This window comes from Harpegnathos saltator, unplaced genomic scaffold (assembly GCF_003227715.2).
Source record: "Harpegnathos saltator strain DR-91 unplaced genomic scaffold, Hsal_v8.6 scaffold110, whole genome shotgun sequence".
Classification (NCBI taxonomy): Eukaryota; Metazoa; Arthropoda; class Insecta; order Hymenoptera; family Formicidae; genus Harpegnathos; species Harpegnathos saltator.
Window position 1 is genome coordinate 512,285 of NW_020229885.1, and position 72,089 is coordinate 584,373.

The 72,089-nt window shown below is 51.4% G+C and overlaps 1 pseudogene; it reads right to left on the reverse strand.

The window, feature by feature from the left end:
• Nucleotides 1–17,288: 17,288 nt before the first annotated feature.
• Nucleotides 17,289–29,970, reverse strand: LOC112589041 (putative nuclease HARBI1; annotated as a pseudogene).
• Between the last annotated feature and the right edge of the window lie 42,119 nt (nt 29,971–72,089).

Genomic DNA, 72,089 nt, shown 5'->3' on the forward strand with positions numbered 1-72,089 from the left:
GATTGACTGGCGGCGGAGAAGGACCACGGTTATCGCGTCCGGAGACAGGTGAAGGCCGCGATGCTGCGGCTTCCTGGGCTGGACGTTTCGACCGGGACTGACGAGATGATGGCCGCCGTGTCTCTCGCTGGAGGGCACCCGCCCGAGGAGATTTCCGTGGGTGGATTCAGCCTCTCCCAGCGGGGGGTGGCTATTGTGGTGGTGCGGTCCGCTGGCGGTGGCCGCTAAGGTCGCCGCGGCGGAGCAGGTCCGGATAGGCTGGATCCGAAGCGGGGTGGTGGCGCTGCCCGCTCGTGCGATGCTGTGCTACAGGTGTTTGGAGCCTGGGCACGTGCGCGAGCGGTGCAAGAGCGCCATTGACCGCAGTGACCAATGTTATCGCTGCGGTAACTCCGGCCACCGCGCCACGCAGTGCAACGCGGCAGCGGCGCACTGCACCGTGTGCGCAGAGGCAGGCAGGAAAGCCGATCATAAGGTCGGCGGACGTGTCTGCAAACTCCCCTCAGGTCGGAGAAGAAGGAGGGAAGGGGCGAGGAAACCGGCGGGATCCGGCACCGAGGAAGAGAAGAGAAACATCACTCTTCCCCCTCTTACGAAAGACAAAGAAGTGACCAGGCCGGCCCCCCCCCCGCCGAGGAGACAGAGGAAAGGAGGGAAGCCGCACTAGCCTCCCTTCCAGCGAGGGATAGCGGACCAAAGGAGATGGAGGTGGTGGTAGCAATCCCTGCCCCGGACCCCACACAGGAGATGGAGATCCCGAAAGAGGTGCAGCCTCAAAGGGAGAAAAGGAAGAGGGGAGACATGGAGGCCACAATCTCCATGATGGAACCGGAGGAGGAGACGGCAGCAGAGGAGGAGGAGGCAGCGCCATCCCACCAGACGGCAGCGGCGGAAAAGGTGAGAAGGGTGGAGGCTATTGCCGCATTCCCAACAACCGTAGTTGAAGGGAGGTCGGAGGACGCGCCATCCCCGACTTCCCCAATAAAAGGCTTCCCCTCGTATTCCCGAGAGGAGGGGGCCGAACAGGCAGGGACGCTCCATGAAGCCTTCGCGGAGGCACCCGAGTTTCCGCAGGAGGAAACTAGGGAAAAGGTAAAGAGGGTGGAGGAAGACGCCACACCCCTAACTGCCCTAGAATTGGAGGGGGAGTCCAGAGGGAGCGCCACCCCTGGATCCCCAAGTTGGTAACCCCTCCTCATACTCCCCAGAGGTGGGGACTGCGCAGGTAGGGATCCCGTGTGCCTCCGAGGAGACACCTTATACCCCTGAGGAGGTACCTAGATTGGGAGAGGCCATCATAGCCGAAGCCCCCTCGGAAGGGACGGGAACGGAATCGGAGGATATGTTCACCCCAGTAAGCATCCCGTCCCTCGAGGGGGAAGAAGGACGCCCGAAGGAGGCGTGAACGGCTAGCCTTCGACCCTCCGGGTCCTACAGGCTAACCTCGATCGCGGCACCCGTGCTCAGGACCTGTGATCTCACAGGATGACTGAGCTGAGTGCCGGGCTGGGGTTGGCAACGGAGCCGCACTGTATTCAACCAATCAGCTCTTACAGGTTTGGGAGTAGGTGCGGCTCCGTGGCTGTGGTGGCTAGACCTGTTAAAGGGTCCCCCCTGTGAACTCAGGGCAGAGGGGGACTCCTTTGTGGCAGTTGACTGGGGGCCCATCACTGTGGTGGGGGTGTACCTCCCCCTCTACAGAAATAGAGTCGGTCTGGGTAAACTCGCCCATATTAAAGGGATCGTTGACAGGCCCGGGGATGTGGCACGTCGATGCTGCCCCCGGCCCGTCGTGATTGTCGGGGATTTCAACGCCCACTTTACGGATGAAGTTGCGATCTCCGGCAGGAGGATTCCCGGATGCCCTGATCGACTGGGCGGCGGGTATGGACCTCCTGTTGATGAACAGGGGGTTAGCCAGCACATGCGTGTGGCCGAATGGGGAGTCCGTTATTGACTTGACGTGGGCCTCCCCTTCGGCCGCCCGGATGTTCCGGGAGTGGTCGATGGAGACCGAGAGTGAAACACTTTCCGATCACCGGGATATAGTGTGGTCTCTCGGCCTCCCCGACCCTCCGCGGATGCTGGACCACCAGGGGAGGGGAAATTTTCCCTCCTCAGAAGATGGGCTACTAGTCAACTGGATGTGGACAAGTTCCAGGCGACCACCCTCGTGGTCATCTGGCACCTTGATGTGCCAGGTGCATGGGACTTTGGCCCCCAGGAGGGGGCTAGGGAACTGGTGTGCATGGTAGTGTCAATATGTGACGCTGCTATGCCCCGTTCCCACCCCCGCCAGCGCCGGGCATACTGGTGGACGGCGGAACTCTCTGATCTCAGGGAAGCTGCTGTCTAGGCCAGAAGGGATTACGTCCTGGCCGGCGACGAGGCGGGGAAGCCGCCTGAGGGAAAAAGAGGGCTACCTCGAATCAAGGAGAGCTCTCAAGGTCGCCATAGCTGAGGTGAAAAAGGGAGCCTGGGAGAAGATGGTGAACTTCCTGGACGAGAATCCGTGAGGGCGTCCCTACAAACGGGTGATCGGAAAGATCCGCCTGTGTGCGCCCCCGCAAACGGAGGCTTTGTACCCCCAGGCCCTCGAGGGACTCCTGGACACCATCTTCCTGAGGGTGGAAGGGGCCCCATCCATATCTCAGCTCCCGAACAGCAAGAGGGGGACAGGGACGAGGGTTTGGAGGTCTCTCCAGAGGAGTTCGCCATAGTCAGAAAGAGACTCGGGACCAAAGGCAAAGTGCCAGGCCCCGATGACATTCCTGGCCGTTCCTGGGCTCTCGCCCTCGGCAAAAGGCACCTGGTCCGACGCCTTCGTTTGCCTTTTTTATTCCCGCCTGACATTGGCAAACTGTCAAGCCTCTCTACATCTCGGAGATAAAGAATTCACACTTTCCCAGCGAAAGATATTCAGTGTCGTATTCGGCTGGCTGGCTGGCAGGCTGGCTGTTTGAAAACGACGAGTGTTTCGAGTCGAAAGGCGACACACGGCGAACATAGGCACAAGCTGTCCACAGCTATGCGGGACACCATGAGTAAGTGCCTCAGGAAGGGGCTCTTCCTCCCAGAGTGGAGGAGGGCCAGGTTGGTCCTCCTCCCCAAGGATAGCAAGGTGTCCGTTCGCGCGCCGACCTTCAGGCCGATATGCCTGCTGGACGAGGCGGGCAAAATGCTCGAACGCATAATTGCCGACCGCCTCGTCCAGCATCTGTCCCTGAGGGGGCCGAACCTCCACGACCACCAATACGGGTTCAGGCCCGGAAGGTCTACGTTGGACGCGATCCAGCGACTCCGGGATCTGACCCTGGTGGTCGTGGAGAGGGAGGGCGGGGTGTTGTTGGCGGTGTCATTGTACATCACTAATGCCTTCAACACCCTGCCTTGGCTGGAGATTGGGCGGGTCCTCGAATACCAAGGGGTGCCCGTCTATCTCCGGCGCATGCTGTCGGCCTATTTCAGGGACAGGGACTTCGCCTACTCGGGGAGAGGCTGGGTCCAAGGTCGGCGTGCTATGGAACATGGTGTCCCGCAGGGGTCGGTCCTCGGCCCCCTGCTATGGGACATCGCGTTTGACCGGGTACTGCGCACTCCCCTTCCCCCAGGCTGTCACGTCATCTGCTATGCGGATGACACATTAGTGGCAGCCGGAGGAAGGAACTGGGGGGAAGCCTGTCTCCAAGCGGAGGCGGCACTTAATTCCGTAGTGGACACAATCGCTGACCTGGGGCGCAAGGTGGAACCCCAGAAAACGGAGGCCGTTTACTTTCATAATGACCGCCGTAGGGCGCCGCCGGGGTGGCTCCTTCACTCCCGTGAAGGACATCCGTGGAGCCTTAGTGAAGGGAGCTCCGGGGAGGGAAGACAGGCCCCCACTAGGGGGTCGGTTCAGTAGGTTGCCCCTCAGTTTCTCACCGAGGGGGGGGTTTGAGGGATTCGCTTCGGGGATTCCCACATACCTTTCTTCTCCATGGATATCGCCTTGCCGTGGCGGAGGAGCCCGGTTGTTCCAATGACCTCTGAGGCAGTACCGTGGCCTGTTTGCTGCGGGAGGTCCGGAGCGAGGTACAGTTGCTAAGACACAACTGGGGAGTCAAGGGACCAAGGGGGATAGGGAAGGAGAACCTAGTATAAACCCGGGCTAGTGGACCTGTTAACCTTTGGGCGACCTACTGGAGAGAAAACTCCGATACCAAACCGCGCATTCGGGCTCGTGAGCCTGGCGGTCTAAGCACCCGATAATGAGGCAGCCGACCATCGTATGAAGTCCTCACAGTCGAACTCGTGTGGTCTAATTCCTTCACACGAGAGCGACTAACGAGGCAACACCCGGTGGAGTGCGCCTCGGCCTTTGGGGGTTCCTGGCCTCATCCCTGACGAGTGGATTACTTCCTTCCAGGGTGTTGGTGTGACATGGCAGCCGCGGGGGCGCCCGTCACTAGTACGCGAGACCTCGGTTACGACGCAGTGGGTAGAGATCAAACCCGGTCAATGGGGAGTTCGAGCTGACTCCCCGAAAAATCATAATAATTTGAGTGAAACCAATTTGTGTTAAGAGCGCGCAGGTGAGACGGTCTCGTGTTCCGCAATTTTGTGCCCCCGGAACTCCCGAGCCGACCAGCAGGACCGGAGGAGCAGGAGAGATTCAAAGAACGTCGCTCATCGCCAGGCACGGGGAGATCAGGCGATTGCTCTCTATTCTCGGTTCTTATTAGAAAATATATGTCGTCCCGAAAGAGATATCGGCTGTCGTGTTTGTTGGTAGGCCACGCTGAAGGAGACGAAGGTAGCGAGGGAGGATACCGTCGAGTACGACCACGGCGCGTGGCCCGCTCGCCGAAAACCAGCGGCGAGACGGACCCGAAGACAATGATCGCGGAACAACGAGAGAGAGAGAGAGAGAGAGCAGCTGTTCCGTGGATGGCGCCTCAGAAGACGGAGGCCATGTATTTTCATGGCCCTCGTCGAGGCACGCTCGCTCCCGCACTTGCTCAAAGCAATGTGCGGGAGCGAGGAGGTATGGGGAGCGGCGGCCTCCTTTTGCCGGGACGTAATATCTCGCAAGGAGGCCGCCGAGTAGGAGCGTCGCCCACTCCGTCGCAATCCGCGACGAAAAAGGCGGCGCTCCCCAGGGGAGGAAAACGGGCCCGAGGTGGTGCCGGCCGAGGAGGAGAGGCCGTCCGCTCGCCGGAGGCCGCCTCCTCGGCCGCCTCGCGCTCGACTTCGATGCAGCGGTGGGGGGTGGGTGAGAGGGGATAAACCCTCTCACCCACCAGTGGCGTCGGTAATGGTAGGGTGAAGAGGAGTGAGGCCTGGTTGGGGCTGGGCCTCACTCCTCTGCTTCCCCCCCTACATATCAGTAGGGTAGGGGGAGGAAAGGGAGCGAGGAGGGAGGACTGGTGTCCCCTCTCTCCAAAACTAATCCACCATGAAATGAGGGATCCACCATGAAAGAAGGAAGGCGTACTAGATGGCGACGGGACGCCGTGCGTTCGGGACCTGCATCTCATGTTTCGTTCCGAAGAGAGAAAAATATCGAGAGCGCGCTAGACCGGGAATCGAATCCGGGTCTTTCGCTTGCCGGGCGACTGCTCTAGACCACTGAGCTATCTGACGCTCCACGCTCACGACACTCTTCTCTCCCTAGATAACGTTGAGAGATGTCGTTCGGAAGTGACATCTCTAGTGCTATCCCGAGCGCACGGCGACTACAGAGAGAGGCTTTGTTTACTTGTACCTAGTGGTACAAGCTGGTGTCTCTCAAAGTCAAAAGTTGCTATCCTTTAAGACCTGCTGTCCATGTATGCTGGCCTCCACCGTTGCCCCTCCTTATCCGGTGCAAATAATAGAAATAAGCCCCGGGGTCGACGCCGTATTTTGGCTGCCCCCAGGCGCTTGGACACCATTTTTTTTTTTCAACACGCGGAAGACTAACCCGGTTGGGTAACCGGTCGAGTCACCGCGCCCATTACTCCCAATGGGAGGGGCGCGGTACATGAGCGTGGTGCTCCGTGAAAGCCCTGGGACCGGGGTGTCGGGGAGGTAATACAGGCTCTTAAAAGGGCAAGGCAGAAGATCCCTCTTGGAGAGCTTAGGATCTCAAGCGTGGACGTAGGGAGGATCGCGGATGGCGCGCTGCTCGTCCGCGTGTGGGACCCAAGCCCCAAGGGGGAGAAAGCGGATAGGGTAGCTGCGAGCCTCTCTGCCAGGGGCGGCGTTGAGTCGCCTCGAGTTGGAGGAGGAGATCCGGCTTGTCGGGTTTGACGAGTCGGTCTCCCCCGAAGAGATGAGGGCGGCCCTCGCGGCCTGCGCAGGGTGCGCAGCGAGGGCCGTTCAGCTGCGGCCCTATGATAGGGGGCAAGAGGAGGCAGCTTGGGCGCCACTCCCCTTGGCAGCCGCGGTGACGGCTACCAAAGAGGGAAGTTTCTCACTGGAGTGGTGGGCTGTTCGTGTGAAAATGCTGACGGCCCGGCAACTGCAGTGTTTTAAGTGTTGGGACCTCGGCTACACCCGCGTAGGCTGCTCCTCGTCAGTTGACAGGAACGGCCTGTGGTACTGTGCTTCCAGTGTGCCACGAGGAGAGGCGCGCCGCCGACCATCGCATGGCCAGTTCGGCCTGTAGTATGGCGGCGCGCCAGACTTGAGGAGGCGGGCGCCGGCGCAGAGTGCATCGGCGTAAGAGCCGTCCTCTTAACTTAAGGGCGAAAACCGCCGGGGTGGCAGCGGGCGCGGTCGTGCGCCCCATAGAGGGATTGCCGGCATTTGGTGGGGGGAGCCTTCGGCCCCCCTTGCCGCCAGTCGTGCGGGCGACCAAGCCCCCCGCGAGTTACGCGGGGGACCGGGAGGAACAGGTTAGCCCGGTTGGAGCCGGGTCTTGTTCCCCTAAACCTCATTTCTAACATCGAGATGAGGGTGAGGGAGGGTGGCGGATGCCCCCCTCCCTCGTGCCAGTCGGTCCTGTTTTGGACCGGCCGGCAGTAAGTAACGACCGGGCTGGTCCCGGCTGGGCGCCACGCCATGTGCTGCACGACGCGACGCCAAGCAGAGGGCCCTTACGGGCCATGGGGTCAGGATGGTCGGAGACCTGGTACTAACATGGTTCGTCCGGACGTCCCGAGTGACCCCGAGGAAGGCATCTCGGAGAGATTTTAGCCTGTAAGAGTCCGGCATAACCCTCACCCTCCAAGGGGTGATGGTATCCATGAGGATTTCCCCATCGTGAACAAAAAAGAAAAAAAGGTTCCATTCTGATGGCAACAGATCGAAATTACAATACATATAATAAAAAAAGAAAGAAACGACTTACTGATTTAGAGACAGTACCGCTTCAAAAAGAAAGATGATAAATCGGGAAGAACTTGAGTAGTTGATGAAAGGCAAGTTGTCTCAAACTGGTTGGAAACCTCCCAATAGAAAATTTACAGGAAATCCGACAGGAAAATACTAGTCAAGAAATCTTAGCTGCTTCGGGCAGAAAAAATGCGGCAACTATTCGGATAAAAAAAAAAGAATTGTAACACATCGATCAATGAGTCCCGGGACTAACTACTAAAACAACATTTGTTTACCAAAATTCTTCTTTATTCATCAACATAGTCTCCTTCAAGAACGATGCATTCATTCCAACGCTTTCCTAACTTTTCTATGCCAGCCGTGTAGAACGATTTATCTTTGGTTTCAAAATAGGCGTTAGTTTCAGCAATCACTTCTTCGTTGGAGCCAAATCTCTTTCCCTGGAGCATCTTTTTGAGGTCTGCGAACAGCCAATAACCGCTGGGGGCCAAATCTGGAGAATACGGTGGGTGCGGAAGCAATTCGAAGTTCAACTCATGCAATTTGGCCATCGTTACCATCGATTTGTGACACGGTGCATTGTCATGATGAAAAAGAACTTTTTCTTCTTCATATGAGGCCGTTTTCTTGCAATTTCTGCCTTTAAATGCTCCAATAACGTTGCGTAATATTCGCTATTGATGGTTTTTCCATTTTCAAGATAATCGATGAATATTATACCATGCGTATCTCAAAATACGGAGGCCATAACCTTCTCGGCCGACTGTTGAGTTTTTGAGTTTTCGCTTCGGACGACTTTCACCGGCTGCTCTCAGCTGACTGCCGATTTGATTCCGGAGTATAGTGGTGGATCCAAGTTTCATCCATTGTCACATACCGACGCAAAAACTCCTGTTTATTTCGCGTAAACAGTGCCAAACTGCACTTTGAATCATCGATGCGTTGTTGTTTCTGTTCCATTCTGAGCAAACGCGGCACCCATTTCGAAAAAAGCTTTTTCATGACCAAATGTTCATGCAAAATAGTGTAAATTCTACCAAATTATATCTTCAGGATGTCAGCTATCTCACGCAACTTTACTTTGCGATTTTCCATCATGATTTTGAGGGTTTTTTTATGTTTTCTGGTGTAACAGCCTCATTTGGACGACCAGAGCGTTCGGCATCATTTGTGTCTGTACGACCGCGTTTGAAATCAGCATACCACCAACAAATAGTTGTTTTCGACGGAGCAGAGCCCGGATAACATTTTTCAAGCCATCGCTGAATTTGAACGGTATTTTTTCCCATTAAAAAGCAATGTTTTATTAACACACGAAATTCGGTTTTTTTCATTGTTTTGAAAATAGCAAAAGTAGCGTCACTAAAACCATTGTAACTCAATGACACAATGTCGGAATGTCATGAAAGTTTGACACATAACTTTTATAGGTTGGTACTAACTGAGAATGGTATGGATTTGTTATTAGAGGCGCCATCTGTTGGTTAGTCCCGGGACTTATTGATCGATGTGTTAGCACTCCCGGACCGAAAAAATTGTGATAGTTTAAACAATCAGTATAACAACCGTAAAAATTATTGCTATTTCGATTGCAACAAGAAAATCCAACTGCAACTACGATTGCGACGAAAAAAGCCCATCTTGGAAGGAAAACTCGATTACCCGGTTTGTACTTAGGTTGCCCAGCAACAAATTGGCACAGTTGGGTTGGGATTAGGGAAGGTGTTTGTGAGGTTATCGCGGATTAAGCGTTGAGTGAAAAAATAAAATCTGAGTCAATTCGGGGACTTTGTCTTTGTTAAGCAATTCTCGGAGTATTGAAACTTGCGGAAATTCGGGAGCTATCATGCCCTGATAATATGTTTTGGTGCAGGTATTTTCCTGACTCGGATCGAAGTTCACCGTATACCTTTAATCATACTATTGTGATGAGGTTTTTAATCGTGTGGGATTAACTCGGATTGAAGTTCATCGAATACTATTGTGATTAGGTTTTTAATCGCGCGGGATTAATTCAGATTGAAGTTCATCGAATACTATTGTGATTAGATTTTTAGTTGCACGGGATTACAGTATCAGTATTTTCCTAACTCGGATCGAAGTTCATCGAATACCTTTAATTATATTATTATAATTAGATTTTTAATCGCACGGAATATTCCGGACATAATAGTATTAACTCCCAGATAAAAATAGTTAATTCTTTCTCTTGCCATACATTTATTCTTAAAAACATTTTATTGCGTTTACTTATTTACTATTAGCAATAATAAATTTAAAGAATTTATAAGTAATCATTTATAAGTAATTATTTTACATTAGTTAGGGTCTTAAAGAGCTAGAAAATATAATTACTAAGAAATTGATAACTAAACTGCTTATAAAATATAAAAAACTAACGAAATATAGTTGGGTCTCTGGGTGTCCGCCTGCGCCACAAAGAATTAAGTGAATCGGCATCCGAACTGTAAATGGATAAAACTGTAATAAGATTATGTTATGTTATATACAGGATTTATAAAAAGTACCGGGACGGTGAAATATCACAAAAACTGAGCATTTTAGAAAGAAATATTTCAAATGAAAATTGTAGGGTTTCAAAAGATCTATTTATTGACATGATGAGTTTGGGTGACATCGCCAAAGTCAAGATAAGGCCATTTTGAATTTTTTAAATAGGACCTCCTATTTTTTATTATATATTCTTGTAGTTCTTCTTCAAACCTTTTCAAAGCACTATAATTTTTTCTACTTTGAATAAGCCGTTTCGAAGTTATCGAGCTTTTTATGATAAGACGTCCAGTCAACCAAAGTAAGATCAAAAAAGTATCTAGCCAGCTAAGGCAAGATCAAAGAAGTATCCAGCCAGCCAAGGCAAAATGAAAGAAGTATCCAACCAGCTAAGGCAAGATGATCAAGGAAAACTGAAAGCGCGATTAATGTATCAAATGCTCAAATTGTTCATTATTTATTGTTTGACAATGCGCTAATCGATGATAAATACCTGAAACAGCATCTTCTATATATTCATTAGATATAAGTGCCGCTTCATCAAGAATCCGATCTTGTAGATCATTTAGATTCTGAGGTTTAATTTTGTATTTTAGATCTTGATCTTTTAATTCAAGTATACAAAACGCCAGAGAAAGTAGTCGAGAGATGTCAAATCTAGTGACCGAGTTGGCCATTCGATCGTGCCTCTCTTTCTTATTCACCGTTCAGGAAAAATTGTGTCTAAATAAATACGAACGTTTCATCCATAATGCGGTGGTGCACCACCCACATAGCACCGCAATATTGCAGGAATATTACAGAAATGTTGCAGGAATATTACTAAAATATTGCATAAATATGACAACAATATTGCAGAAATATTTAATGTCCTAGGCAAAAGTCTCGCAGAAATATTGCGGGAATATTGTTATGATGTTGTAGGAATATTGTCACAATATCACAGGACTATTGCCACAATGTTGTTGAAATATCGCCACAATCTTGCAGGAATACCTATGAAATATAGCCACAATACTGCAGAAAATTGCAAAATATTGCCGAAATATTACTGCAATCGTGCAGGAATGTTGCTACAATATTTCTTAAATGTTGCTGCAATATTGCAGGAATATTACTGAAATATTGCATAAATATCACAGCAATATTGCAAAAATACTTAATGTCCTAGGCATAAATCTCGCAAAAATATCTCAAGCGTGGTCTACAATGGCAGTAAGCAGTAAGAAGTAAGCGTAAGCGGTAAGAAATAAACCAATCACAGTCGATTATGACAAAAATAATCAACTATGGTTGGTCCATTTCTTACTGTTCACGCTTTCTTCTTATTACGGCTTACGGCCAATGTAGACCACGCTTTAGAAACACTGCGTTAAATAAAAAAATGTTTCAGACAAAAGTTGTTTGACTTGAAGGGGGACATAAGACAGCGATAGCATTTTGTTAATAGATGGTACCACTTTCAAGATATTCACTGACCATCAATTTTTATAAATGAAAATCCCAACTTTTTATTATATCTTCTTTTTCTACCAATTAATTTGAACAACTTTTGTCTGAAACATTTTTTATTTGCTTAATATTTTTTGAGATATTTAAGAAAAACTTGGTAACTTTCCCAACATTTATCTTATGATATCTCGCTAATTATTCGTAGACAAAAAAAATAGTATTAGACTTTTTTATTTTATTTAATATCAAGAATATATTAATAGTGCCCTAACCTTTGTTAATTTAATAATTTTGAAATTTCCAAAGGTCGATAAGTTAACAAAAGTTAGGGCACTATTATAATAATATATTCTTGATAGTAAGTAAAGTAAAAAAGTCTAATACTATTTTTTCTTTCGACGGATAGTTAGCGAGATATCGTAAGTTAAATGTTGAAAAAGTTACCAAGTTTTCCTTAAATATTTCAAAAAATATTAACCAAATAAAAAATGTTTCAGACAAAAATTGTTCAAATTAATTGATAGAAAAAGAAAATATAACAAAAAATTCGGATTTCCATTTATGAAAATTGATTGTCAATGAATATCTCAAAAATGGCGCCATTTATAAACAAAATGCTATCGCTTTCTTGTCCTCCTTCAAGCCAAACAACTTTTGTCTGAAACCTTTTTTGATTTAACGCAGTGTTTCTGAGATATTTGTGATGTGACATTAAAATGGGACACCCTATATATAAATTGTTTCACACTGCAGTATTACGGCGATAATCAGAAATATTACGTGGCGGTCTGTCATGCTGGAATATAGCGGCAATATTCCTGTGATATTGCAATGAGATTTATCATCGCGCAATAATGTTGTAATATTGCCACTATGTTGCCATACGATAGTCACATTGTAACATTGCAGTAATATTCCAGTGATATTGTAATATTTCAGTGATATTGTCTGATATATCATCTGTTAAGTCAAAACGCAAATATTTTCGGTAATCATAGCTTCAGAATCATAAATTTTATAAGATTTGTAAGATGCTATAAACCATAATTGCTAAAAAGTTTTTATTAAAATCAGTCATCTTATCATTATCATCTTATCATTATCATTTTTATAATAAAAATACAGATGTAATATTAACATATATATATATGAGACAATTTTCAATAATAGAAATATAAATATAATGATAGCATAAAGAATAATGTTTATAGAAGTTCTCAATAAGAACTTTTCGCAAATCGAAAAAATATTATGTCTTATTCAGTAAAGGATTCTGAAACTGAGTACAGCAACCGTCAATAGCGTGACTATAAACTTTGAGCTAACAGATATTAAAGAAATCGCTAATAATTCTTTTCGGGAATAATTTTTTTAAGAGTTTTCGGGTAAGCTTTTTACAATTTGACCATTTAGATCTAAACAAAACGGCGTATTTTCTTCAGTCTGTCTTTTATGAAAATCATTGATTTCTTAAAAAAAATTGTTATTTTATACCGGAAACTACAAAGATCGCGTTATTAACATTTGTACCTTAAAAATATATGTGTAGTTTTTTTTCTAAATTTTTTTCAATATGGCGGACTCAACATTGCAGCCGAAATCACGAATTTCATCTTATATCGATTTTTCTAACGTTTTTTCACTTTATAATGCTGATTTATTCAATCTGTCTGATATATCACTCCGCAACATTGTTATAATATTCCTGCGATATTGTAGATTGATATATCACATTGAAGTATTACTGCGATACTCAGAAATATTACGTAGTGGTCTATCATGCTGGAATATAACGGCAATATTCCTATGATATTGCAATGAGATTTATCATCGCGCAATATTGTTGTAATATTGTCACTATGTTGCCATACGATAGTCACATTGTAAAATTGCAGTAATATTCCAGTGATATTGTAATCTGATATATCACTCCGCAACATTGTTATAATATTCCTGCGATATTGTAGATTGATATATCACATTGAAGTATAACTGCGATATTCAGAAATATTACGTAGCGGTCTATCATGCTGGAATATAGCGGCAATATTCCTGTGATATTGCAATGAGATTTATCATCTCGCAATATTGTTGTAATATTGTCACTATGTTGCCATACGATAATCACATTGTAACATTGCAGTAATATTCCAGTGATATTGTAATCTGATATATCACTCTGTAATATTGTGATAATATTGCTGGAATATTATATAATAATCTTGTGATTTTGTAATATTGCTACGATATTATAATATTGCTTCAATATTGCTGCAATATTGCAGTGCTGTGTAGGCATTCTGTTGAAACCACATCTGTTGAAAGTTTTCACCAATGAACGCGTTGATTGCAGGGATGATTTGATTTCTCAACATGTTTTCAGATGAATGAGCTGTCAAGTTGCCTTTAATAAAGAATAGTCCTATCAATCTGTTATTTAATATTCCTGCCAAACGTTCAATTTCTGTGGATATTGCATATTGTGTTCCCACATCCAATGAGGTTTCGTACCTAACCATAATCTGCAATTATGTCTATTAACAATACCGTTTAATTGAAACGTTGTTTCATCTGAGAAAATTGTTAGATAAAAAGTCAGGTTTTGCATCTATTTTCGCTATCATAGTCTCACAGAACTGAATACGTCGATCAAAATCGTCTTCGTTTAGTTCATAAACAAGTCGTATTTTGTAAGGCCGAAATTTATTCCTTTTTAATATCTTATGCACAGACATAGGGTTTATTTCATGTTCTTGTGCATTTCTGCGGACAGAAGTTTGTGGATTCTCTACGAATGATTGTAAAACATCCAGTGCCTTTTCTTCATTTGTTGCTGCAGCAGGCCTTCCTGTCTTTTTAAATGATTTTTGCGCTTCTGTTTCTTCAAACTGCCTTACAGTTCTTTCAACAATTGATTTCAAAATAAGAGTATTCTTGAAAAGCTACATTGAAAAAATCCTTTACATCTTGATACGATCTTAATCTATCACCCCAGCCCCTCATCATTAAGACAGATATTCTATCGCGTACAGATATTCTATTCAGTAAGGTGTTATATCTTAATTAATAAAAATTATCGAGATGGAAATTCTAAAACAAATGAGTAACTATCAGCAATACTTTAAAATGAACTAAATGGAAAAAAATGTATAGAAATAAGCAAAAAAAAATAGAGGAGATCCTTACAAAAGCGTTTGAGAATAATGTTAATCTCAAAAAGAAAAAGTAAAGTCTAATGAATAAGCTAGGAAACAGAAAAATTTATCCAATAAACAGAAATTTGTATTAATTAGATAACAAAATCGATAATTCAATTAAAGAAAGAAAAATCAGTAAGTAATATCATTTATCTTTTCCGTACAACGCGTATCATACAAGTAATGTATCCTACTTCAAGCAATTCTACGTTCATTGCAATTACTTTTAAATTATTCGTAGGTGAATTTTACTGCTGTTATAAATTTAGCACATTAGTATTACTTTTTAATATTACATGTATCTGAAATACAAGTCACGAAATTGCTTCAGCCGTTGGCTGCATATTTTATCATGGAAAGCTCGATAATTTCGAAACGGCTTACTCAAAAATTATAGTGCTTTGAAAAGGTCTGAAGAAGGGCTACAAGAATATTGTTGCGCCCTTGCGCAAGAAAAATAACACGGAATTAACAAAACGAAAGAAACTTTATTTTAATACGTCCGATCGTCGTGACAAGACCAGGGCGACTCTCTTTCATCTCTTCTTCTTTCCTTTATTTACAACAACAGCTGTCAAACAATCTCTACTCGATTTCTTTGCAGTCCACTCCCAGGAGCGTGGGGATAACATGTCCCCCAAAGACACGGGCGCAGCACTGCCCCCCCCCCCTCTTCCAAGATTGTCGTCCCGACAATTTCATGGAAAAGTTGCTCTCAATGCTCTTCTACGAGTCTGTCTCCAAAAATTTCACACCATCTTTGCTACTCCAAGGCACTTTTGGCGATTTCTTGTCACAACCTGGACTGCTGCCTCAGGTTTTCTTGACTACGTCATTTCTTGTCCCAACAGCTACCAGGCCGAAAAATTGTCGACGTGACTTTTGAAGTTTCAGCTCACCGTTCTTCAGCTCCTTCTTCGGAAAAAGGGGGGGTGTAACCTGTGGACCCATCGTTCTTTAAAAGAACACCCCTTACCCCCACCTTGGCATTCGCCCTCTGGCTGACGGGAAAACCACGGTCAAAAACCGTGAGTAAGGTGGCCTTCTTAGATTTTTCAATGTCATCCAAGCTTCATCAATTTCACAACCAGCTTTATTCTTTCCTGAAATTCACACAAGAAAAAGAGAGTATCTGTTTTTTTTACAATTTTAACTAAAATCTACAGCAATAAAAATAACTTTTAATATCTTTTTCTAAACTGATAAATAGCTAACCTATCTGCATGAACAATTTTTTTTTATGCTCAGAAGATTGTTGAATACAGTAAACAACGTCACTTAAAAGCCCTTCCTACAATGCGACGCGGATTAAACAACCAAACTTTAATTCTAACTTCGATTTTAACTCATTATAATCTAAACTTTGTTCTATCCCATCTAAAACTGAACGCACCTTCCCTCTCAAATTTGTTGCAAAAACTAAAGCCTTTTCCCTCTCACTCCATACATTAGCTAGCGCAACTAATTCAAACTGAGAGACATATTCGTAAAAAGACTCAGTACCGTCGTAAATATCGGGTTTTAAATTAAGAAATTTTTGACACTGGCCTTGACAGTTTTCCCCCTGTCCTTGCTGCTCCATCCTCCGATTTTGTCGCAACTCCTGAAGCTAAAGTCGCTCTCGTTCCCGCTCCTCGCGTAGTTGACGCAACTCTCGCATCGCTGCTTTCAACGTCGGAGCCTCTGTCTCTGCTTCCTGTCCGGCCGCAACCGCCTAACGGGCTTCTGCTGTTTGACTCCGCGTTGCCATCGGAGAATGTAACATTTCTCACAACACTTCTTTTCACTCGGACAAAAAAAAATCGCGTCAATGCTCCCGCACGACGTCGATCTAATCCCGGACGAGCCCCCAAAATGTTGCGCCCTTGCGCAAGAAAAATAACACGGAATTAACAAAACGAAAGAAGCTTTATTTTAATATGTCCGATCATCGTGACAAGACCAGGGCGACTCTCTTTCATCTCTTCTTCTTTCCTTTATTTATTAAACAACCTCCTTGACAACAACAGCTGTCAAACAATCTCTACTCGATTTCTTTGCAGTCCACTCCCAGGAGCGTGGGGATAACATGTCTCCCAAAGACACGGGCGCAGCAATATGTAATAAAGAATAGGGGGTCCTATTTAAAAAATTCAAGAGGATCTTGTTCTGACCTTGGTGAAGCCACCCAAGGTCAAACTCATAATGTTAGTAAATAGATCTTTTGAAACCCTACCATTTTTATTTGAAACATTTTTTTCTCAAATGCTTAGTTTTTATGATATTTCATCGTACTTTTTATACACTCTGTATAGTATAACAGAAATCACACTCTCGTATTTTTATGCTCATAAAGCTAACTTTCCCTTTTTATTCTTAACTCTTTCTTTCTTTTCCTTCCTTTCCCCCTCCCTTTCCTTCCTGTTTTTCCCTCATTAGAACTTAATTTTATATTACCCTGATAGCAGAACAGAGAAAATCCTACTAAATGGTGGATTTTACAAAATTGCATATGCAAAAATGAATGTCATTAATCTATCTCTTTTATTATTCTTGTAACGAGGCACACCCGCGCCTCGTTACTACCGACCCGACCGACCATCCGTCGGGTCGATGAACGGCGCTTAGCGCCACCATAAACTAACAAATATCGCACACCGCCATTATCACGCGCCGTCGACATCGCGCGCCGCTGCGATCACGCGCCGCCGCTAGCGAGCGCGGCCGCTATCACGCGCCGTCGCCGTGCCGCGCGTCGATTGGCGCGCCGCTCGATCGCCGGCGTATCAGGGTGCGGTCCGAAATGTACTCACAGCGCTATTTGCGCGTTCTCGTCTGTTCCGAATTGGTTTAATTGTGCTCGCTAAAGCAAGGTGACGTCATAATTTTCGTGTTCACGGTGCCTATACTCCAGAAGTAAGGCACTGTGAGCACTGACGTTGTAAGCGCGAGAAAACCAGCATATTTGACATATGAAGTCGATATCGGTTCTATGAGTGCATTCAGAGAGCGCACTAGCAAAAGCGGATATCCAAAGGAAGTACATGGTACCTATTATGGAACTCGTCGAAATCGATTCCGATCGTAATAATTCCGTTTCCCCTAGAAGAGACAATAGAAATCTAGGAAATAACGGAATAAATTCGGTCAGAATCGATTCCGACGAGTTTCATAATAAGTATCCATGTCAGACCTCATCCAAAGCGAATATACAAAAATGAGTAGATGAAGATTTGGAAAGGACTGGGGGAAGAGGATGTGGCTGTTTGATAAACTGGTGTGGCCGGTGGTAAGTTATGGGGTGGAGATTTGGGGATGGAGAGAGAGAAGAAAAATAGAGGAATTGTATGAGAGATATCTGAGATGGGGGGTGGAGATACTGGGGGTGGAGATGTGGACGCCGGGATATATGGTGAGGGAGGAGATGCAGAGGGATCAAATGAGGTGTAGAGCGGGAATGAGAGCGTGGGGGTATGAGAAGAGGTTGGGAGAGGGAGGAGCGGGGAGATAGCAAGAATGTGTTGGTGGGAGATGAGGGGAAGGGCGAGAAGAGGAAAAGAAGTAGGAAGATAGGAGGAGGAGAGGAAAAGGTTTTTTGAGGACAGAAAGTGGAAAATAGATAGGATAGAAGAGATAAGGGAGGAAGGGGGGTGATAAAGGGATAGGAACTAAGAGCAGGGAAAGGGGAAGACAGGAGGAGGAAAGATGGGAAAGGATAAAGGAGTAAAGATTTAATGAGGGATATGGAAGGGTAAAGGGAAGGGGAATACCAGAGTACCTAAAGAGGGGTTGGGGGGAGAGTAGATGGAGGAGAATAGCGAGGTTCAGGCTGGGGTGTGAATTGAAGGGAAGTAGATACTGGGAGGAAGAGGAAAAAAGGAGATGCAGGATGTGTGGGAGAGGAGAGGAGACGTGGAAGCACATATGGGAGGAGTGTACAAGGTGGGGAGAAGAGAAGGGATGGCAGAAAATGGAGAAGAAGGTGCTGGGAGAGGAGGGAAGAGGGGAAGGGTGGATGAGGGAGGTAGATAAATGTTGGAGAGGGGAAGGGGGCATGGGGGAGGAAGGAGGAGATAGAAAGAGCGGCGGAAATGGAGGTCAGGGTGTGAGAGGAGAAGAATGGAGATTGAGAGAGAGGGAGAGAATGGAAGAGTGGAAGAATGAGAGTTGGTATGAGGAGCGCTCTCTCTCTCTCGCGCGTGCGGGTCGTCTGCGAATAGTTTGTAAGATAGAATAGGAGAATAGAGTGTAAAAGATAGGAGGAAGGGAAAATTGTAACCCCAAGGTGAACAATAAAGCTATATATTATAAATAGCATAAAGTAATAGCATGAATATTATAAATGGCATAGATTATTACAAACTGCTATAATATGTATTAAAAAGGCTTTACATTAACTGGGTACACTATTGTATTACAAAAATGAGAATAATTTATAGCGTTTACCATTGAAGTGAGTTTGGATCTGGGTTACAAGTTTTAATTAATCACAAAATAGTTTTAATTAATCACAAAAGTTAAAAAGGTTAGTAGCCTAGATCCAAATCTGCCTTAATCGAAGACGCTATGATTAGTACAAAGTTACTACTTAGTACACGATTAAACGATTAAACAACAAGTGTAAAAGAGCATAATATTTATATGCGTTTTTCTAATAAAAGTCTAAATTCTATAATATATGTTATTGCTAGTAAGCATCATTAAGTATTAACTAATTTGTTTTAATGTGTTATATTTTTTTATGTTAAGAAAACAATTTGAAATATTTACATTTTATTTTTAATTAGTTAATTATACATATGTGACATAGAGAGGCAATGACCACAGACAATATTATTCTTATATTTAAAAATTTAATTTGCGTTTTCTTACATAAATACTCTGTACAACTTATTTAATTTGCACTTTTTGTGATATTCTTTAATTTTCTTTTTACTTTATAACCGTTTAATTATAATTGTAAAGACATAAAATATAAAAATAAAGCACCTTAAAACACAATTGTTTTTTATTAAATATTAACATAAAGAAATAATAAGAAATGGGTTGTGAGGTCCTTCTGTACAAATATAATCTTTATAGAACATTTCATTAATAAACTGTGACAAGTTCTCAATAACTAACACAAACTGTGATGCTGAAACTATGACAAGTTTTCGATAATTAAAAAATGAAATTACATTTTCTCATAAAAGTTACATATTAATTCTCATACATAAATTATTCATAATTGCTTCCCTTTTGGCTTGTCCACATTCCATTCCCCTATTTATTAATCTCTCTTCAGGAAACTGCTGTTGTTGCTGCTGCTGCGGCTGCTCAGTTTCATCTAAGTCAATCATATCTCTTCTCAGGATACATATGTTATGTAATATACATGTTCCAATCAAATACTCTGGAATCTTCTCCAGAGTAACCATGGGTAGACAATCTAATACACTGCGCCATCGAACTTTCCACAGCCCAAAAGCTCTTTCAATTGACACTCGAGCTAAAGAGAGGCAGAAGTTGAAGTCCTTTTGTTTATTTGATAAGTTGTAACGGTCGCGCCTCCGGGCTCGGTTTTTCGGGTTGATCCGACCCTGTGGGTCGGCTCGTTGTTTGCGATCCGACCACAGGAGAGATTTTTGGGTGAAGGTGTGTGTGTACGTGTCAATAAAAGAAAGCGAATATGTCTAACACAATAAGTCTTTATTTAGTCGCACGCTACGATCGCGTGTTGCGACGTGACGTTCCAATGTTTGGGTGTTTTGGTCGCTGGTGCGAGTTATTCTCGCGGTTGCCGTGGCCTACGCGTGTTTGCCGTCGCGGCGCGGGATACGCTCGTTGCCAGATTAATAAATGTTACGCCCGTCGCTGATTCATACAAAAGGTGAAATACGGGGTCACCAATTAGCTATCGTGCGGTACGCACTGAGAAACTCACGACGCGCAGGGTCGGGTGTCTTCGCCGAGCATTAAAACTCGGGCGATTCGACACGCGACTCGACGACGGGTTGCAAAAACCCGGGCAAAAACGCGTCGCGCTCGTTCTTATCCTCGGCTGCCGTGTCGGCTGTCGTAGGGGCGAGGGGTGCGGGCGGTCTGCGTGGCTGGTGTGCGAAATCCTAGGGGGTCGGCCCTTGCCTTTCCAGGGTCCTATTTTATGAAATAAAGAAATAAAAGAAGTTATGAGATCGCTCCGGAAAACTCACCGGAGGGACGGCAAACTCGTCGTACGATCCCTATATTACAGAAAGATGACACACGCCCGTGAGATCGTTCCGGGAAACTCACCGGCTTGACGGCAAACTCGCCGCACGATCTCTTTATCGCAAAGACAGCACAATAACGGGAGATCATTCCGGAGAACTCACCGGAGTGACAGCAAACTCGCCGCGCGATCTCCCTATCGCAAAAGACGGCATAATAACGTGCGATCGTTCCGGAAAACTCACCGGAGTGACGGCAAACTCGCCGCGCGATCGCACTATCGCAAAGAGACGGCACCAGAATGTGAGATCGTTCCGGAAAACTCACCGGAGTGACGGCAAACTCGCCGTGCGATCTCTATATCGCAAAAGACGTAATCGTAATCGCCGCCGTGGACGGCCTGGTAAATGACTTACGGATTCTGCAGGAGCTTCTCGGTTGATCCTCTCTCGGAAAGAACTATCTGCTGAGGCGGAACTCTGGAGACTCTCTCTCCGTCAAAATCTGCCGGAATTATATACCCGAGATTTCGGAGCTTCGGTTTCCTTCGGCTCTGAATCGGTGATAATTCTGATTTTTAATCGGAATTAATCGTGATTATGCGGCGCTTGCCGAAGATGTTTTCAGCGGTGCCGCGAGCTCGGCTCGGCGGCCGCCCGTTCCCGAGCGTCGCTGCCTGGTGGTCGGGCAACTTCGGCTGAGCGCGATGTTAGGCGCGGTGACAGCGCGGGTCGGGGGGTGTGCGCTCAGCTGACTGCCGCGTGCTGTTAGGCGGCAGTCAGCGTAACGGCGTAAAGATTTTTATGTCGTTACAAAGTGCCCATTATCTTTGAAGGGTACCATAATTTTTGGATGAATCCTATAGGCAGCATCTCCTACTAAATGAGAATAATCGGAGAAATATATATTATGGTTGTCAATAAAATTTTGTACTGGAGAAAGTCTTAAGACTCTTGCATCGTGTACTGATCCAGCATATCCTGTTAGAACACTTGTGAATAATAAGTTTTGTGTGCATACAGCCTGAAACATATGAATGGTAAAATATATAATATGATAGATTCGTGAATGAGAAAGACAAAAAATCACTATTAAATACTGTTACCTGAATATGAATTGAATGATATCCTTTACGATTGATATATGCTTGATCACCTTCATGGGGAGCCCTTATTTATACATGACTACTATCGATAGCCTCTATCATGTTAGGAAATCCGCTCGTTTTTTTAAATTCTTCCTGAACTTCTAAAGCTTTTGCACCCTGAGGCCATTGAATAAAACGGGAAGCCAACCTATGTAGAGCATATGACACTCGCCTTATAGTTCTTACTGCAGTGGCTTTTCCAATATCAAATTTTACACAGGTAGATCTGTGGGGGTCGAGTGGACTCCCACTCGAATCGGCCTTTCAACCCCGCACAGCAAAGGGGGCCGTATTAAATAGATGAAGAATTGCAGGGGCACGGCACCCGTACCCTGGTTGTTTGTGTTCTCTCGCGGCGCTCGAGGACAGACCTCGAGGGCCCCAGTGAACCGACTCGAAAGATAGTAAAGAAAATGCCTTTTCTTATTTCTTACACTCGGCCCCTTGCACGGGGCGCACTCGCTCGCGAATAAGAGACGGGAGACAAAAAAAACAATGCACGCACGCTCGCCGGCGTTACCACGCAGGCACGCGGAACGCATGTGATGCTCGCCAACGGCGGGAGCTCGCAGCGGTCGCGCCGAGGTTCCACGTGCTTGAAGCAGCAACAGAAGAAAGAGGAATACGTCAACGACGGCCACCGCGGGGCCACGCGGAACGCACGTGACGTACGCACCGCAACGCGACCTCGCAGCGGTCGCGCCGAAGTCAACACGCACAACACGCGGCAACACACGTGGAACCCGCGGCCGAGCACGTGAACACACGAGGCGCAAAGCCGACGACTGGGCCGCGCAAGGGCGACCGCGAGATCGCAAGGGCCGCTTGCCCGAAGGCGCGCTCGAATATCACCGGGGCGGACGGTCTCCGACACGAGAGGCGACCGCGCGCGACCGCGATGCGTGACACTGGACACGGCGCGCGGGAACCGAACTCGCGCTGCGAATAGAAGACAAGACGCACCGCACTCAGACGCGACAGCCCGCCAAGCGACCGGCGGCGCGTTCCGTCCGATGAGAAGACCGCGACGGTCCGTCATACGCACGCGCCTCTCCCCAGAGAGAAAGCTTCTCACCAGATTCAAACGCACGCCCGCTCGGGGGAAAAGACACTCTCGCACTGGTAGCACTCACGTGGCACGAGCGACTGTTTCCGCTGCCTCCGAAGGGGCAGCGGGTCCGCGCTCCCTGCGGCAGGTGGCGGGAGCCGCTCTTCCGCCACAGATCTATTTAAAAAATACTAGAGTCAGAATACAGAAAAATTTTTCATTAGCTGCACAAAAATTGCCGTAGCTGATGATGTTTCACATCGTCATGGCGGGATAATAATTAAAATAATTACCGATAGGAATCTGGTGTGGCCATCATCCAAAGGGCCATTAACAATTGTTTTTGAGGTGCTAAAGTATTTCTACCACAAGGTGATTTGCGTTCTAACATTGGAGATAATAGCTTCAATAAAAATTCGAAAGTGTCAGGAAACAATCTGTAAATAAGATATATTCCTTTTATCACATAAAAATTACAAATTATAACATACAATATATAAACAGATTTATAGTTAAATACATATCTAAAGTGCATTTTACATTCTTCACTAGTATAATTGGGTATAACTCTTTCAACATAATGTTGCAGACGAGGTCTCTTGCTAATTTTACCTTTACGTCGTCGTTTCTGGACAGCAGCTATCACCTCTATTTCATCTTCATTACTAGAGAAAGACGAATCCAGAAAGAATAACATATCATTTTCATCATCCGAAGATTCAAGTGCCAAGTCCAAAAACTGCATAAGAACGACACGCTTCTCGAATGTATTCTCCATGTCATTCTTCTTAGATTTTTTTCTGGAAGATCTTAATCCTGAATGCACGCCATTCTCCAGATAAAGATAAGTCAGAGACCGGCTGTTTTCATTCAAGCACAAAAAAATTGATAGCTTGAATAAAATTCAACATTAACGGCTCAAATGCCGAACTAAGATTTAAGCCAGCAGCACGCACTCTCTCTTTCTCTCTCTATGCAATATGGCGCTGGCCTAATGTCATTTGCATTAGCTTTATACATAGGACGATTATGAGCGCGCTAACAGTATGTTCCGAAATGAATAGTGCCTAAGCGCGCTAATGATTTCGGAACGATGTTTACGTCTTCAACACAGTAAGCGCTGTGAATACATTTCGGATCGCATCCTCAATCGTAGAGAATACGACTATAAAACGGCGACGATCGAGCTCCTCAGGACCAGACCGATCCGTACCGCCGATTCGATCTAGACGCTTGTATGCCGAAAGAGAGAATATCCAGACCGTTTCGCTCTGCTTTCCGACTGTCCGACCGACAACTAAGCAAACGGGATTGTGCGTCCGCAGTCTCGATCGAGCGTGCTCGATACTTAGCCGCCTCCTGTCTTCCTGGGCTCGTGCGTGCGCGTGCTCAGTCGAGCGTGCTCGGCCGTCTCTAGCCTTTACCCGCCGCCCCGAGCCAGGGGTTCATTCGTCGGCGAATTCCACTGAGCGGGCTTAGCCTCTGACAAGGAGACTTACGGAAGTGTACCTCACCGATTTCAATGAAACTTTGCATACTTGTAGAACATCGAAAAGTAATCGACACGTATTTTTTTATTTCGGCAATGGTGCGGGTTTAAGGGTAGAAGTCATTCTTTGAACGTTAGGGGTGGTCTCAAAGCATAGACAGAAAATAATCATTTAATTTAGAAGAAAAAATACTTCTAGGGAGGTTTTAGTACAGCTGATTCAGAATCTGACGTCAAAATTACAAAATTCAAAATGGCGGATCCAATATGGCGATTACATCTCATGACAAAAGGGTGGTTTTTAAAATAGAAATCAGAAAATATTACGTAAATAAATTAATAGAAAAAATGCTTTGAAAGCTTCTTATTTGTAAAATTTTTTCTAAATAACAACGTATGAAAGTTATTAGTGGGTAATAGAATATTGAATCATTTTTATTTTTTTATATGCATTTATATGAAAGTAAATCGGTCGTTTTCATAATTGAAGTTTGACAGTTTGGCAACATATATAGTTATTAGGTCTTTAGATTCTTGTGCGTTGAGCTTGATTGCCAGAGGCAGCGATAAAATTATTTTAATTAATGATATATTTTTCCAGATATTTTTGGGATGATTTTTATAAGAGTTTATATATAATACATACATTATAGAAGTAATTTTATTTATTTTAACCTAAGTTTGCCAGTTGTTTACTTGAGCTATATTTATGTGAAACACGAATTCTACACATTTTATTCAATTAATTTTAGAGTGCAGCATTGTCTAATGCATTTTTATTTGAATCATTAGATGAATCTATCAAAAATTAAGTGTCTGTTCTGTATCAGCACGAACACTCTTCACATTCGTACTGTCTTTTCGAGTATTAGGGTCATCAAATAGCTTGCAATATTACTCGTTAATGCTTGTATTGTTTGGTTGGAAATTTCACAGTTCACAATGCTTGTCTATTTAGGATACGCATGAATCCATCAACGTTGCCGATTTCCCAAGTCAAAGAGCCTCGGCAAGCTCCATGCAAAAATGCCCGTTTTCGGTACCTCGATTTTTGAAACTTTTTTTATGCCAAATGGTTACTTATGATGACCCAAAAATCCCTGCAAAATTTCAAGATGAGCATATGCCCCGTTTAAGAAATATAGGGGGTCAAAGTTGACCATGTCCAATTAAAAAATATAGCAGCTTCACATTTATACTCCAATAATAATGTCCAAAAAATTCAGCCGAAATGGTTCTTTTAAGATTTTTGGCTGCTGATTACGAATCTGAGGTTAGATTTTAAAAATTCAAAATGGCGGATCCAATATGGCGGACGAATTTTTCTTAAATTCATCAGATTCACTTGAAACTCGTTACTCGGGGGTTTTTGGGGTTCATCAAATACGAAAGAGATAAAAAACTTGTCATCTTTACTTCTTTTTTGCTTATCACAGCTAACGCATTTAACGAAAGGTATTTTTACTAAAAAATCGAACTTTTTGCAGTAGCGCATATAAAAACTTTTTAAACAACAAAAAAGCATAGATTTAAGTCATTAGCATGAAAAAACAAAGAGTACAAAAAAGAATCTTACCATTTATCATTAATAATATTTTTCGAACAACAATATTTCCAGATTTTCGAAACTGAAACTTTTATTTTATTACATTCGCAAGCGTACGATACAAATAAGATGTAGGATGGAATGGAATGTTAATGAAATGATGATATACTGTTCGTCTTTTGTTTTCAGGGTTTCGTAACTCTAGGCCGAACTCTTTAAAACGAGACTCAGTCTGTTCGACGCTCACCGCTCCTAGGTAGAATGTAGGTCCAATGTGAGGAAAAATAGGTCCATTGTAGGACAAAATAGATTCTATGTAGGGTCAAAGTAGGTTTAATGTAGTGACAAAGAAGATTTAGTGTTGGTTAAAAGTTAGTTAACTGTTAGATTCGTAATCAGCGACCCCAAAAACCCCCAAGTAAACGAGTTTCAAGTGAATCTGATGAATTTAAGAAAAATTCGTCCGCCATATTGGATCCGCCATTTTGAATTTTTAAAATCTGACTTCAGATTCGTAATCAGCAGCCAAAAATCTTAAAAGAACCATTTCGGCTGAATTTTTTGGACATTATTATTGGAGTATAAATGTGAAGCTGCTATATTTTTTAATTGGACATGGTCAACTTTGACCCCCTATATTTCTTAAACGGGGCATATGCTCATCTTGAAATTTTGCAGGGATTTTTGGGTCATCATAAGTAACCATTTGGCATAAAAAAAGTTTCAAAAATCGAGGTACCGAAAACGGGCATTTTTTGTCGATGCTCTTTCGATTGGCTATCCTACATCACAGAGACCGCGGCCGCCAAACAACTGACGCGGCGGACGACTCGGAAGCCGCGATCTAACGCGCCGCGAAGCCGACTTGGAAAACAAGTTTTGTGTCTCGAGCCGATGCCGCCTTTCCTAATTTCCTCCAAGACGAGAGCGAGCTCAGTTCTCGTGCCTATTGTATGTACGCATGTATGTATATGTCGTGCACGACTTATGAGAGATGCTACGCAACAGTGTCATACTTTTTGTTACACAAAATATTTTGACACCGGTTTGTAATTAGATATAAATCTTCGTGCTTCTTATCCTTGTTCCCTACTAGCGTTGGTCGAAGTTGGTAGTGATAATTGTGAAAGCTGCATTCGGCAGTCCAATCTCCGTTCTTCAAGTACTTAAATTGAAAAGTTTTATTACTACTCGCAGTGAAATTTAATTTCGGTAGATATTTTTCTCGTAAAACATCACATTTTTTCATCATTACATCAAACATCACATTATATTTTTGATTTTTTTTATTTCTTGTTTTTGTTTGTACAATATGTTAATAAATCCTAAAAATATTTAAAAACTGTTGACAGTAGCTTTTGAACAACCCAAATATAATTTGGAATCTTCTATGAATGATGATGAGAGAGCGTTTAGTTCACAGCTTGAATTTTGATTAAGGATTCAATTGATAATTCCTTATTTATAGAAACTCACGATACTTTACAATTTGAAGAAGATCATTTGATTATACAATCAGAACCATGTGCGATTGAAGACAGCGATGACAATACATTTGAAATAGAAACAAACTCAAATTTCCAATTACACGAATGTGAAGACAAAGAAATTGATGAAGAATATAAGCGAAAGGCTGTTGAGTATTGGAAATCGGGGAAAAAACGTAAATTAAAATTTGAAACAGTTAAAATAAGGTTTAAACGATTGACTTCGAAGTGTCAATTATATAGGTGGGAAGAACAGATCGTGGCGGAAATCGACTGGAGAAGCTAAAACAATTTCTGAAATTGTTTTAGATCAATTTAAAGAAGCTGTAAAAAAATCTGTTACAGTATACGATCTAGACATTCGTAAGTGGGCTCTGCAAGCACGAGATGAAGTTTCTTTGTCATCAAATTTATTTATAGCTTCTGTAAAGTGGGTGAACGAATTCAAACACAGACATGGCATTGTTTCCAGAAAAATTAACAAATTCGTAACGCAGAAATCTATACCTAATAAAAATCAGTTGGAAGCCAGTGCTAATGAATTTGTAGAAAATGTGAAGCAACAAATTTTGTTAGTTGAAAAAGAAAATATTTTTAACTCTGATCAATCAGGGTTTAATTTGGAAATGCACACGGGACGTACTCTAGCGTTTAAAGGGACACAAACAGTAGAAAGTTTGGCACAGTCAATAAATTCTATGACTCATAGCTACACCATACAGCCTTTAATTTCTGCAAATGGTGTTTTGTTATCATCTTTGTTAATTATTTTGCAGGAAAGGAATGGAACATTTGGCCCTATAGTTCAAAACAACCTCTTTAAATCTGAAAATGTCCTTGTAAAAGCATCAAATTCGGGAAAATTAACATCAAGTCTTGTGAGATCATGGTTTCAAGAAGTTTTTCTCCCAGCGTCTAATGAAAAGTCCATTTTGTTATTAGATTCGTGGAGTGGTCAAAATTCATCAACTTTTGAATCTATTTTAAGAACAAAAGAGTACCTTTTTTTTTGGTAACGCAGGGGAAATCCATCATGGATACCCCCTCCCCTTGGAGGGGGAGGGGGTTATGTCGGACTCTTACCGACTAAAACCCCTGCGGGATGTCTACCTGCGGGATGTCGGACCATTAGGTGGGGAGTTAGGGGAACTGCTCCCGTATTCCCTCCCCAACCCCCCAGCTCCAGGGCTCTCCGGGAGCCCCACGCCATCAACATACCGCGCCCTGTCCCATGGAGGGAGTCCAGGGAGCGGTCCCCGGTGGGTTGCCCCACCAGTTAGCCTTCTGGTCACACCTATTAGGAGGAAAGGGACATCCACCCCTCCTCCTTTATCCCCCCTCCTTGCTAATCAAGGAGGGAGGGTTTTGGGGGAGCGGGCCCGGCCCCAACCGGGACACCGCTCTCCCTTACCCTACTTGTCCGACCGCGCGGAGGGGAACAATGGAAACCTAGTCCCCCTCGCCGGACGGTGGCGGGCCCGAAGCGGCCGAGGAGTCCTCGACCCGTCGCTATCGACGGGCGAGTCCTCCTCGGCCGACGCCACCTCGGGTCCGCTGCCGATTCCTCCTCCGGGGGATCGTCGACCGGTGCGTCGCCTGTTGCGACGTACTCCCGGTCGACGTCCCCACTCCGCGGCCTCCTTCTGCGAGATGACCTCTCTGCAGAAGGAGGCCGCTGCGTCTCACGCCTCCTCGCTCCCGTACATGGCCGTGACCATGCGCGGGAGCGAGAGCTCCCCTCTTCGGCACCCTACCGCCCCCTCGAGGACACGGCGCTCCCCGTCCCATGCGCGGACAAGGTATGATGCGCCGTGTCCTCGAAGATGGGGCAGTGGTGGCATCGAGTGGTGGGCTCCTTTCTTATCTGGTGCAGATATCGACCGAAGCAACCGTGCCCGGTCAGCATCTGCACCAGATGGAAAGTCATTCCACGTCCCCTCCTGCCCGTCACCTCAGACAGGCAGGGGCGGCCAGCCGCGGTCGTCTTGGGACCGGACACCTTCGGATCGGACAACACGTCCTTCTACTTCCGAAGGACCCGGTCCCTGGCCTGGAGTTTCAGGCCCCTCAAATCCCTGGCCCTTAGCGTCCCCTCCGCGCGGAGCTCCTTCACCCGCCAATAGAGGATTGACCTCTCCTCGGCAAGGAGCTCCACGGGAGGGACGCTGACCAGGGTGGTCGCCGCCATGTATGACACGGTCCGGTACCCTCGAATCGCCCTGATCAATACCGGCCTCAAGGCCTGCCGGAGGGAGCGTTTTCCCCTCCGGCAGACCAAGAGGCTGGACGCCCATATGGGCGCCCCGTATAGGGCGATCGAGAGCACGGCCGTGACATACAGGCGGCGTGCCATCCATCCCGGGCTCCCCTGGGCGCGCATAATGCTGGCTACTGCCAGACCCGCCCTGCGCACCCAGGGGGCCAGGTTCCCAAAGTAGGGCTCGAAACTCCAACGGCTGTCCAACGTCAGGCTGAGATATTTTATCATCGGCCCGACGTGGACGTGGACGCCATCCACAAGGACCTGAGTTTCCGGGGGCGCCCCTCGACCTCGGCCGTAAAAATATACGGCCTCGGTCTTCTGGGGCGCCACCGAAAGGCCCAGGTCCATTATGGTGCCCATCACCGATACCAGTGCCGCCTCCGCGCGGAGTTGGGCTTCCCCCCAGTTCTCCACCCCGGCCACTAAGGTGTCATCTGCGTAGCAGATGATGTGGCAGCCCGGGGGGAGCGGAGTTCTCAGCACCCGGTCGAAAGCGATGTTCCATAGCAGGGGGCCCAGGACGGACCCCTGCGCAACACCGCGTTCCATGGTGCGCCGGCCTTGGACCCCGCCCTCCACTGGGAAGGCGAGGTCCCTGTCCTCGAAGTAGGCCGAGAGGATACGCCGGAGATGAGCGGGCACGCCGTGATGCACGAGTGCCCGCCCTATCTCCGATCACGGCAGGGTGTTGAAGGCGTTCTTTATGTCCAAGGACACCGCCAACAACATCCCACCGTCCTTCTCCACGACCGCCTGGGTCAGGCCCCGGAGACACTGGACCGCGTCCAGCATGGATTTCCCGGGCCTGAACCCAAATTGGCGATCGTGGAGGTTCGGCCCCTCCGAGGACAGATGCCGGACGAGGCGGTCGGCAATGATGCGCTCGAGCAACTTGCCCGCCTCGTCCAGCAGGCATATCGGCCTATAGGCCGACACACTACCGGGTGCTTTGCCCTCCTTGGGGAGAAGGATCAATTTGGCCCTCCTCCACTCTGGGGGGAATACCCCCTCCCTGAGGCATCCGCTTAGTACCCTGCGCGTGGCCGCGAACAGGTTTCCCTCGCCGAGTGCGAGGGCCCAGGCGCGGCCAGGAATCCCGTCGGGGCCAGGGGCCTTGCCCTTGACCCCGAGCCTCTTCCTGGCCCCGGCGAGCTCCTCCGGACTGACCTCCAGACCCTCGTCCCAGTCTCCCTCCTCCATTTCTGGAGGAGGGATCCTGGGTGGGCCCCCTTCTGCTCTCGGAAAGAGGGCGCCCAGAAGCCCGTTGAGGGCCTGGTGGTCCATCTGTTTGGTCGGTGGGGGCGCCCAAGGGCGAATCTTCCCGGTCACCCTTTTGTAAGGGCGCCCCCAAGGATCGTCGTCCAGGGAGCTCATCAGTTGCTCCCAGGCCGCTCGCTTTGCCTCGGCGATGGCAGCTTTCAGGGTGTTCCTCGCTTCGAGGTACACCCTTTCCGCCCCTGCGGCATCCCCGTCCTCTTCCCGCCGGGCCCGTGTTAGCTGCCTTCTTGCAGCTATGGCGGAGCTTCGGAGCCTGCGAAGCTCCTCGCTCCACCAATACGTGGCCCGGCGGTGACGGGGGCAGGATCGGGGCATCGCGACGTCGCAGCACGACGTCACAATGCCCACTATTTCCCCGACCCCTTTGCAGGAGTCGGGGTCCCGCTTTCCTGGCACCTCACCCAGGTGCCAGGATGCCACAAGGACAGCCGCACGAAACCTGTCCGCATCCAGCCTTTTGAGAGCCCATTTCTTGGGGAGAGGGAGCTCCCTCTCCCCCGGGCGGCGGATGAGCACCCGCTCAGGTTTGGGGAGGCGGAGGGTCCACACTATATGTCTGTGATCAGACAGTGTTTCCCCCTCCGCCTCCACCTTCCATTCATGGAAGAACCCGGCGGCCGAGGAGGTCGCCCAGGTCAAGTCAATGACTGAGGCTCCACCCCCCCTCGGCCGCACGTAGGTGCTCTCTGAGCCCTCGTTCATCAGAACGAGGCCCAGTCCCGCCGCCCAGCCGATCACGGTGTCCCCCCGGCGGTCCCGCTGCCGGGGACTGCAGCCCCACCCTTCCGAGTGGGCGTTGAAGTCCCCGGCAACTATAACTGGTCGGGGATGGCACCTTCGCACCAACTCCCCGACCCTGTCCAGGACCGCCTTGATCGGGGCGGGACGACCGAGACCGGCTCTGTTTCTGCGGTGGGGAAGGTATATCCCCACCACAGTGACGGGCCCCCAATCGACTGCCACGTATGAGGGCCCCGATTCCCTGAATGTACAGAGTGGGGCCCCCGTCGCAGGGTTTGCCACCAAGGCCACCGAGCCGTCCGGACCTCCGAACCAGTTCGCACTGTGAACCGGGATCCAGATCGGCTCGGTGACCACCGCCAGCCCGGCGCCCAGCTCAGTCATCCTCTGCATACAGAGGTCCTGAGCCCGGGCGCCGTGGCCGACGTTGGCCTGTAGGGCCCGGAGTGGCGTGAAGGCTAAGCCGTTCACGCCTCCTCCGGGCTGCCTACTTCAGTCTCTCCCTGGTCATCCTTCGACGGCTGGACCGTCTCGGATTCCCCGGGGGAGACTTCGGCCGTGGTGGCCCCATCAGTGAGTGCCTCCGCGGAGTGGCGGTGGGGCCGTAGGCTCCACCCTCCTCACCTTTGAGTCCTCTTCCTCGTCCGTCGTCTGAGGGTCCAGGTCCCCTCTCTCCTTCCTTTTCCTTCCTGCTATTGGTGGTGTCTCCTTGTCCCATTCCTCCACACCTGGCGTCGTTTCCTCCGGCCATTGTGGGTCGACGGGCATCTGATCCTCCTCCTGGGTTTCCGCTGGGGTGAAAGCTGGCGCTTCCCCAGCGTTGGTTCCTCCCACCGAGTCCTTCCTTGGGGGAGGGGGGTCACTCCCTTCCCTTGGCTGCTCCGGTATGGGTTTGGCTGGTGCACTGGCTACCTCCCGGGTTCCCGTTGCCAGTGCACCCCCCGCTCCATCCAGTTTTCGCTCCTTCTTCCCCCCTTCTTCTTCTTACCTAGGGGGGCCGCAGGCAGGCCCTCCGATCTTATGACCGGAGGGCCTGCCCGCCTCCGTGCAGACGGGGCAGCTCACCGCCCGCTGGCATCCCTTGGCGCGGTGGCTGGGCGTACCGCAGCGATAGCATAAGTCGCTGCGGTCGACGGCGCTGGTGCACCGCTCGCGCACGTGCCCCGGTAAAAGACACCGGAAACACAGTACTGCGCGAGCGGGCAGCGCCGTCACCCTGGCACGGGTCCACCCAACGTGGACCCGTTCTGCGGCGGCGACCTTCGCGGCCACCGCCAGCGGTCACCGCAACAAAAGAGTACCTCAAAATAGAAACCATTCCTGCAGGAACAACTGGTAGGATTCAATCTCTTGATGTGTTCTTCTTTAGGCCGTGGAAAAACTTCTTGAGACATTTTTCTGACACTGTTATTCTCTACAAGTATAACATAAATTTACATCTCCGTAATAATATAATTAAGATCCAATCATTGATTCATAATCAGTCTTCTCCTCCCAGATTTTCAAATCTTATTAGTTATGCGTGGTACAAAAGCGGTTATTTGGAAGAATAACCACCTGAGTTTGAAAATCCCGTAAAATTTTGTTTCAAAGATTGTGCAGCATTTTGCGATTTGTGCACAGTTATTGCCGTAATAAGATATGCGTGATGTAAGAAATTTTTATGCATCATACACTTTTTTACGGAATATCATTACTGTAAAAATTATTCTCAATAAATTAATAATTATAAAAATTGAGGATATATAAATTTCTGAAATAGTGAGAGGCGAGGGGACTCACTATAAATAAGCACTCCGAATAGTGAGAGGTGAGGGGATTCACTATAAATAAGCACCCCGAATAGTGAGAGGCGAGGGGACTCACTATAAATAAACACCCCGAATAGTGAGAAGTGAAGAGACTCACTTTAATCAAGCATCTCGTTAAAATAAGTACAGAAAGGGGTTTTAAATCGGTTTGAATTCGTGTTTCACATAAATATAGCTCAAGTAAACAACTGGCAAACTTAGGTTAAAATAAATAAAATTACTTCTATAATGTATGTATTATATATAAACTCTTATAAAAATCATCCCAAAAATATCTGGAAAAATATATCATTAAAATAATTCACTAAAATAATTTTATCGCTGCCTCTGGCAATCAAGCTCAACGCACAAGATCTAAAGACCTAATAACTATATATGTTGCCAAACTGTCAAACTTCAATTAGGAAAACGACCGATTTAATTTACTTTCATATAAATGCATATAAAAAAAGAAAAATGATTCAATATTCAATTACCCACTAATAACTTTCATACGTTGTTATTTAGAGAAAATTTTACAGATGAGAAGCTTTCAAAGCATTTTTCCTATTAATTTATTTACGTAATATTTTCTGAATTCTATTTTAAAAACCACCCTTTTGTCATGAGATGTAATCGCCATATTGGATCCGCCATTTTGAATTTTGTAATTTTGATGTCAGATTCTGAACCAGCTGTACTAAAACCTTCCTAGAAGTATTTTCTCTTCTAAATTAAATGATTATTTTCTGTCTATGCTTTGAGACCACCCCTAACGTTCAAAGAATGACTTCTACCCTTAAACCCGCACCATTGCCGAAATAAAAAAATACGTGTCGATTACTTTTCGATGTTCTACAAGTATGCAAAGTTTCATTGAAATCGGTGAGTTACACTTCCGTAAGTCTCCTTGTCAGAGGCTGAGCACGCTCAGTGGAGTTCGCCGACTCAGTGGAGTTGCAGTTTATACTTTTGTAAATCATGTTTTACCAAAAGACACTCCATGTCATAAAGTTGTTATAAAACTTAAAATTTGCAGAACAAATACAAAAAATTGAAGCAAATGTTTAATTTTATATTGGGGACTTGAATAAGTTCTCGCTGTTTCCCGACAGATGGTGTTATCTTAGCTTTTTTGCATATTTTGCAATACTAGTCAACTTCATCGTGAAGCTCCACCATTAGGTTCGAAGTATATATTATTCTGCCGAGGCGTAAAATATTTTTTCATAGCGTTAAACATGTCGAATTTCGTGCCAAAAAGAGAATATTTGCGGTGAATTTTACTGCATTATTTTTTTCAAAAAAAATCTGCAGCTGAAGCACATAGAATTCTTTTGGAGACTTACGGCGACCATGCTCTATCGGAAACAACATGCAGAGAATGGTTTAGACACTTTGAAAATAATGATTTTGATGTTGAAGATAAAGAACACTTTAGCGCACCGAAAAAGTTTGAAGACGAAGAATTGGAAGCATTACTCGATGAAGACCTATGTCAGATGCAAAATGAACTTGCACAATCATTAAGAGTTGATCACACAACAGATGTCAAACGTTTAAAAGCATTAGGAATGATTCAAAAGCAAGGAAATTGGGTGCCGTACGAATTGAAGCCAAGAGACGTCGAACGGCGTTTTTTCATGCGTGAACAGCTGCTCCAACGGCAGAAAAGGAAGGGTTTCTTTGGATCGTATCGTGACTAGTGGTAAAAATGGATACACTACGATAACCCGAAGAGTAAAAAATTGTGCAGTAAGCCCGGCCATGTATCAACATCAACGGCGAAGCCTAATATCCATGTTCCAAGCTTATGCTCTGTATTTGGTGGAATCAGCTGAGTGTAGTACATTATGAGCTCCTCAAACCCAACGAAACCGTCACGGGAGATCGCTATCGACTACAATTGATGCGTTTGAATCGAGCATTGGAGGAGAAACGGCCGCAATACGAGGAGAGACACGACAAAGTAATTTTGCAGCATAACAACGCTCGGCCACATGTTGCAAAATCGGTCAAAACCTACTTGGAAACGTTCAAATGGGAAGTCCTACTCCTCCCGCTGTATTTACCGAACATTGTTCCTTCCTATTACCACTTGTTCCGATCGATGACTCGGCCTGGCTGAGCAGCACTTATGATCTTAGGAAGAAGTAAGAAATTGGATCGATTCGTGTATCGCTTCAAAAGATGACCAGTTTTTTCAACGCGGTATTCGTATGCTGCCAGAAAGATGGGAGAAAGTAATGGCTAGCGATGGACAATTCTGTCAATGATATATTCTTTACTAATTTTTTTAAACAAAGCATTCATTTTCACGGAAAAACAGCGAGAACTTATTCAAGTCCCCAATAAGTCTAAAAAAGACTTAAAAAATAAACAAAAACATAAAAAGTAAAAGAAATAAAAAATATAAAATATAAAAAATATAAAAAGCCAAACAAATAAACTAAAAAAAACAAGACTCTTTTCTCGTCTACCTTTTTTTATCTCGGTAGGGAAATCCTCATGGGTACTCTCACTCTCTCGGAGGGAAGGGTAAAGGTTATGCCGGACTCCTAACGGCTAAAACCCCACCGGGATACCTTCCTCGAGGGTATAGCTGGGGTGGCCGGAGGAACTATGTAAATATCTAGCCGATTCTCCAACCACGCCATCCCCTGGCCCACAGGGCCCTCCGCTTGGTGCCGCGCACTGCAAAACCGTAGTGCGCAACCAGACCGAGTTTAAAGCCCAGCCTTGTGCCGGCCGGTCAATAAGGCCGGCGATGGAGGGGGCATCCGCCCTTCTCCCTCTCCCCCACCTCGATGTTAAAGGTGGGGGCTGGAGTAGCAGGACCCGGCCCCAAGCAGGCTAACCCGCTCCTCCAGATCCCCCGCGTTTAATCGCGGGGGGCCGAGTCGATCAGACAGTCGTCCGATGGGGGGACTAGAGCCCTCCCCCAGGCGGCCGTTGCCAACCCTACCTGTAGGCGCGTATCCGCGCGCGCCTCCGCCGTCTCCCCGACGACATCTACCTCCATAGGTGTGTTGGGAGGACGGCTCCTACGTTGGCGTCCTCCGCGCTGGTTGCCGCCCCCAACACTGCGCGCTAGTCAGCAGACCAGTTCGGCCATTCTATGGCTGGCGGCGCGTTCAGCCTCTCTACACACCACGCGCGTTCAGTCTCTCTACACACCACGCAACATGGGCGCGTTTCGCATCTCTGCATGGTGTGTCCGCCCCGACCACCTGAAGCATAATCCGCTGCGGAACACCGCTGCGGAGCAGCTCAACCTGGTGTGGCCGAGGCCTCGAAATTAGTAGCACTGGGGCGGCCTGGCCGCCAGCATTTCAATACGGACGACCGACCACACCAGTGCAAATTCTTCTGTTTTGGCTGCCGCCACTGCGGCAGCCAACAGGAGGCGCGCCCAAGCTGCGCCCCTCCCCGTAGTCCCTCACCTCAAGGGTCCAAGCTGCGCACCCCGCGCAAGCTATGAGGGTCGTCCTCACCTTTTTGGGGGAGGCCGACTCATCAAACCCGACGAGTCGGACCTCCCCCTTCAACTCCGGGCGACCTATCGTCGCGTCGGGCAGTATGACCTTTAGTCGCTCCGCCAATTGACCCGCTTTCTCTCCCTTGGGGCCTAGGTTCCTGACGCGGACGAGAAGGGCGCCGTCTGCGCTCCTCCCCATATCCACGCCAGAGATCCCTAATTCCCCAAGGGGGATCTCTACGCACGCCTTCCTAAGGGTTTCCGTGTAGGAGGCCCCGGCACCCAATCTAACTGTGTCGGCAGCCCCGGCCATTTGTTCCACACCGTTATGGAGGATAGCTCAAGGCTCGGCTGTGCGGATTTCCACACAGCCGTTTGGCACTCTCCCCCTCAACTCCGGTGAGATCGCTTCACAGCGGTGACCGCTGGTGCGCCTCCCGCTCCTCCACCTCCCTCTTTCTTCCTCTTTTTCTCTCTACGGGGCAACGGCGGCGCCCTTATCCCTCGAGGTGGGGGAAATTGTGAGAGACGTTTCCGTTTGGACGGAGACGTCGGTCCCTCCGCACGGTCGCCTTCTCCAACTTCTTCTTACTTTGGGCCAATTGGCCCTGAAGTTGAACCTTCTCTTCCTCAGCTGCTGCCAGGGAAGACCGAAGCTGCTCCCCGGTAGCTTCCTTCTCGCAGAGGCTCGCTTCAGCAGCCATGGCTCTACTCTCCATGCTGAGAAGGGCCGCTCTGCCATCACGAACCTCTCTAACGTGCTTTGTGCTCCTTTCATGGAGTCTCTTGGCCCGCCCCACTAACTCGACCATATACTCCTTGGAGCTTTGGATCATTTCCAAGAGCCTCTCAATCTGACGAGCACCAAGGCTCCTGTTGCTGCCCCAGTTTGCTCCCTGCCGGATCATGTAATCCCCCCAATCCCTCCATTATGGGCCTTACGCTGGAACCTCATCCATAATTTGTGGCTCCTCATATAGGAGTTGCCGTTCTTCTGGCATCTTCTCCACCACATCCACCACCTCTTCGCGCGTCGAGGTTATCCGTGCTGGTCGAGGCTCTTGAAGCCTTGGTATACGTCCGAGCGGCTCGGAGCATACCCGCCACACCCCGGTACCATGGGGGTTCCAAACCCCTGGTATGTTGACTCGGTGTGGCTCCGTCTTCTTTGGCTGAAGGAGTACCGGCATGCAAGGCCATCGGGGACGGAATCCATGCACAAACGAGGAGGAAGTCTATCCCCTTTGGCTGCCGGAACACCGGAGTGCAATGCCATCAGGGATGGGACCCTCTGACCACCAGGCCCTCGATAGGCTCCTGGACGCCCTTTTTCCAAGGGCGGAAGGCGGCGCCCCGGTGATCCCTCCCCCAGAGATGGGAGAGGGAGACTGGGACGAGGGCCTGGAGGTCACTCCAGAGGAGCTTGCCAAGGCCCGGAGGGGCAAAGCCCCTGGCCCCGACGCGATTCCGGGCCGTGCCTGGGCTCTTGCGCTGGCCGAGGGGGACCTGTCCACGGCCATGTGCAGGGTCATGACCGGATGCCTAAGGGAGGGGATCTTCCCCCCAGAGTGGAGGAGGGCCAAGTTGGCCCTCCTCCCGAAGAAGGGCAAGGAGCCCGGTAGTGCGTCAGCCTACAGGCCGATTTGCCTGCTGGACGAGGCGGGCAAGATGCTGGAGCGCATCATTGCCGACCGCCTCGTCCAGCACATGTCCTCGAGTGGGCTGGACCTCCACGACCGCCAATACGGGTTCGGGCCCGGACGATCCACACTGGATGCGATCCAGTGAGTCCGGGACCTGACCCGGGCGGTCGTGGAGATAAGGGGCGGGGTGTTGCTGGCTGTGTCGCTAGACATATCAAATGCCTTCAACACCCTGCCCTGGCCGGAGATAGGACGGGCCCTCGAGCACTTCGAGGTGCCCGCCTATCTCCGGCGGATAATGTCCGCCTATTTCGGGGACAGAGACCTCGCCTTTACCAAAGAAGGCGGGGTTCAAGGCTGGCGCACTATGGAGCACGGTATCCCGCAGGAGTCGGTGCTCGACCCCCTGCTATGGGACATCGGCTTCGACCGGGTTCTTCGCACTCCGCTCCCCGACGGCTGCCACGTCGTCTGCTACGCAGACGACACGTTAATGGTGGCCGAAGGGGGAACTGGCAGGAGGCCCGCTTCCGCGCGGAGGTGGCAGTGGCATCGGTGGTGGGAGCCATCGGAGACCTGGGTTTCAAGGTGGCGCCCCAGAAGACTCAGGCTGTGTTTTTTCACGGCCGGCGTCGGGCGCCGCCGGAGACCCGGGTCTTAGTCGATGGCGTCCACGTCCGCGTCGGGCCGACGATGAAATATCTCGGCCTGACGTTGGACAGCCGGTGGTCATTCGGCCCACACTTCAGGCTGCTGGCCCCCAGGGTGCGCAAAACCGGCCTGGCCGTGTCCAGGCTGATGTGCGCCCAGGGGAGCCCAGGATGGCAGGCTCGCCGCCTGTATGTCGGTGCAGTTCTCTCGATCGCCCTGTACGGGGCGCCTATATGGGCCCCTCAGCTGCTGGCCTCCGCGGTGGCCAAGAGGCAGCTGAGGCAGGCCCTTAGGCCCCTAATGATCACGGCGATTCGGGGTTTCCGCACAATGTCATGGCGGCGACCACCCTGGCCGGCTCCCCCCTGTGGAGCTCCTCGCCGAGGAGAGGAGGATCCTCTATTGGCGAGTGAAGGAGCTCCGCGAGGGGGGAGAGCTGACGGCCAGGGGTCTGATGATCCAGGCCAGAGATCGGACCCGGGAGCGGTGGGAAGGCTTGTTAGCCGACCCCCGTGGGTCCGGTCTCGCAACGGCCGAGGCTGTCCGCCCCTGTCTGTCGGAAATGATAGACAGGAGGGGGCGTGAAATGTCCTTCCACCTGGTGCAAGTATTGACCTGGCACGGATGCTTCGGGAGATACCTGCACCGGATAAGGAAGGAGCCCACCGCTCGGTGCCACCACTGCCCCGAGCAAGAGGACACGGCGCTGCACACCCTAGCCGCCTGCGCGGCATGGGAGGGGCAGCGGTGGATCCTGCTCGGGGCGGTGGACTGCCAAGGCGGGGAGCTCTCGCTCCCGCATCTGGTGCGAGCATGTGCGGGAGCGAGAGAGCGTGGGATGCGGCGGCCTCCTTTTGCGGGGAGGTAATCTCCCGGAAGGAGGCCGCCGAGTGGAGGCGCCGGCCTGACAAATGCCGTCGGAGAGGACGGTGGGCCGGCGCTCCCCCGGAGGAGGGGGAGTCGGAAGCGGCCTCGAGGTGGCATCAGACGAGGAGAGGGCGCCGAGAGGAGAGGGAGTCGGCGCCTCCCTCGGCCACCTCGGGCCAGGCTCCGTCATTCAGAGGGGAGCGGGGAGGGCAACTCCCGCTCCTCTGAATGATTGGAAAGGGGGAAAAGGGGGAGGTGGGGAACCCGATTGGGGTCGGGCCCACCTTCCCAAAATCCCTCCCTCTCCCTTAAGGAAGAGGGGGGTATAAGGAGGAAGGGTGGATGTCCCCTTTCTCCAAGGTGACACCAGAAGGCCAACCGGCGGAGATACCCGCCTGGGACTGCACCTCTCCCACTAATTCCCCGAAAGGGGGAGGGGGGGTGCGATACCCTCTAAGAAGGCGAGGGGCTCTTGGAATAGAGCCCTGGGGCCGGGGGGTTGAGGAGGGATTGTGGGAGCAGTTCCCCTAACTCCCCTCCTCACGGTCCGACAAGTAGACATCCCGCAGGGGTTTTAGTCGGTAAGAGTCCGACATAACCCCCGCCCCTCGCCAAGGGGGCGGGGATATCCATGATGGATTTCCCCTGCGCGAACAAAAAAAAAGGGGGTGGGACCCTCTTCCTCGACATCAAAATGATCGATCCGGCCAGAATGACCGGACAGGTCTTACCTACTCGTCGGGATGCTCTTAGCAAGCGATCCTCCCCACACGGCCCTCCCTCCGGTCGAACCGGAGGTACTGCTCATGTGGATCATTGGATCGCCTGTGTCCCCCACCACGGCAAGGTGGCATCTTATCGGGGGGGTTTTTCGTCTACCTCCACATGATAAGAGTTGGGCAACGTCAAACCTTGGCTAAGGGACGAAAATATTGTTTGGCTTATTTTTATTTTCCTATTTGTCCTTTTGTATTTTCATAATTAAATTTTCCAGTAGAAATAACGAAAAATTCAGAAATATTAAAATATTTATGATCATTTCAATTTTTTAATCGCCATATTGAACCCGCCATTTCGAAAACTCCATATTTCCTAAATCTAAAATAGAACTACTTAATTTACCATTGTGGGATGAAAAACAATATTTATGAGTCGAATTTTATCCAATTTCTATGAAAAAAGCGAAATAATAGGTTTTTTCATTTCAACCGCCATTTTTAATGCCGCCATGTTGAATATGACAATTTTGCGGGTTAAATTTTCAAAATACACCTGTTTTGTTTCCCTTTGATACATTTTTTTTATCACGATGGGGAAATCCTCATGGAAACCACCGCCCCTTGAGAGGGGTTATGCCGGACTCTTACCGGTTAAAACTCCATCAGGGTGTCTACCAAGCGGACCGGAGTGGGGGCAGCGAGGGAACTACGCCAGTATTCCCTCCCCGACACTCCGGCCCTAGGGCTCTCCGGGAGTCCCTCACCTTGCCGCATACCCCCAATGGAAGGAGGATGCGACGCCCCGACCGATTTCCCGATCGGGTTGGCCTCCTGGTCCGATTGGAGGAGAATGGATACACCCATCCGTTCTCCTAGCCCCCCTCTTCAATAGGGGGGAGTGGGGCCCGTCCCCAAATGGAAATCCCATTCTCCCTTTTCCTCCTTTATAGTCGCGTAGGGGAAGGCAAACTTTAGGCCTGTCGCCCCTTCCCCTGTGCGGACGGAGGCAGGCCCGAGGCGATCGAGGAGGCCCCCGAGGGATCGGGGTCAGCTCCTCGGCTGGCATCACCTCGGGCCCGCTGTCTAGGCCGAGGGAGCGCTACACTCTCCGTCGCTCCCTGCGACGGGTGCCAGGGTGGCGCTCCCATTCGGCGGCCTCCTTTCGGGACATAACGTCTTCCGCAAAGGTGGCCGCCGCCGACCATATCCCCTTACTTTCGCACATGGCTTGCACCATGCGCGGAAGCAAGTGGTCCTCCCCGGCGCATCCCACCGCCGCACAGTGGGACAAATGGGTCTTTCTGTGGACAAAAATCTCTAGACGGCGTAATTATTAACCGATTTCCTTTTTTTTTAATTTACTCGCGATGAATTGCTCTACAATCGCATCGAGCCCGTTTTTTCAATTAGACCCTCAATTCAAAATGGCGAACGTGCAAATTTGTAAAACCTGTACCAAATGTATAAAACCTGTAAAATATCGAATATTTTTGGATCAGACAAAGTTTATACGGGCTCTTAAGGCTTCCGAGATACATATGTAAGATCGAAATTATCAGTTTTACCAGTAGAGAGGATCTGCAATGGCCCGATATATTTTATACCGGCCTGATACCCCCACATTATTAATGTATTCTACTAATGAGTTTGCATATACAGGGTGGGGAGTTATAAGTTTACAACCCGAAGTGTGAAGGTAGATTGAGTTAAGACAAACATAAAAATCCGATACCGTTTTTCGAGATTCGCAATAATTATTGAGTTATTAATGACAGAAATCTGAGGAGTGGGAGCGCGCCGGCATAGATGATTGGAGAAGCGTTGCAGCTGCTTAGGCCACAGCGCGGCCCAGTCGATCCAGCAACTGTTGCCGGTGCGCGCCGAGGGGAAAGACAATGCGCCGCTATTCGTTGTTTTATCTAGCCGGACCTACGTCTCGCCACACGCCGCCAATAGTTGCTGGGTCGAGTGGGCCGCGCTGTGGCCTGAGTAGCTGCAACTCTTCTCCAATCATCTATGTCAGCGCGCTCCCATTCCTCAGATTTCTGTCATTAATAACTCGATAATTATTGCGAATCTCGCAAAACGGTATAGGACCTTTATGTTTGTCTTAACTCAATCTACCTTCACAATTCGGGTTGTAAACTTATAACCCCCCACCCTGTATATATTGCATATATACAGAGTGTCCTATAACTAATCTGGCAGAGCTCGTGGAGACATAGAGCGGGTTAAGACAAATATAAAAGTCCCATACCGTTTTGTGAGATTCGCAATAATTATCGAGGTATTAATGACAGAAATCTGAGAAATGAGCGCGCGCTGAGACGTTATGGGAGGAGCATCTAGCCGCTCAGGCTAGAGAGCACTGCCCAGTGGACAAAGGAACTGTTGCCGGCGCGCGGCGAAAAGAAGGACAACGCGCCAATGTTTCATGTCCCTACTTCACCGCTCCTACATCCCGCCGCACCGCATTTAAGCTCGCGCCGATATGGCCGCTGAATATTCGGGATTACAATTACGAGATTATTTTATGAGGTACCACAGATATTGAATTGTAAAGTTCAAGATTCGAAAGTTCTTTGATCAAGGAAGACATCGAAAAGGAGAAAGCGATAGAGAGCGATGAGATCGACAGAGATTCTCATTGTTCTCTATCGCAATCTATCGTTTTGCTGCATCGGATCCGAAAGAAATGATATCGCGTAAACATAAAATACGATGAACACTTTTCATCGTACTCTATTCATCGTACTCTATCGTTAGGAGAATATTTAATTGTTAGAATATGATAGAATTCGCGTTGAGACTCATCGTGTCCTATCGTTTTATTCAAGTCTACACGAAAAATATGTTTGGTTGAATGAACCAATTTTCTGACGAAATGAGAGAGAGAGAGAGAGAGAGAGAGAGAGAGAACGTTTAAGAAATTTTGATTGAGAATAACACAATTTTGTTTAAGTTAACCATAACTTGATGAATTAGACTCAGTGTTAATATTTTCAGTTAATATTTCTCTGTATCGTTCATATTTCATTTGCAAGCTCTATCATGGAGCAAACATTTTTACCATATATCATGCATAAATTGTTGTCTTATATCGTAATTCTTGTCAGTGGTATATTAACGACAGAAGAAACTGAAAGTTCTGTATCGTACAATTGCGAAAAGGGGACCATCGTTGTCAATGGTGCACCAACGATACTCGGCATAAAATTGATTCCTAGGTATAATCGCGATACAACGCAAATCCGAGTGTTATTTTGACACGCATAAATGTATGATTGATTGACGCTTTCTTTACACGTTTCTTGTCGTTGAATCGTGCAAAAGAATATTTAATAGTTAAATATTTCACGCATCTCCCTAATTTTTTAATAAGATGCTTACCGAAGGAGAACATAAAGAATCAATCGTTAATTCATAATTCCTGAAGTAAGAAATGATACGAAATGACAAGAAAATCCGATGCGATAAATAATAAACTTCCGAAAGGGCAATTATTTTATTTATTTTAGTTCAGGGTAGTACAAAAACTGCACTGAAAAAAATGCTGTTAGAGTAAAAAAAATTAAAGTTGTTTCAATTTAACGGTGACGTTACGGGCTTTTTGTCTTTTTTTGGTGACCCAGGAGAAACCCCTTATGGGTACCCACAGGCCCTGGCGGGGGCCTGTGGGTTATGTCGGATCGCACGGACTAAAACTCCAGGGGGGTGCCTGCCTTCAGGGGCAGCGGAGGGCAGCCGGGAGTACTATTCGCATATTCCCTTCCTTAAGCCGCCGCCCCTTTTGGCCCCACAGCTAAGTGGGATCCTTTCCCGCCTTGGGCCCTGCGCGCCACAGGGCTTTTAGGGAGCTGTGGTGAGCGGAGCCGCGCGGCTAGAAACGCACAGAAGTGCGTGACGCCTAATGCGGCTACGACTAACTGCACCACACTCCCATCCCGGTTACCAAGTAGGGGGAGCGTGCAGAGGACTAGAAAGGCCATACACGCTCAACCGTCGTACCTAGGCCAGGGAGCGCCGCCCTATCGGAGAGCGCGCGGGGTTACCGGGGCCAGGCGTAGAACTTTCTCCCTCTAATACGTGGGGGGAAAGACGCCTGGCCCTTGACCGGCCGTGCTGCGGGTTGGGAGGGAGGGGACCACCCGCCCCCCCTCTGGTGTTCGAGGTGGGGTTCGGAGCCGTGACCCGGGTCCCCATCCGGGTCACAGCTCCCCCCTCTCATTCTGTCCTACCCAGGGCTTGAGAGGGGGAAGGAATCCTATCCCCGGTCGACTGACCAGGGAAGGAGGGAACCTTCGTTCCCGGGTCGCGCAGCGCGCCCCGGTCCCGCTGCGGCAGCGGGGGAAGATTCCTCTCGACATGAGGGGGACCGGACTCCCCAGCCCCGCAACCCGGAACCACCGGCGACCCCCCGCGTCGTCGCGGCGACATCACGGCCGACACCTTCTCGGCGGGTTCTCCATCCTCCTGTCGACGAGAAATCCCTCCAACCTTCGCTGCCGCCTCCCTGGCGACACCGAGTCCTTTCGATCCCCCGTTGGGGGGAGGGGCGGCCGCGGCGACGCTCCACCGAGCGTCTACTGCCGCCCCCACTTCGGGGTGGGGACGCGAGCCCACAGGACGGTCTTGCCATCCTATAGCCCGCGTCCCTGCCCATCTCACGGCACACGGCGCATTCAGGGCGTGCCCTGCACGTCCGCGCCGTGTGACCGCCCCGGCCACACCGGTAACACAGGCCGCTGCGATCCGCAGCGGCCGTGCAGTTAGCCCGGGTGTGACCGACGCCCCAGCATCGATAACACTGGGATGGCCGAGCTGCAAGCAGGGTGACGCTTACAGTCGACCATGCCAGTGTGAAGTCCTTACCCCTGGCAGATGCGACCGCAGCTACCAAGGGCAGTCGGGCCCAGACCGACCCTCGCCCTCTGATTCTCCATCTAAGGGGTCCAAGGGTGACCTCCTCCGGCCTACAGCCTGCGCGGTTGGCCAGGGAGTCTCTAATTTCATTGGGGGTCGCCGCCTCATACACCCCACCGAGGCGGACCTCCCCCTTAAGCACTGGGCGGTTAATTGCCGCCTCTGGCAATATCTCTTTAAGGTGGACCGCCAAGCGGTCCGCTTTCTTGCCGCCGGGGCCTGGGTCCTTAACGCTGCCAACAGGTCCCCGGCGGCCGTTCTTCCCAGCTCTGCCCTGGAATATCCAGGTCCTCCAGAGGAATCTCCGTCATTGCCCCCCTTAGGGTCTCCGCGTAGGAAGACCCTGGGGTGGGTCGAATCGTCATCGCGGCTGTCTGGGACAACCGTGGCCATTTCCCCCCTCTCTTCGAGACGGGGGGCCCGGAGAGTCGCTGCACGGGAACCCGTGCCGACGCCGCGGCCCCCCGTCTCAAAGTCCCAGTCCCTTTTTCCGAAGTGGGAGGAGCCGGGATCGGGGTTGCGGAAATCCGCTTCCCCTCCCGACCTCCCTCCCCAGCATCCCCTTTCCTTCTCCGTTTCCTCCCCACCACAGTGACACACGCCACTGTGTTCTGTACCTCCCCACTGCATTTTCCGGCTGTCTTAAAGGGGGGGTGGCGCCCTTAACCGGGAGGGGCCGTCACACGACGGAACCCCTCCCGCAGGGCCCTCCGAGACTTCCATCTGCGACTCTTTCACCTTCATCACTTTTCCTCCCGTTTGAACCCCTTTCTCTCTCCACTCTTCCTTTCCGTCTGGATTCCCTTTTCCTCCCTCGACACTTCCTCTCTCTCATCTCCATAGGAGTGGGCGGAGGCGTAACGGACACATCCGTCTGTGTTGACGCCTCCCCCCTTTCTCCCAGGCCCCTCGCCTCCTGCAATTTCAGCAGGACCTCCAGCTGAGCAACGGTCTGCTGGAACACTTGCATCCGTTCCTCGGCCCCTTCCCTTTCCTCTTCTAGGAGTTCTCTCCACTCCTGCCTCTCTTTCTGAAAAGCTGCCTCCCTCTTAGCCTTTCCGACCTTGATGGCCTTGTGCTCCTTGGACAGTTCGTCCATATTATGGCACAGTCCCTCTCTGCAGGTTTCACTGATTGATAGCTTCTTTTCCAGCTTGACATACTTATTCTCCAGCTCCACGGCTGCTGTCACCAGCTCCTGCGTGTACCGGAGGGTTGAGTCGAATACCTCCCGAAGCCTGCCCTTCTGGAGGTTACCGAGGCTTCGGTTTCTTCCCCATTCTTCGATCTGCTTTCGCAGATATTCTTTCCATTCCCCACACCTCCTTACGGAGTAAGGGGGAACTCCACATCTTCCCCCTTCGATCCCATCCCTCCAACCGCGCCCAGTTCCTCCATCTCCTCCTCTGATAGGGTGAGAGAGTCTCCGTCGTCGGAATCCTTTCCCTCGTGGTTTGACTCCCAAGGGTCTTGCATCCTTTGCTGAAGAGGGACCTCATCGACCTCCTCCTCTACCATCTCCACTCTCACCTTCGTTCCCAGCACCGTCAGCTTCCTCAACTCCGAAGCAGGCGTTCCCATCGTCCCTCGATAGGACAAGGCCTTCCTCCCAGGGTCTCCAAGGAGACTCCTGTCTTCTGAACCATAGGAACTCTTCCTCCTCTTCCTCCTCTTCCTATTTGTATTTGATTCTGCCATTGTGGTTTGAAACCCACCACTCCTGGCGGCTCGACCGGCCGGGCGTGCCCGCACCACGGAGAAACTCCGTGGTGTCCCCGAGATCCCCCTGGGAACCGGTCTATGCCTCTGGCCCGGGGAGAGGCATCCCGGGCACTGGACTCAGGCCCCCTACTCCCGCCCCACCCCCCATTGCTGGGAGGTGAGCCGGTTTCGGAGGTCCCTGGCCTCCGACAACCAGGGCACCACCAGGGGCGCCGCCACGCGGGGGGCCCCGTGGAAGGAGTAAGGTCACCGCCGTCGCGACTCGACGGGACTCCTCCCCTACGGCAGCCAGCAATGCTCCTCCGCCCGAGGGATGGGTTTAGGGATGACGCGATCCCTATCCCCCGGGCTCACCCCGGGGGGACCCGGCCCTGACCTCGGAATACGTCCGAGCGGCCCGGATCCCTCCCGCCACCCCGGGTACCGTGAGAGTCCCAAACCTCACGGTGTGCAGACCTGAGTGTGGCCCGTCCCTTCGGGCTGCCGGAGCACCGGCGTGCAATGCCCTAGGGGACGGAAACCTCCCGCGGGGTGGAGTCCTGTCCCTCTGACTGCCGGAGCACTGGCGTGCAATGTCGGAGGGACGGTGTCCCCACCCTCACTACCCTGAAAAAATGGTCGAGGGTAGCCAACTGGCCACCCCGCCATAACTACCTTGGGTGCTCTTGCTCCAGTCCCTCAGTACCAGACCACTCCGGCATGGTAAGACCTGCCAGGGGCCAAAGCCCCCGCCGGCACAGCTCTGTACATCATCGGGACCTTCAAGCCTCCTCACCATGACAAGGTGACACCCGCGGGGAGGGACATTACGGGCTGCCATCAACATAAATAGTTCATTTAATTGTATTTATTATTGATTTTAATTTTAAATTTGTATATTAAAAAACAATTTGTAAATTTCAATTAATGACATAGGATATTGCATTAAACATATATTGAATTGTAAGAACACTACTAAATTACGAATTGAATTACGTTGTAGTTATAGGATAATAATATATATGATTATTAAAATGACATACATTATTCTTTCATTATAAATTTTGCTGGAATCAACTTATTTGAAAATAATATTAATTAATTTTAAAGTAATATATAATAAATGTTGTATTAGATCAATTCACAATAGAATAAATGCAATCGTATTTTTAGTTAAATCTTATTTTCCGCGGCCATTCCGTAGCAGATAATCATATCTGCGTATTCTTCTGCCGTAAATTTCATTATTAATGAATGAGCAACGAGCAAGAAGCACGTACAAAACACGTATAAGACACGTATGATGACATACAAGCAAAAACATGTGAAGAACGAAACATATAAGGAATGAAAGAAATAGTTGGAAATCAGAGACCTTGCCCGTGCTGGTCTCGCATAATAGCATCTCAATTGATAAGATTTGTCGATAAATGGAAGGAAAAAAAGAAATCCCAAATCGATTTGCAAATTGAATAACCCCGGTGCAAAAAATAAGCCCTGGGGCAGAAGAATACGCAGATATGATTATCTGCTACGGAATGACCGCGAAAAATGTACGCGTTGCGGCGCGTACGTACGCGGAGCAGTTTCCAAATCGTGAGCGGCATCCGTGTGCACAAACAATAACATATTGTATCCGAAGATTGAAAGAAACGGGTTGCGTCTCAGTGGATCATCGGAATCATGGTGGTGCACCAGTTCAACGTAGTGTGGAAGATGATGAGGATGTGCTCCAGGAATTTTATGAAAATCCTGGAAGTAGCGTGCGCTGTGTAGCCCATGACCTTCGTCTATCGCGAACGATGGTGCATCGCATTTTGCAAGAAAATGTTGCACCCATATCATTATCGACGAGTGCAACATCTTTTGCCAAGGGACAAAAGACAGCGCGTCGAATTCTGCGAAGGTATTTTCATAATCTTTTTTGATACTTACAACACTTTTGTCACACATAATAATTTTGAACAAAACACGCACAGAATTCCTTGCACAATGTTGGGGAAATATAACGTTTCCCGATTATATCATGTGGACAGACGAGGCTACTTTCACGTCGAATGGTGTGTTCAATTCTCGAAATTCTCTACTTTGACAAGAGTAAAATCCGCACGCTATTCGGCAGTGTATATTCCAATATCGATGGTCCATCAACGTATGGGCAGGAATAATTGGAAATCAAATGGTAAATATTCTTCTCAAGTAAGACATTTCTCTCCCGTTGGTATCTTCAACTTTTCTCCTAAAATTACCACTGTTTATTTTCAGATAGGCCCATTCTTCTTTCCGCCGCGTCTCAACGGTCAGACGTACGCAGAATTTATTGAACAGGAGTTGCCTGTTCTCCTGAAAAACATTCCTCTCCATGTTCGAGAGAGAATGATCTTCCAACACGACGGAGCTCCCGCACACTTCTGCCGCGAAACACGCGAATTTTTGAACCAGCGTTTCCCGGACAGGTGGATGGGTCGAGGTGGCCCAATTATTTGGCTGGCACGATCGCCAGATTTGAATGTGCTCGATTATTTTGTTTGGGGCCATATTAAATCTAAAATCGAGCATAGGCGTGATGGTACCAGAGATGAGGTACGCGATGCAATTATAGCGGCCTTTCGTACCATCACGCTGGACATGGCGCATCGTGCGATGCGACGAATAACTCGAAGAGCCGAACTCTGTTTATAAGCAGAAGGAGGGCACTTCGAACAATTATTGAATTAAATAATCAGAGTGGATTAGGCCTACTGGGGAAAACACTTAAAAATAAAACGCGCCAAGCCATCTCCCTCACAAGGTGGTGTGGAAATATAGTTTTTTTACTACGCTGAAATAAAATAAATAAAATAATTGCCCTTTCGGAAGTTTATTATTTATCGCATCGGATTTTCTTGTCATTTCGTATCATTTCTTACTTCAGGAATTATGAATTAACGATTGATTCTTTATGTTCTCCTTCGGTAAGCATCTTATTAAAAAATTAGGGAGATGCGTGAAATATTTAACTATTAAATATTCTTTTGCACGATTCAACGACAAGAAACGTGTAAAGAAAGCGTCAATCAATCATACATTTATGCGTGTCAAAATAACACTCGGATTTGCGTTGTATCGCGATTATACCTAGGAATCAATTTTATGCCGAGTATCGTTGGTGCACCATTGACAACGATGGTCCCCTTTTCGCAATTGTACGATACAGAACTTTCAGTTTCTTCTGTCGTTAATATACCACTGACAAGAATTACGATATAAGACAACAATTTATGCATGATATATGGTAAAAATGTTTGCTCCATGATAGAGCTTGCAAATGAAATATGAACGATACAGAGAAATATTAACTGAAAATATTAACACTGAGTCTAATTCATCAAGTTATGGTTAACTTAAACAAAATTGTGTTATTCTCAATCAAAATTTCTTAAACGTTCTCTCTCTCTCTCTCTCTCTCTCTCTCTCTCATTTCGTCAGAAAATTGGTTCATTCAACCAAACATATTTTTCGTGTAGACTTGAATAAAACGATAGGACACGATGAGTCTCAACGCGAATTCTATCATATTCTAACAATTAAATATTCTCCTAACGATAGAGTACGATGAATAGAGTACGATGAAAAGTGTTCATCGTATTTTATGTTTACGCGATATCATTTCTTTCGGATCCGATGCAGCAAAACGATAGATTGCGATAGAGAACAATGAGAATCTCTGTCGATCTCATCGCTCTCTATCGCTTTCTCCTTTTCGATGTCTTCCTTGATCAAAGAACTTTCGAATCTTGAACTTTACAATTCAATATCTGTGGTACCTCATAAAATAATCTCGTAATTGTAATCCCGAATATTCAGCGGCCATATCGGCGCGAGCTTAAATGCGGTGCGGCGGGATGTAGGAGCGGCGAAGTAAGGACATGAAACATTGGCGCGTTGTCCTTCTTCTCGCCGCGCGCCGGCAACAGTTCCTTTGTCGACTGGGTAGTGCTCCCTAGCCTGAGCGGCTAAATGCTCTTCCCATAACGTCTCGGCGCACGTTCATTCCTCATATTTCTGTCATTAATAACTCGATAATTATTACGAATCTCACAAAACGGCATGGGACTTTTGTATTTGTCTTAACCTGCTCTATGTTTCCGCCAGATTAGTTATAAGACACCCTGTATGTACGCAATATATATACGCAAACTCATTAGTAGAAGACATTGATAATGTGGGGATATCAGGCCGGTATAAAATATATCGGGCCACTGCAGATCCTCTCCATTGTCGAAAATTGATAATTTCAATCTTACATATGTATCTCTGAGGCCTTAGAAACCCGTATAAACTTTGTCCGATCCAAAAATATTCGATATTTTACAGGTTTTATACATTTGACAAATTTGCGCGTCCGCCATTTTGAATTGAGGGCCTCATTTAAAAAACGGGTTCGATACGATTTGTAGCGTAGCGGCTGTGGAGGCGCCCGTCACAGTGCGAACCCTCGGTCCCTACGTGAGAATTGCGAGGGGGGAGTTTGTCGTGCGAGATTTGCGGGGAGGGGAGGGAAGCCGAATTGCCCCCCCGAATTAATTAGAAATTAGTGTTAGGAGCGTGCAGGTGCGACGGTCTCATGCCTTCGAGTTTTGTGCTCTTGGACCTCTCGAGCCGATCGCCAGGACCAAAGGATCAAAAGGACTTGGGGGGCGTCGCTCGCCGCTAGGCACGGCACCAGGTGATTGCTCTCGATTCTCTTTTTCTATTACCGAGTTATGTGTCGTCCCGAAAAGTATTACCGCTGCCGCGCTTGTTGTTCCATAGGCCACAGAGACAAGACGGAAGAAGGAGACGGGAGACCGGCGATCACGCTCCCGACGCATGGCACGATAGCCGAAGACAAGGCGCGGATCAACGGGCGAGACAAGGAAAGAGAGAGAGAGAGATAAAGAGCAAGAGCGAGATGAAGCATCCGTTCCGCGGAACAACAACAATGATCCGCGAAAGGATTGCTGTACCGCTGGAGTAGGCGAGGAACGGGGAGAGGAGAAACCCCTCGCAAAAACGGAAAGAAAGAACGAGATTCCGTTTTTCCGCTAGAAGAAGAAACAGATTCGATTTCTCGAAGAGATGAGATCCGTTTTTCGACTCGCAGCGAGTAGAACCGCTTTCGCCGAGGAGTGTATCGTTTGGAGCCGCGAGAGGAAAAGTTTCTTGGTATTTCAACTGTTGGTTACACTGCACTATCGTACCGCTCCCCCGTCCGGGACGTTCCGCTCTCGATCGGGAATTAGCTGGTGCAGTGCGGTGCAGTGCCTTGCGGCATCGAGCTAGGCGAGAGTTGCGGAGGAAAGGAGCGACATCCGATCTCACCCTAGGACCGACCCGCCCGAGGATCGTCGGAAATCACGCCACCGGGAGGTTCCCGAGATTGTAAAACCGTCCACCTGCTCTAGTTTTTCGGTGTCTCGTTCTCGTGTCGCGTCTCGAAAACTTATTGTGCGAGCGAGCAGTACCGATTTCGCGGAAATAATGCGGCGTATATTTGTACCAGCCCATGGGGTTGCGGAGCGTGTCGATTACCGAGACAAAATAAATCGCAGTACCGCTTAGAAGACCGCATTCTTTTGGTTTCCTCACCCGTTCCCGGATTTCCGACCGAACCTCCCCGTCTACCGACTTAAAATCTCGAGGAGCTGCCGGTCCCGTCGGATTTTCGCGTTGCGGTCATTCGGCTGCTATTTTGTGTTGGTGATCGGTGCGGCTATCCGCACTTGGCGCCCAACTTAGCGTGTCGTTTGGTGTGTGGGACCGTGACGCGCGGACCGACAGCGATTTGTCGGCGTTTAGAAATAAACGTCGCAGATTGTAGAGCAATTCATCGCGAGTAAATTAGAAAAAAAGCATGGAAATCGGTTAAGAATTACGCCGTCTAACGATTTTTGTCCACAAAAAGACACATTTGTCCCATTGTGCGCCGGGCGAGGATACGGCGCTGCTAGTCCCATGCCTCGCACGAAACCAGCGTATGGTACGCCGTGTCCTCCAGCATCGGGCAGTGGTGGCACCAAGTGGTAGGTTCTTTCTGTAACCGGTGCAGGAACCGGCCGATACAACCGTGGCCAGTTAGTACCTGCATCAAATATAACGTAAGTCCGCGTCTCCGCCTGCTCGCCATTTCTGCGAGGCAGGGGCGGACGACCTCAACCCGGGTCTGAACCCGGGTCCGCGGGGATCGGCCAACATGGTCTGCCACCGCTCCATGATCCGAACTCTGGCTTGGGATTTCAAGGCCGCCAGGTCCCTGGCCCGACACTGCTTCTACCTCCCCGCGGAGCTCACGCACCCTCCCGTAGAGGGTACACCGCTCTTCAGCGATGAGCTCAACGGGGGGAAGCCGGCCTGGGTTGTTGCCGCCACATATGATACGGTGCGGAACGCCCGGATCGCCCTCACGATCATCGACTGCAACGCCTGGCGCATAATGCGCTTGTAGCGGTCCGTGGCCATAAGCTGGGGCATCCAAATGGGACAACCGAGAGAACTACACCAACATATAGGCGGCGAGCGTGCCATTCAGGGCCTTCCTGGGTCTGCATCAGCCTGGCCAATGGCAGGACGGCTTTTCAGACCCGGGAGGCCAACCACCTGAAGCGAGACCCGAAATCCCATCGGCCGTCCAGCATCAGGTCCATATATTTCATGCTGGGCCCGATGCGGACACGGACTCCGTCCACGGAGATCTGGAACTCCGGCGGCGCCCCGCGGCTGCCGTCGTGAAAAAAAGATAGCCTCCGTCTTATGTGGCACCACCTTCAGTCCCAAGCTCTGGATGGAGCCCACCACCGATGTCAGCGCCGCCTCCGCTCGGAGGCGGGCATACCCCCAGTCCTCCTCCCTGGCCATCACTAAGGTGTCATCTGTGTAACAGATGACGTGGTAACCCTTTGATACACTTTTCTTTTTATTACGCAGGGGAAATCCTCATGGATACCCCCGACCCTTGGAAGGTCGGTGGTTATGCCGAACTCTTACCGGCAAAAACCCCTGCGGGGTGTCTAACTTTCGGGCCGTGGTGGCGGGAGTCAGGGGAAATACTCCCGTATTCCCTCCCCGACACCCCGGCCCCAGGGCTCATACTAAGAGTCCCCGCCTATGTACCGCGCCCCTCCCACAAAGGGAGTCGGAGGCGCGGTCCCTGGCAGGTTGTCCGGCCGGGTTGGCCTTCTGATTTCACTTACTGGAGGGAAGGGACACCCACCCTCTCTCCGCGCCCCCTTGTTCGTCAAGAGGGACGGGGGAGTGGGACCCAGCCCCAACCGTACCACCACTCTCTCTTCGCCTTACCCCTACCGAAGCCTGAGGGGAGGCGGGTGGGTGGGTTTCACTCACCCGTCAGCGCCATTCCCCCATGCGTCAGAAGGCAAGCCCGAGGCGGCCGAAGAGGCGGCCTGCGGCGAGCCGATGGCCGCTCCTCCTCAGCCGGCGCCACGTCGGGCCCGCTGCCCGTTCCGGGGGAGTGTCGCCTTGGCCGCCGCTCTCTACGACGGATACCAGGGCGGCGATCCCACTTGGCGGCCTCTTTCTACGACATAATATCGCGACAGAAGGAGGCCGCCGCGCCTCATGCCTCCTCGCTCCCGCACATGGCGCGAACCATGCGCGGGAACGAGACGTCCTCCACGCAGCACTTCACCGCTCGGGCCAGAATACGGCGCTGCTGGTTCCATGCAGGGCATGTTGTCAGCATATGCGCCGTGTCCACAGGCTCCGGGCAGCGATGACAACTGGTGGCCGGCTTCTTCCCTATCTGGTGCAGGAACTTCCCACAGCACCCGTGCCCGGTCAGCACCTGCGCCAGATGGAAGTTGAATCCCCTTCCCTTCCTGTTCGCCACCTCGAGCAGACAGGGGCGGACGGCCTCGGCCGTTCGGAGCCTGGGTCCTCGTGGGTCGGCCAAAATGGCCGACCACCGTTCCAGTACCCGGGCTCTGACCTGAGACTACAAGGCCGCCAGGCCCCTGGCCGTTAGTCCCTCCCCTCCTTCGCGGAGCTCCTTGACTTTCCAATAGAGAACGTATCTCTTATGAGCCAGGAGCTCCACAGGGGTGAGCCGGCCAGGATGGTCGCCGCCATGTACGACACGGTGCCGTACCTTCGAATCGCCCTTATTACCACCGCTCTCATGGCCTGCCGCAGTAGACATATACTGCTGCGGCTGGCCAGGAGCTGGGGCGCCCATATGGGTGCCCCATACAGGGCGATCGAGAGCACGTGTTCGCGATCCGTCGTCTCATCGCGGCCTATTGTTTCGGTGGACTCGAGGACCATCGAAACGACGACACATTGTGCGTGACTGCTGCGTGATCGGGCTTTGTTCGGCAACGAGACAATCACCGTTGTTATCGTTGTTGTTTGTCCGCGTATGATCTCTAACGGCCTAATCCCGTTTAAAACAAACTGCTAATATCCCGTCTTCGAGCCAAGCAACAAAAAAAAACTATATCATCATTGTAAGACCGAGGTGACGAGCTAGATTCTGCTCCTCACGCCGATCAGATCAAAATTTCGCACACGACAGGTTACAATTAGAGATACTTCAGCTCCGCTTCGTCGTTCATTCAGCTGCTCGACCGCTCAGGTCGAACCTCCGAATTTTGACACCACGGTTGCGGCCTCAAGCCGCTTAATCGATAACCGAACGTGCCACGTGCGAGGTAGAGGATCGTTTAAATTTTTCAAGTTTATTTTGTATTTATTTTGTAATAAGAATTGGATCGCGAGTTCGGTTAGTAATTGCCGATCAGCCAGGAGCGTCCTCCCAGTCTTTCAACGAGCATCTATTAAGAGGAGGAAATAAAAGTGAACGATCCCGCGAAACTCAAAACGGCGGTGTCTTCTTTTGCTTGTGGAACCCTGCGCTCATAGCTGAGCGGTCCCCGCCTCTCGTTCGCGTGGCCAGACAGCGAACAGCACAACACCAATTTAGATGCGGCGAACCCTTCATCCTGGATCCCCCTGGATCCTCATCATGTTGGCTAGAGCCAAACCTGTTTTACGGACCCGAAGGGTTAGGTGTACGAAAGGCGGCCCGAAGTCCCAACGTCAGGCCGAGATATTTGATTGTCGGCCCGATGTGGACGGGGACCCCATCCACCAGGACCTGAAACTCTGGCGGAGCCCCACGACTACCGTCGTGAAAGAAGACTGCTTCCGTCTTCTGGGGCGCCACCTTCAATCCCAGGTCCGTGATAGCGTCCACCACCGACTGGAGTGCCGCCTTTGCGAGGAGGCGGGCCTCCCTCCGGCTATCACTAAAGTTTCATCTGCATAGCAGATGACGTAGCAGCCAGGCGGAAATTAAGAGCGAAGCACCCTATCGAACGCGATGTCCCACAGCAGGGGGCCGAGAACCGACCCCTGCGGAACATCGCGTTCCATTTTGCGCCGGCCCTGGACCCCGCCTCTCCCCGAGTGGGCGAGGTTCTTGTCCTCGAAGTAGGCCGCGAGGATGCGCCGGAGATAGACGGGCACCCCGTGATGATTCGAGGGCCCGTCCAATTTCCGGCCAGGGCAGGGTGTTGAACGCGTTCGTGATGTCTAAGGACACCGCGAGTAACATCGCGCCCCCCTCTCCATGACCGTGCGGATCAGGTCCCGGACGTATTAGATAGCATTCAGTGTTGAACGTCCGGGCTGAAACGCCTGAGCCCATACTGATGGTCGTGGAGGTTCGGCCCCTCTGAGGACAGATGCTGGACAAGGCGGTCGGCAACGATCCGCTCCAGCATCTTGCCCGCCTCGTCCAGGAGGCATATCGGCCTGTAGGCCAGCGCACCTCCGGATACTTTGCTTTCTTTCGGGAGGAGGACCAATTTGGCCCTCCTCCATTCTGGGGGAAGACCACCTCCCTGAGGCACCCATTAAGGACTTCCCGCGTGACCGCGGACAAGTTCCTTTCGCCGAAGGCGAGAGCCCATACGCGGCCAGGAATGCGGTCGGACCCAGGGGCTTTGCTCCTGGCCCCGTCCTCTCGCTCGGGGACGGGGATCCGGGAGGGATCCCCCCCTCCACCTTCGGGAAGAAGATGTCTAGGAGCCCCTCGAAAGCCTGGTGGTCCAAAGCCTCCGTCGGTGGGGGCGCCCACGGACGAATCTTCTTGACCATCTGTTTATAGGGGCACCCCCACGGATCTTCGTCCAAGGAGTCCACCAATTGCTCCCAAGCTCTTTTTCGCCTCGGCAATGGCGGCTTTGAGGGTTTCCCTTGCTTGGAGGTAGCCCTCTCTCACCCTTGCGGCATTCCCGTCTTGTCGCTCGGCCCGGATATAAACCCATCTGGCCTGAACGGCGGCCTGCCGTAGCTCGGCTATGACCTCCGTCCACCAGTATGCGGCCCGGCGCCGACGGGGGTGGTACTTGGACATTGCAGTTTCGCACGCCGACGCCACGATACCCACTATTTCCTTAGCCCTCTCCTGCGGGCTAAGGTCCCACTCACCTGGCTTCTCGTCCAGATGCCAGGTGGCCACAAGGACTTGCTGGCGGCTAGGCCGCTCCAGTGCCACAAGTGCTGGGAGACCGGCCACAACTGGGAGAGGTGCAACTCTGCGGTGGATTGCAGAGGATTGTGCTTCAGGTGTGGCCAGGAGGGGCACATTGCACAGAAGTGCAAGGCACCGGTAAGGTGCATTATGTGCCAAGAGAAGAGTTGGAGTGCCAGTCACAGAATGGCTGGATCATTTTGCGGACTGACAATCCGGACTAGTGGGGGCGATAACAGATGCTTTATGCGTTGTCGCGATCGCCCCCCCCAACGTGGGAATGCGTAGGGGTGGCATTGCACCACTTGATTCTCTCTCCCTATCCTTGCGCCGGGCGGGGGAAGGAGGGGTGACACGGGAAGGAGGACAGCTCCCTGATCCTGGAACAGGACAGGAACAGATAGCTGGAAATCGGGTCGGTGAAGAGGAGGGGATACACCTCTCCCTCAACGAATCCCTGTGTCCGACAAGTCGGGCACGAAGGGAAAGGGGCCGAACAACCGCCCACTTCACCGGCCCGATACCACCCCCGTAGGGGGAGTGGAACAAAACCCAGGTGGGAGAGAGGGGAAACCCGGACATCAATTAAAGATGTCGAGTCCCCCCTCTTCCGCCCACCCGAGGAGAAGGGTATCCTTTTAGGACCCTCATAACTCCTCGGGCGAGTGGCCCTGGCGGCTAGGGGATGACATCCCCCCCGTAACCGTCAGGGAGAAGGGTGGGGTCCAGGGCGGGGAACCTGGGTCCCAACCAGCCCTCTAAACGCTGGAGCGGCTAGGTGGTGGTGGCACACCTAGCTGCCAAACATCACAAGACGACGTCCCGTCCACTGGGAACGGTGGTTGAAGCGGGCCTTCGGTGGCCAGCGGTGTCCAGCCACTTGCGGCGGGCACCGTGTGCTTCCCCCTTTCCAGCTGGACGCGACGGGGGGATGGGTAAGGAGAGCGGCGATTGAGGAGGACCCTGGGCTTGCGAGCGCCGGGATCGCTTCCCCCCTCTCCCCCGCCTCCCGGGGATATTGGGATGAATGCCTGGATCCAGGAGGCCGATTAGCAGTCAAAGTGGCCCCGACCCCCTGATTATGGTCCCTTCGTAGCGCTACCCGGGATGGGTTTAGCCGGTAGGAGTCCGGCATACCCCCTCACCCTTCCCTGGGGGTGATGGGGATCCATGATGGATTCCCATCACCCCCAGGGCGTGTAAGGCCTAGTCTTCACGCCACTCCGGGTGCTACAGGCGAACCTCGGCCGCGGCGCCCAGGCCCAGAACCTGTGGGTATACAGGATCCGGGAACTGGGCGCCAGGCTGGGGGTGGCCACCGAGCCGAACTGGGTGCCGATCAGTAGCGAATGCTGGTTCGGCAGCCCGGACGGCTCGGTGACCATAGCGGCTGACCCTGCAGCGGGGACCCCTCCCTGTGTTTTAAGGGAAAAGGGATCCTCGTACGTGGCGGTCGACTGGGGGCCCATAACTGTGGTGGGTGTATATCTCCCCCACCACAGAAACAAAGCCGGGCTTGGCCGTCCCGCCCGCATCAAAGGGATCCTAGACAGGATCGGGGATCTGGTACGCAAGTGCCATCCCCGATCTGTCGTGATTGCCGGGGAGTTTAACGCCCAATCTGAGGAGTGAGGTTGCAGTCCCCGGCAGCGGGATCCCAGGGGCGAGGTGGTCATCGGCTGGGCGCCGGGATTGGACCTTCTGTTGGTAAACAGAGAGTCCACCGGCACCTGCATAAGGCCGGGATGGGGGTCATCGGTCATTGATTTGACTTGGGCCTCCCTCTCGGCTGCAAGGATGATCTCCGAATGGAAGGTGGAAGCGGAGGGCGAGACTTTATCTGACCACAGATATATAATCTCCGCCTCCCCAAACCGAAGCAGGTGTCGGCTCGCCACCCAGGGGAGAGGAATTTTCCTCTCCCCAAAAGATGGGCCCTCAGTCGACTTGACGTGGACAGGTTCCAGGCTGCTGTCCTTGTGGCCACCTGGCACATAGAGCCAGGTGAGTGGGACCCCGGCCCCCTAGAAGAGGCCGAGGAGATAACGGGGATACTGGCGTCGGCATGTAACGCCACGATGCCCCGTTCCCCCCTGTCAGCGCCGGGCGGCGTATTGGTGGTCGGAAGACATCGCGGTACTTCGCGATGCCTCCGACCGTGCCAGGAGGGCGTATACGCGCGCCCGACGACGAGACGGGGATGCCACAAGGGCAAAAGAGGATTACCTTGCAGCCAGGGTAGTCTCCAAAGCAGCCATCAAGAAGGCCAAGCGGGAAGCCTGGGAGCAATTGGTGAGCTCCCTGGATGACGATCCGTGGGGGCGCCCATACAAGAGGACAATGGGTAAGATTCGTCCTCGGGCGCCCCCGCAAACAGAAACGTTAGACCCCCGAGTCCTCGAAGGGCTCTTGGACGCCCTTTTTCCAAGGGCGGAAGGGGTCCCCCCGTGATCCCTTCCTCAGAGATGGGGGAGGGGGATTGGGACGAGGGCCTGGAGGTCACTTCAGAGGAGCTCGCCAAGGCCCGGAGGAAGCTCGGAGGCAAGGGCAAAGCCCCTGGCCCCGACGTGATTCCGGGCCGCGCCTGGGCTCTCGCGTTGGCCGAGGGGAACCTGTCCTCGGCTACGAGCAGGGTCATGACCGGATGCCTCAGAGAGGGGGTCTTCCCCCCAGAGTGGAGGAGGGCCAAATTGGCCCTCCTCCAGAAGGAGGGCAAGGAGCCCGGTAGTACGTCAGCCTACAGGCCAATATGCCTGCTGGACGAGGCGGGTAAGATGCTGGAGCACATCATTGCGGACCGCCTCGTCCAGCACATGTCCTCGAGTGGGCTGGACCTCCACGACCGCCAATACGGGTTCAGGCCCGGACGATCCACGCTGGATGCTATCCAGTGGGTCCGGGACCTGACCCGGGCGGTCGTGGAGATAAGGGGCGGGGTGATGTTGGCGGTGACACTAGACATTTCCAATGCCTTCAACACCCTGCCCTGGCCGCAAATAGGACGGGCCCTCGAGCATTTCGAGGTGCTCGTCTATCTCCGGCGGATAATGTCCGCCTACTTCGGGGACAGAGACCTCGCCTTCACCAAGGAAGGCGAGGTTCAAGGCTGGCACACTATGGACACCGAGGACCGACACCTGCGGTGTACCGCAGGGGTCGGTACTCCGCCCCCTGCTATGGGACATCGGTTTCGACCGGGTCCTTCGCACTCCGTTCCCCGACGGCTGCCACGTCGTCTGCTACGCAGACGACACGTTAGTGGTGGCCGAAGGGGGTAACTGGGAGGAGGCCCGCTTCCGCGCGGAGGTGGCAGTGGCAGCGGTGGTGGGAACCATCGGAGACCTGGGTCTCAAGGTGGCGCCCCAGAAGACTCAGGCTGTTTTTTCACGGCCGGCGTCGGGCGCCGCCGGAGATCCGGGTCCTAGTCGATAGCGTCCACGTCCGCGTCGGGCCGACGATGAAATATCTCGGCCTGACGTTGGACAGCCGGTGGTCATTCGGCCCACACTTCAGGCTGCTGGCCTCCAGGGTGCGTAAAACCGGCCTGGCGTGTCCATGCGCGCCCAGGGGGGCCCAGGATGGCAGGCTCGCCGCCCTGGTTGTATGTCGGTGCGGTTCTCTCGATCGCCCTGTACGGGGCGCCTATATGGGCCCCTCAGCTGCTGGCCACCGCGGTGGCCAAGAGGCAGCTGAGGCAGGTCCTTAGGCCCCTAATGATCAGGGCGATTCAGGGGTTCCGCACCGTGTCATACATGGCGGCGGCGACCACCCTGGCCGGCTCCCCTCTGTGGAGCTCCTCGCCGAGGAGAGGAGGATCCTCTACTGGCGAGTGAAGGAGCTCCGCGAGGGGGGAGAGCTGACGGCCAGGGGCCTGAAGGACCTGATGACCCAGGCCAGAGACCGGACCCGGGAACGGTGGGAAGGCTTGTTAGCCGACCCACGTAGGTTCGGTCTCGCAACGGCCGAGGCTATCCGCCTCTGTCTGTCAGAAATGACAGACAGGAGGGGGCGTGGAATGTCTTTCCACCTGGTGCAGGTATTGACCGGGCACGAATGCTTCGGGAGATACCTGCACCGGATGAGGAAGGAGCCCACAGCTCGATGCCACCACTGCCCCGAGCAAGAGGACACGGCGCTACACACCCTAGCCGCCTGCGCGGCATGGGAGGAGCAGCGCCGGGTCCTGCTCGGGGTGGTGGACTGCCAAGGCGGGGAGCGAGAAAGCGTGGGACGCGGCGGCCTCCTTCTGCGTGGAGGTAATCTCCTAGAAGGAGGCCGCCGAGTGGAGGCGCCGGCCTGGCAAACGCCGTCGGAGAGGGCGGCGGGGCCGGCGCTCCCCCGGGGGAGGGGGAGTCGGAAGCGGGCCCGAGGTGGCATCAGACGAGGAGACGGCACCGGCCTACACGGGTCGGCGCCTCCCTCGGCCACCTCGGGCCAGGCTCCGTCATTCAGAGGGGAGCGGGGAGGGCAACTCCTGCTCCCCCGAGTGATCGGATAGGAGGGAAAAGGGGAGGTGGAAAACCCGATTGGGGTCGGGCCCACCACCCCAAAATCCCTCCCTTTGCCTTCAGGAAGGGGGGGATAAGGAGGAAGGGTGGATGTCCCCTTCCTCCAAGGTGACACCAGAAGGCCAACCAGCGGGGGTACCGCCGGGGACTGCACCTCTCCCACTAATTCCCCGAAAGGGGAAGGGGGGTGCGGTACAGGAAGTGGAGGGGCTCTTAGGTTAGAGCTCTGGGGCCGGGGGATTGGGGAGGTAATGCGGGAGCAGTTCCCCAAACTCCCCTCCTCACGGTCTGACAGGTAGGCATCCCGCAGGGGTTTTAGTCGGTAAGAGTCCGACATAACCCCCGCCCCTCCCCAAGGGGGCGGGAGTATCCATGATGGATTTCCCCTGCGTGAACAAAAAAAGTCTGGTCTACCAGACACCAAGCGAGGGGAAGGAAAACCCAAAGTAAAAACCCGGGAGTATGGACTCGTTAGCAGCATGGCAACCGAACCGGAGAGGAAAACTCCGATTGAAAACCAGTCGGGCGTTTGGACTCGTTAGCCTTAGGGCGACCAAACCGGAGAGGAAAACTTCGTAAACAAACCGGTCGGGCGCTCGGACTCGTGAGTCTGGTTTCCCAGACCACCGAGGAGGAAGGAAGAACCTCAAAGAACAAACCCGGGGTGTCGGCCTCGTTAGCCTAGTGAGGCAGCCGATTGTATGAAGTTCTTGCGGTAGAACTTGTGTGGTCTAATTCCTCTGTACGAGAGCTACTGAAAGGCAACACCCGGTGGAGTGCGCTGCGGGCCCTGGGAGTCCAGGCCCCACCATCGAACCGGGCACCTCGGGTTCCTGGGGACGGCGGATAGTCGGCAACGGGGAGCAAGCGCTGTCGTGCACCACCTGATTCGTTAGGCCAATGCCCTTAGGAGATAGGAGGACCTTCGGGTACCGGGGGACGGATAGTCGGCAACGAGGAGCAAGCATTTTATTGCACTCCCTGATCCGTCAGGCCAACGTCCTTCGATGCTTGGGGGGCTCGCTCGATGGGAGAGTCTGGAGTGCCCACAGGGTGACGGGGTTGGCTCCACAAGGGTAGGATGGCATAGCCATTCAATATGAATGTGTGTGTGGGGAGGTGAGGAATCCGGAGGGGAGCTGATAACGGCGTGGTATCCTCGAAAGGATGAAGCTGAGGCAGACAGGGCCGTCCTGCAGTTGTGCCAGAGAAGATATATACACAGAATGAATCAGCCTGTACAACCTCTGAAGAAGGGTTTTTCTGGGTGTCGGGTGGACATTCCTTGAGGAAACTTGGGGGATGCACTCATCGATGTCCCAGTCTCACCTTTACGAGGATGGCCGGTTGATCTGCGGACTGGCGGGGCTGTGATGTGGGGGGTGGAGCCGGGCAGCTGCCCACAGCTCGGTAGTAGCCCTCGTTCCGCAATCCTGCATGGTCCGTGGATAAATTGGTATGCCTTCAGGCATTTTACGGCGAAGCGGTTGGGTGCGGGTTGGACAAGGTCCAGCCCTCAAACAGCTGTAATCGCAACACCCGGCAGTCGGCAACTCTGCGTCAACTCATCCAGTCATCCGGCGCGAGGGTGGGAGCACCCCTGGTGCGCAGAGGCTGGAGTAACCGAAGGCCACTGTGCATTAGGGTGTAATCGCTGGATAGTGGAGTTGTGTTGCGTGTAGCTTTAACAAGCTGAGGTAGCAAGGCGCGGCACCCCCAGGGTGTCGTGCTACACAATAACTGCATTAGGGTGTAGCGTGTAGCTCTTATAGCCGAGGTAGCATAGCGCGGTATCCTAAGGGTGTCGGGCTTCACAATAACTGCATTAGGGTCATATTTCGATGACGGGTACTGCGGGGTGTGCCGGAGATCCGTCTGTTTGGATGGGGAAAGGGGACCAAGATGTGTCCTCTCTCTTTCTCCCCCGTGGACGTTACCTTGCTGTGGTGGGGAAGCTTGCGGGATCCAGTGATGTACAGGGCTGTACCAGCGAGGGTCTCGACCCCTAGCAGATACTATCATGCCGGGGTGGCCTGTACGGAGGAACCTTATTAAGAGCGTCCGCTCCTGGATGGGCAGCTGCGTCCAGGAGATAACTAGGGGCTGGAGGATCGTGTTTGCACGATCCGAAGGTCCCTACAGCGTGGATAGAGCGGGCTCGTTAGCCTTGTGTAGGCAGCCGGTCTAGGGAAACAAAAACCCCGAATTTAAAACCGAGTGGGTTGAGCTTGTAACAATCCGACATTGGATGGTTTACAATATGACGACTAAAGCTAATGACTTCTCGGGTCTCGGTACCGAGAAACGGCGTGTTGGTGAAGGTATTGTCCCAGCCCTCCCCACGTTGTCATTATGTGATGGACTAACCCTGGAGTGCACCGCGGGCTTCAGGGTGGAACGGACTACTGCGGAGCGTCATGGCGGGGACGTGGTTCCGATCCTCGTTGTGTCGTCAACTGACGACGGACCGGATATTCAGAGAGAAAACCCCTCTTTCAGGAGTAGAAGCGAGAGATCATCCCTCGCCTCTGCTTCTCCTCCTTCTGACAAGGAGGACCCAGATTACACTGGGAGTGATACATACCCGACCTATAGGGGTCGAAAGGACAGCTTCCACCGGGGAGCGGGTCATGCGGGCCTATGCAAGACAAAGAATAGGCGGCCGCGCACTGAGGGAGGAACACCGGGCGGAAGGATGGTCCCTACCGCGGGACTAGTCTCGTGGGCCCACGGGAAGAAGCTGGGCGGCCACGCGACGTGGGAGAACCCCTGTCCACGGATGGGAAGCACCTCCTCGACCGGGAGGATGGTGAGGTGAGCTCCCGCGAAAAAAAGGAGCGGCCACCCACCGAGAGACAGAGCAAGGCTCGAGGATCGGGATCTACTATAGTTGTTGCAGATGAAATGGCCATTTTTTAATTTTGAATTTAAATTTTTATTCGACACACTTTATATACATCTCGTCAATCGAAATAGTCTCCCTCCACCTCAATACACTTCCCCCAACGTGATACAAACGCATCAATGCCTTTCACGTAGAAATTAGAGGAGCGAGATGCAAGAAATTCGTTGAACGCATTTTTCACGTCGCTTTCTGTTTGGAATACCTTTTCACTTAAAAAGTTATCAAGATGCTTAAACAAATGGTAATCAGTTGGAGAAAGGTCAGGAGAATAAGGAGGGTGAGAATTTCGCATTTGTATTCTGTTAATGTTTTTATAGTTTTTTTTTGCAATATGCGGTCTAGCATTATCATGGAGCAATAACATACCGCGTCTATTTATTAACGCCGACTGTTCAGTACGCAGTTTTTTCCATCACAATGTCAATTTCTTGGCAACATTTGTCAGCATTTATAGTTTCACCCTTTTTCAAAAACGAAAAATGCACAATACCCTTGGCAGACCACCATACAGATACCATAACTTTACGCGGATGAAGGCTCGGTTTCGGCATGTGTTTCGGAGCTTGATCAGCATCTAACCACTGGGCAGAACGTCGACGATTGTCATAAAGAACCCACTTTTCATCACACGTTACTATTCGATTCAATATTCCTTCATTATTGTGTCGGGAAAGCAAAGATGAGCTGATTTCCATACGGCGAAGCTTGTCTCTCTCAGTCAGTTCATGTGGTACCCATTTGTCAAGCTTTTTCACTTTCCCCATGGCCTTTAGGTGTCGGGAAACAATGGAATAGTGAACGTTGATGCTGTGTGCAATATCTCGAACTGATAAACGCGAGTCTGCTTCAACCATGTCTTTCAAAACATTGTCACCAATCACTGATGGTGCATGGCCACGAGGCAAATTGTCGAGATTTGTATCACCAGACCGAAAATTTTCAAACCAGCGTCTAATGGTTCGATCACTTACAGAACCTTCCCCAAAAGCAATGTTTATATTTCGCGTTGCCTCGGTCGCACTATGACTAAGTTTGTATTCGTACAAGAATATTATTCGCATTTCCTTACTTTCCATGTCGAAGAGATAGCGATTTTCAACGATATGAACAATGTGATAAATGTAAGGTTATGCTTGCGAATTTACGTGTGGGGCATATACTTTTCAAATATCACGCATGCAACGACAGCTGCATGAAAAGAGCTGAACTACTCGGCCGGGAAATTTGAATTTTGAAAAACGGCCATTTCATCTGCAACAACTTAATAAGATCCTAATCAGGACTTTGGGGACCGAGAAACCAGGCCCTCTCTCTAGTAAGAGAGGGGGCACTCGCGCGAAGGGGGGTGAGGACGTGAGCGCGGGAGGCACACGGAAGGGAACCGTTGGGAAACTAATGTTCCTCTCTGATATAATGCTCTCACAGGGCTCCAAGGTCAGGGTGGAGAAGTGCAGGGACCCATAGAGCGGGAAATTTATTTCTGTTCCCAGGGCCGGTTCCAGTAAGGCGATAATCACCACCACTGCCACCACTAGAACGGGCACCACCACTACCACCACCAAGAAGGACACCAGCGAGGCGTGTGCTGCTGTTGCTAGCACCAGCGGGACCAATGCCGGCGTGGACAACCGTGCTAACACGGTGGAACTGGGGAAAAGGATGAGGGCGATGGCGAGCAATAGCTCGATTTCGTCTAATGAGATGAAACCAAAGGTCCCCTCCAAAGTACCCGAGTTGGTCCAGAAGAGGGACCCACGGGGGAGGCCGGCCATTACGGGAAAGGGAAGGGGCCTCAGAATTAAGAGGTGGCGGAGGCGATTAGGAAAAAGAAGGAGGCAGCGAAATGCCTAGAGAGGGAAGTGGAGGACCTCCTGGGGGGGGGGGGGTATCCACCACTTCATAAGTGACAAGCGCCCCCTCGAGGAAGTGTTCAAGGACACCACCTCGTGAGAACTGTTAAGGGAGGCGGGGGTGGCGGAGCTTGCCTCGGAGGTGGGCCTTGCAAGCGGTGCGGTTCAGCTGGTGGCACGGAGGTCCAGAACTCTAAAAGGGACCTTCGTGGAAGTGCTGAATCGAGCCGTGGCTGCCTCCGGGGCGGTTCTGTCGACCCTGATCGCGAGGGTCGCGGCCCAGGAGGGAGGGGAGAAGGCCATATCAGAGGCGAGGAGGGAGATGGACGGGTTGAGGGAGGAGTTAAGGGCGCTGAGGGTGCAGAACCGGCGACTCATCGAGCAAATGAACGCGGCCAAGCAAGCCGCCCTTGCCCCTCCTCCTCCTCCATCTCCCTATGAACGCAGGAGGACATATGCGGAGGTCACCGCTGGCGAGGATTCCTCGGCGATGGAAACGACCAAGGCCAGGTTACCCAGGACCAAAAGGACTAGGAAGATGGTGCGGAGGAGGGCGACGAAGACTCCGCCGCGGGAGTCTTCCAGTTCGGCAGAGGAGAGAGGAGAGAATGTGGTCGAGACGAAAGTCTATGACGACAGGCTCGACCTCTTCAGGAAGGAGAAAGCTACAACTCCTGTAGCGGTCAACAGGCCGGCCATCAAGGGAGTGACGAAAGAGCTGGACGACTCCATTGCCACTGGATACTTGGACTCGCAGAAGCTGGGAGAGTACCATAGGTTGACCACGGCGATCAACTTAAACGTGGACCTGAGGGTGGGACTAAGGCCGGAAGAGGAGCGGCAGAGGTGCCTGACAAGGGAGCTACAGGACCTTGTGAACGAGGGGAAGCAGCTCATGGAGAAGGGAAGGGCTTGGAACCTGGATGCGGTACTGGCGATGTCGGCCCCGGTTCCCGGGCCAGTCCCTCTCCCTGCCGGGAAGGCAATAGCCAAACCGGCCGAGATTAGGGGGGAGGGGGACCGGGGGACGAACGTCCGGGACCCCGATGACCAGGACCCAAAAGAGGAGCAGCAGAAAGAAGAAGCGAAAGGAGATAAGGAGGCAGTAGGAGGCGATAGGGTGGACCGGACCGGGACAGACGGGGACTGGACCGGGCAGCCTACAAATGGTGGGGGAGACCTCTACGCCCAGATGGCAGGCGCAGAGGTGTCTGTAGGCGAGCTCAGTGTGGCCCAGCGAGGGATGGCAGCAGTTGTGGTACGGTGTCCGCAGTGGGCGGCCGCCAAGGTCGCTGCCGCGGAGCGGCTCCAGGTGGGCTAGACCCGCGCCGGAATGACGGTGCTACCCGCTCCCGCCGCTCTGTGCCACAGGTGCCTGGAGTGCGGACACGTGCGTGAGCGGTGTAGGAATGCCGTCGACCGCAGTACTACTTGCTATAGCTGCGGCAACCCTAGCTACCGTACCAAGAACTGTGAGGTGGCCCCGGCCAGATGCACGTTGTGCGCAGAATGGGGCGGGCCGGCCAACCATAAAATTGGTGGGCCGGCCTGCAAGCCCACGAGGAGCCGGGAAAGGTGGGGGGGCCGAAATGGACCGTCGGAGAACAGAGGACCGGCGGGAGGATGAGGACCTTCTCACCTACACCGCTAAGGACCCTGCATGGATAAGGGAGGGCGCCAGGGCGGCCGCTTCCCCCACGAAGGACCCCGGACAAGGAGGGGGAAGGCCAGGCCCCGCGGCGCCCGGGCCCAGGACCTGTGGGTATACAGGATCCGGGAACTGGGCGCCGGGCTGGAGGTGGCCACCGAGCCGAACTAGGTGCCGATCAGCAGCGAATGCTGGTTCGGCAGCCCGGACAGCTCGGTGGCCATGGCGGTTGACCCTGCAGCGGGGACACCTCCCTGTGTTTTAAGGGAAAAGGGGTCCTCGTACGTGGCGGTCGACTGGGGGCCTATAACTGTGGTGGGGGTATATCTCCCCCACCACAGGAACAAAGCCGGGCTTGGCGAACTGCCCGCATTAAAGGGATCCTAGACAGGATCGGGGATTTGGTGCGCAAGTGCCATCCCCGACCTGTCGTGATTGCCGGTGACTTCAACGCCCACTCGTAGGAGTGGGATGTAGTCCCCGGCAACGGGATCCCAGGGGCAAGGTCGTCATCGGCTGGGCGGCGGGATTGGGCCTTCTGTTGTTAAACGGAGGGTCCACCGGCACCTGTATAAGGCCGGGAGGGGGGGTCATCGGTCATTGATTTGACTTGGGCCTCCCTCTCGGCTGCAAGGTTGGTCTCCGAATGGAGGGTGGAGGTGGAGGGCGAGACGTTATCTGACCATAGATATATAGTCTGGGCCCTCCACCTCCCCAAACCAAAACAGGTGTCGGCTCGCCGCCCAGGGGAGAGGAACTTTCCTCTCCCCAAAAATGGGTCCTTAGTCGACTAGATGTGGACAGGTTCAGGGCTGCTGTCCTTGTGGCCACCTGGCACATAGAGCTAGGTGAGTGGGACCCCGGCCCCTAGAGGGGGCCGGGGAGATAACGGGGATAGTGGCGTCAGCATGCGACGCCGCGATGCCCCGTTCCCATCCCCGTCGGCGCCGGGCAGCGTATTGGTGGTCGGAGGAAATAGCGAGATTTCGCAGTGACTCCGACCGCGCCAGAAGGGCATATACGCGTGCCCGGCGACGAGAAGGGGATGCCACAGTGGCAAATGAGGACTACCTTGCCGCCAGGGTAGTCCTTAAGAAAGCCATCAGAAAGGCCAAGCGGGAAGCCTGGGAGCAACTGGTGAGCTCCCTGGATGACGATCCGTGAGGGCGCCCATACAAGAGGACGATGGGGTAGATCCGTCCCTGGGCGCCCCCGTAGACGGAGACGTTAGATCCCCAGGCCCTCGATGGGCTCCTGGACGCCCTCATTCCTAGGGCGGAAGGAGGCCCCGCCGTGATCCCTTCCCCAGAGATGGGGGAGGGAGACTGGGACGAGGGCCTGGAGGTCACTCCAGAGGAGCTCGCCAAGGCCCGGAGAAAGCTCGGTGGCAAGGGCAAAGCCCTTGGCCCCGATGCGATTTCGGGCCGCGCCTGGGCTCTCGCGTTGGCCGAAGGGGACCTGTTCGCAGCCACATATAGGGTCATGACAGGATGCCTCAGGGAGGGGGTTCCCCCCTAGAGTGGAGGAGGGCCAATTTGGCCGAAGGAGGGCAAGGAGCCCGGTAGTGCGTCAGCCTACAGGTCGATTTGCCTGCTGGACGAGGCGGGCAAGATGCTGGAGCGCATCATCGCGGACCGCCTCGTCCAGCACATGTCCTCGAGTGGGCTGGACCTCCACGACCGCCAGTACCAGTTCAGGCCTGGACGATCCACGCTGGATGCAATCCAGTGGGTCCGGGACCTGACCCGGGCGGTCGTGGAGATAAGGGGCGGGGTCGTTAGACATAATCTAACGCCTTCAACACCCTGCCCTGGCCGGAGATAGGACGGGCTCTCGAGCAATTCGGGGTGCCCGCCTATCTCCGACGGATAATGACCGCCTACTTCGGGGACAGAGACCTCGCCTTCACGAAAGAAAGCGGGGTTCAAGGCTGACGCACTATGGAGCGCGGTGTCCCGCAAGGGTCGGTGCTCGGCCCCCTGCTATGGGACATCGACTTCAACCGGGTTTTTCGCACTCCGCTCCTCGACGGCTGCCACGTCGTCTGCTATGCAGACGACACGTTAATGGTGGCCGAAGGGGAGAACTGGGGGGAAGCCTGCTTCCGTGCGGAGGTGGCAGTGGCATCGGTGGTGGGAACCATCGGAGACCTGGGTCTCAAGGTGGCGCCCCAGAAGGCTCAGGCTGTGTTCTTTCACGGCCGGTGTCGGGGGGCGCCGCCGGAGACCCGGGTCCTAGTCGATGGCGTCCACTTCCGCGTCGGGCCGACGATGAAATATCTCGTCCTGACGCTGGACAGCCAATGGTCATTTGGGCCTCACTTCAGGCAGCTGGCCCCCAGGGTGCGCAAAGCCGGACTGGCTGTAGCCAGGCTGATGCTGCCCAAGGGGGCCCAGGATGGCATGTTCGCCGCCTGTATGTCGGTGTGCTCTCGATCGCCCAGTATGGGGCGCCCCAGCTGCTGGCCACTGCGGTGGCCAGACGGCTCATGAGGCAGGCCCTCAGGCCTCTCATGATCAGGGCGATTTGAGGGTACCGTATAGTGTCATACATGGCGGCGACACCCTGGCCGGCTCCCCCCCCCTTGTGGAGCTTCTGGCCGAGGAGAGGCGCGTCCTCTACTGGCGGGTAAAGAGCTCCGCGAGTGGAGAGTGCCGACGGCCAGGGGCCTGAAGGCCCTAATGACCCAGGTCAGAGACCGAACCCTGGAGCGGTGGGAAGGCGTGCTAGCCGACCCCCGAGTGTTCGGTCTCGCAATGGCCGAGGCTGTCCGCCCCTGTCTGTCCGAAGTGGCAGACAGGAGGGGGCGTGGAATGTCCTTCCACTTGGTGCAGGTATTGACCGGGCATGGTTGCTTCGGGAGATACCTGCACCGGATAAGGAAGGTGGCCATCGCTCGGTGCCACCACTGCCCCGAGCAAGAGGACTCGGCGCTGCATACCCTAGCTGCCTGCGCAGCATGTGATGAGCAGCGCCGTGTCCTGCTCGGGGCGGGGAACTGCCGTGACGGGGAGCTCTCGCTCCCGCACCTAGTGCGAGCTATGTGCGGGGCGAAGCCGTGATCGAGTGGGCAGCGGGACTCGATTTCTTGTTGATGAACAGGAGGTCGACCAGCACCTGTGTGCGGCTGAATGGGGGGTCGGTCATAGACCTGACATGGGCTTCCCCTTCGGCCGCCCGAATGTTCCGGGAATGGGCGGTGGTGACCGCGGTCGAGACTTTATCTGATCATAGATATATAGTCTGGTCCCTCGATCCCACCGA